The sequence below is a fragment of the Uloborus diversus genome, chromosome 6 (genome assembly GCF_026930045.1).
Source record: "Uloborus diversus isolate 005 chromosome 6, Udiv.v.3.1, whole genome shotgun sequence".
Taxonomy (NCBI): domain Eukaryota; kingdom Metazoa; phylum Arthropoda; class Arachnida; order Araneae; family Uloboridae; genus Uloborus; species Uloborus diversus.
In genome coordinates, this window is record NC_072736.1 from 4,049,166 (window position 1) to 4,121,254 (window position 72,089).

General features: G+C 35.6%; 1 protein-coding gene across 1 annotated transcript; it reads left to right on the top strand.

Moving 5' to 3' along the window:
- Nucleotides 1–8,761: 8,761 nt before the first annotated feature.
- Nucleotides 8,762–60,134, top strand: LOC129223978 (uncharacterized). The gene is made up of 17 exons (XM_054858369.1): nt 8,762–8,887; nt 9,676–9,966; nt 10,697–10,826; nt 12,430–12,593; nt 16,330–16,490; nt 18,969–19,128; nt 20,406–20,491; nt 23,907–24,144; nt 25,335–25,622; nt 35,065–35,235; nt 38,873–39,028; nt 46,815–47,117; nt 48,238–48,549; nt 50,348–50,438; nt 53,898–53,970; nt 55,141–55,314; nt 57,590–60,134. The coding sequence occupies exons 1-17, from the start codon at nt 8,794–8,796 to the stop codon at nt 59,531–59,533; spliced, it is 4,836 nt and encodes a 1,611-aa protein (XP_054714344.1). The 5' UTR covers nt 8,762–8,793; the 3' UTR covers nt 59,534–60,134.
- The last annotated feature ends 11,955 nt before the right edge of the window (nt 60,135–72,089 follow it).

Sequence of the window (72,089 nt, forward strand, 5' to 3'; positions counted from 1 at the left end):
ACTCCTCAACCCCCTCCCCCTAAAAAATTTCAATGGTGCGGTCTGCGCCATGACCCCCCCCCCCCCCAATTGGACACCCCTGGTTTTGTGATTCCTCTCATCAGAAAATAAAGGCATTCAAAAGAATGAAAAATAGTTGTAGAGCAGATGTATGGGATCTCATCTCTTGTCAGGCTCTCTTCCTCAACTAAATCTAAAAAATAAAAAAGGCATTTTTGTGTTACTGCACCAGTAACAGATCAAAGGGGAGCAAGTGTTACAGCTTGCAGAGCGGCAATTTCTAGAAGGCAGTAAATTCACCAAATTTCTGTGTCTTGATTTGCTGAGCTTTGATACAGAGTCGCTAAAAGCCAAGGCGTGTACCTTGTTAGTTTTGTCTCCGGGCCCTCTTCCCCTCATAGTGATTATCAAATTTATACTGCTCTGATTCTAAGTTAGACCCTAAGTTTCCGAATTGGCTAACATGACCTCTTGTCAACTGTTTCAATGTAAACACTTGAAGAAAAGTGGATATATAACTACAGTCAACCCTCGTTTATCGTGGTTAATTTGTTTCAGACTTGACCGCTATATCTGATTTTGCGTGAAGTAACTTACTTACGGCGATTTAAATAGGTTTTTATCATAGTTAGAGACCCCTAGACATGAAACAGCACCCTTAGCCACCATTACATTTCTATTACTTAATATATTGCACAAAATATGAGAAAATGTTAGAATGTTATGAATGTTAGAAGTAATAGATATCACATTGTTAATTATTGAGAAATAAACTACACACACACGCATTTCTTATACACTACTACTAATCTATGAAAAAACCTCAACTTGTTCGATGAAGAATCAATTGCCCGTTGGTGACCGTAGGTGCCCCCGTCTTCCTCTACATTTACGTGTACAACTTAAAAAGCAAGTACATTGTTGAACACCATTTACAGATGTATTTATCCCCTAGTAATAATACAGTGATTTATACTTTCCAGTTAGTGCTTAACGGTTAAAATGGGATTCCCTACACTTTCTTCGGCGATTTTATACCTCCACTCCCTCAACTAGTACAACTAGCCCCTCAGACCTTACTTAAAAGCTTATCTTACTTAAAAGACATATATTTTGTTACTCTTCTGTAGAAAAAAGTTTACATGAGCGCATAAAAAAGGCCATTTACTATATTTGGAAAAAGAAAAACTAGAAAAAACCGTGATGTAGTGAAGCCGCGAAAGTTGAAGCGCAAAGTAGTGAGGGACGACTGTACAGCAATTCCAAGATTTTGCCTCGGTTCGAAGAAATAAAAGATCCGGCATTGTATTTCAGTCATGCATTAGAAGTGATGAGGTTTTATTTGTTGTCATTATATGGATGCCTCAGTTGCCAAATCGATTAACTCCACTTTTTGAAAAAATTCTCATTTCTGCTTTAATAGTGCTGTATCAATGCCTAGGTTGTGAATTTATGTTAACGTTTTGGTTCAGTACATTTCTGATCCTGCAATGGCAGAAAATGTTACGCAAGGGCCCATTCACTCCTATGGATAACACTATCTTCTTCATCACTTTTCTCGACTTTTTGTTTAATCGGTTTGGCTAGTGATCATCCATATATCAAAACAGGAATTGTAGGGTGGGTTATGGACCCCAGCCCCCTACACCCAGGTTTCTAAACTAGGGTGTAAAAGTAAGGTGTCATTGGTTTCAGCTTTTTTGTTTTAGTTGTCAAAAAGTTCAGTTCAGAATTAATTTAAAAATAATTCTAGTAGATTAAGCAGTTTTTTACACTATGTATAAATCTATTTTGCATAATCATATCAGGGGTGCCCCCCCCCCCCCACACCTCCAAGAACTAGGGCGCACGCTTTCTTAATATTGCAAAAATCTACCTACCCAAAACGAGAAAAATACCTCCCCCCCCAGGGGCCACTTGAACAAGAGAAACCTAATAAAAAGAAAAAAGGTCAACTGGACATAAAATTATAATCGGCGAATTAATTATTTTATAAATAGATTGCTATCAAAAAGAACGACTAAAAGTTAAATTGTGACTGTCAGCTAGAATTTTTGTTGCAAAATATGACTAATAACCATTTATTTTGATGCATGGTTTCGTTAAAATGACCAAAAATTAGATTTTAGTGGTTCAGGGTTTCAGTTTCGATTATTACTGTAGGCAAAAGCTCGGAACCCCACATTTATGACCAAGGGTCGAATCGAAGGCTAATTGCCTCCATCTTGTGACTTTCACAAAATTCTATATTATAAAAGCAGACACTTCACAAAATTTCATCACAACATGCAGATATGAAAAACAATACAGTGTGTAGACAATTCATAATCAGGCATACCTTTTGCTCTCAATCATTTATCTGTGATGTGAACTTTTTTCATAAATTTATCCTCATTTTGAAGATAATCAATGCTTAAAACATCATGGGCATGCACAAAAATTTTGGGGTCCATCACAAATGACTTTTACGAGCCCCCTCCATATTGTTTGCCCCTTTGTCTCTACATATATTTCACCACTCATTTAAAAAATCACCACCAACAGGTGTCCCCGCTCACCCCCCACTCCACTGTGCACGCCCCTGCTTAAAATTGCTATTAACTAACAATTATGAGGCCTCAGTCAGTGTTTCTTTCAGACCTTTTGCTCCGGGGGGGAGGGGGGGGGCACTTTAAGAGTTCGGATAAGTCAGGGGGATATTTAAAGAGTGGGACATGCACCCCTGGCTCCCCCCCCCCCCCCAGAAATAAATTCAAAATTACCTACTCTGAATAATTTTACAACTTTGAATTGTAAAGTTATCTTAATGTTTGGCTTGGCCACCCCTCCTCAAATAAATCCCTGTATGCGTCCGCGGGTGTTGCGATATAAGTTAAAAAAAACACCCCTGGTTCATTATATCCTTCCCATAAAAATGTAACAGATCAGAAAACTGGCAGTACTGCAATATTATGAAGAAAAAAAAACTTTTTATTGAGAAAAAAAAAAGAAATGAACACATTTCTTGTTCATTAAAATATACGCGAAATCACTCTAAGCAAGAAAAATATTACCAAGTTTTATATTGACTGTCCTCCATCACCCTGCAAATGCATAAGCCCCAAAGAAGAATACAGTAAAAGACCGTTATAAGGCTGACCTGTATAACGCAATTCTCCATAAACCGCACAACTTTTCAGAAGTAAACAATATGTTTTGAAGCTTAAAAAATCCCTCTGTTTTGCTTTGCAAACATAAAAATTGTTAGGCAAAGTAAATTTTAAAAGTTTTTCATCTTTCCATCTTCACTCAAAGCTTTTAGATGAAAATTAGTACTCACAGTAAACAAAAAATACCAGATGCTCTTGAAAATGCAGCTGTTATGCTAACAATGAAGCTGCAGAAGTGCAGGATAATGCACTTTCTTTTGATTGTGAAACATTTATTTGTGAATAACTAATTATAATATTGGTACTTTAATATTCATTGCAGATAATACTCATTCTGAAGTGCTAATATCTAGATATATTTTGAATGTTAGTTTCAAAATTTGTAAAATGATCTATATAAACGCAAAATCCTGTATAACGCAAAAGCTGTGCTCCCAAGGTGTGCGTTATAACAGTCTTCTACTGTATTACTAAATTTGTGACATACGTCACAGTTATTGTAATTATGACTTTGTTATCTCGAAAACTTTATCTCGATTTTTTTTTAACCATCCCTTCGGTTTCGTGATATGCAGAGTATACTGTATTTAAATTTTAACACATTTAGTTGTGAATTCTGGCATTTAGATTGAAAATATAGTCTGTAATAGTGTATTGCTTTTTAGCAATTGATTACATTGTGGATTAGCTTTAAAAATATGAAAAGGAAAAATATTTTGGACCAATGTTTTTCTTTTATTTACTTTTTGAGAAAAACGTAAAACGTGGGAAATACCACAAATAACCAACTTGCAATCCGGGTTAAATGGGGGGGGGGGCAGTTTCATAAAAGTGAGTTTTTTCATTTTTGTTTCATCTTGTAGTTAAACATTTCAAAAATATGTTCCCAAAATTTAAAGTCGTTTCAAGCAAAATTCTCAAAGTAATTAAGTATTCGGTCTCCGCTCCTTCAAACTGTAGCTCCGACAGCTGCAGACGCTCAGAATGTCGGTGCTGCTTGCTTGGGGTTAGTATAATCCACTATAATATTAAAATCTGTTTGCGTCCGTCTGTCTGTCTGTCTGAATATCGATCTTCTCGAGAACCGCTGCGAATCGGGAGTCAAACGACATACCGATCAATTCGACAATTTCCAAAGAAAACAATAGGACCAATCTCGTAATTGAGCGACTTTAATTAGCGGAGATATTAATTAAAACATTAATTAACATAACGTTATTCAGGAATTTTTATTTCCTTCCTGTTGCCATTTTGCATATGGGTGAGCAAGTAAAATTCTAATAATTGTTTTAAAAGAGATCTTTTTGGCTGCTGTCCAAATCTTAAAACGACGTTTCCATCTAGAATTTCATTTTAAATTAGTTGAAAATTGGTTGCTCTATTCGGACATAGCCTTTATTTTATCGTCTGTCCTTTTTTTTTTACATTCAATGTTATTAATTCTTTTCAGCATATGAAAGTTGTTTCTTTAGTTATATTTATTAATTGTAGTGTAAGTTTATCATTTACCGGCCTCATATTTTGGTACATTTAGGATGTGCGACTAATTATGGTTATTTTGTTGGACTTTTTCCCGTCACATGGGTGAGTTTTCGAATTGTAATAACTCTTTTTTTCCTTCCTGTTACTGTTTTTGAAATACAGTTTGTATCGTTAAAAGAACATGTTAAATTAAGATTGTTTGTATTTCCTTAAGTGAAACAGAGTTGAACAAAAAAGATTGTTTTTAAGGATTTTAACTAAAGCTTAGTTTGAATCTGATGACTTGGTATTAAATTTATGCTTAGTGCTATTTATTAGGTCTTGGTGCTTTAGTTTCACGTAATCAACCAAAAAGTAAGTGTCATTTTATATAAAAAGCTGATTGTAATTGTACATAAATATTTCAGATATAGTCTATCAGAGATTTAATTCAGTTTAAAGTGAGCACAGATTATAGTTGATAATGCATATAATTTCATCTTTTGTGCAAATTGAAAATACTCATAACTTGTATCATTGATAACTATGATTAACGTTAAAGAGATTTTTGACAAAAATATGCTCTACTGGTGTTTTGCAAACCATGCATTACGCTTATATTTACTCCTTAGCGCTTTAGAAACTGATGTCAGAGTAATACAAAAACATCAATTGGACATCTCTTTCATTTTTTAAGTAGCCCGTGCAACCCCGGGCACGCAGCTAGTATAATATAAATAATGAAAAAAGAAGAGGCTGAGGAAATCAAAGCTGCTACAGGGACTGTCCTCTATGGAGCTGGAATTGATGCTTTTTAGCTTCTAAAACTTAAAATGTGTTTTTCTCAAAACCACTTTTTTAAAGTGGGTGTTCACTCCTATTTTAAAACCAAGTGACTGATTCATTTCAAATTTTGTACACACATTTATAAAAAACCTCCCCCCTGTGTTGAGTTTAAGTTTTTTTTTTTTTTTTTGTTCTTTTTGATGCGTTTTTTACTAACAAAATAGCGGAATTTTTCGTGATAAACAGTTCAAATGGCCACCAAAAGTTTTAAAATCAAACGGAAAAAGGATCTGAGAATGTAGGGGAGAGGATTAATTAATACTTTGACTAAATTCGAATAGAATTTGATTTTAGATAAACGTCAGCTGAGATGCAGTGAACTTAGCAAATCATCTTTCTCCAAAGGTACTCTGGGAAGAGCTCTATCACCAGTTTGTCTTGGATATTTTTGATAAAAAAATAATAGAATATTCTTAAAACCATACACAATAATGCACAAAAGGTTTTAATAAATTTAATCAAACCATTTTCTTAAAAAACATTTGTAAAAAAAGTGAATTTTTTTGACGCTGAACCCCTTCCGCCTAACATTATAAGTACTGAACAGAAAAACTGGGATCTGATGAAAAAAACGTAAGATAAGGTAAAATTGGTTTGAGGAGACACAAAATAGGGGTTTTCTCTGTGTTAATTCTAGACCTGAGGACCAGCTTTAACCCTTTAAACGCCGCTCTATGTTCCAAGCGTAAAATATTGAATTGTTTCATAAAAATAGGACTCTTAGGCATCCCTCTACGCAATGCAAGAAGAAATTTTTGGAATTTTTTTTAAATATAATATTTTGCGCATGTTTCCGTTTGGGAACATTGGCGTGTTACGTTAAGTTTTTTGCTAAGGCTTTTAATTGATTATGCTTTACGCTTGCTATAGTTTCAGTTTTGTATTTATGCACAAATGCTTGATATACATGATACTATTGTCACATTCATTTCAATTTCAAATGTTAAATATTTCAAAATGTATGAAAATAGAAAAAAAAAAATCAATACTTATTTATAAGTAAATTTATTCAAAATCTGACATCAATTACATGAAATCCAAGAGTCGGAGTCAGTCATTTTTTTCTGTGTCTAAATTTCCCCAAAGCTACAGAGTCTAGAACCGGAGTAGGGAGTCGGAGTCCCACTAATTTTCGGGCACAGGAATCGGAGTCGACTGCTCAAAATTCTAGGAGTTGGAGTCTGTAGTTGGTCAACAGCAGCTTTTTCCAGCAAAATTTGTTTGAAGTAAATTTGCCTTTTAGTTCGAGATATGGATTGACTTTTAGTTTCCGTGTAGGTGCTAATGTTAAGGGAATTTAAATTGTTAAAAATTGAACAGAAGATTGTTCAAATCAAAAAGATGTTTTCTATGCATGGGGTTCTTCTTCAAAAGCTTTTTTCTACAGAATTTGTCTGAAGCAAATTCACCTGTAAGTTTGAGATTTATATTTGCCTTGAATTTCCCCTTAGGCGCTAATGTTAAGTTTTTTTTTTTGAACTGTTCAAAATCGAACGAAAAATTGTTCAGATCAAAAAATGAAATATGCGAATCATGTGTCCTTGCCGAGATTTTTGGAACAAAAAAAATGTTTGAATTGGACTATTCACTCGAGGTATTTGAGGGGACAGATGGACCGACAGACACATTTTCCCCATCTCAATGCCCTACTTTCCAATTTCAATTTTCAAAATTTATTTAGTTATTGAATTTATTTTTGACTTTTTTAAGCCATATTTTTAAGATGCATTAGCCTTCTTTCCTGCTTTTTTTCTTCTTTATCTGACTTTTACTGGGAAAGTAGGCCAAAAAGTAAAATAATTGATTGGGGACCGAATCTCGGGAAAGTCTCATGTGACCAGGAGGGGAATTTATTGCTATAACAGTTTGAAGCCTGAGCAGGGTACTAGAGAAGAGCTGTTAACATCTTCATTTCTACATACAAAATGATTTTTCGATATCACTCCCACCCTAAAACTGGAGACGGAGGGGAGGGGGCGAAAAGGGGAACAGTGAAAGGTCGAAATGTCACCCACTTGCTTTTAGATTCATCAATAGAAGTTGTTTTCAATTCTGAGGATTTCACTAATCACAGTTTTGTACTGTTTGATATTTTAAACCTCGACTTTCCTCGAATTTGTGCATGCATCAGGTCGCTTCTGATTTTATCAAAATAGGGGAGATATTGATAAGAGAGATAATGAATGTGAGGGGATTTATTTATTAATTTTTTGTTTTGTTTCGTTTTCTTTTCAGTTTTATTCATTTATTAGAGGTATTGGTTTGAGTTGAGGCTTTTTTTTTAAAAAGTTAATGCTGCCATGATGCGTTTTCTTAATCAAGCTTTCAACCCCTTTTTAAAATAGAACAGTTCAGCGGTGCTAATCAGTCGGTGCTAATCAGTCGCAGCTTTCGAGGTCGGACAGTATAGCGGATTACATCAATGTTCCTGTTCGGGAGTTTGTTCTCTTATAGAATCTACATTTTTGTTAAAAATAATTATTGGTCATGTTTGATTGTCAAAAAGATCCTATTTATTGTTACTCTAGAATATCAAAACAGTTAAGCATTAAAAGAAAAAGTAAATAAATAAAAAAGAAATAATCTGCCTCCATAAAAATCCAGTAAAAAAGCACCTTTTTGCAAATTTTTGTAGAAAATAGTAATTGCAAATTAAAACTAGTTTTTCTTTCAAAAATTCCGGTCTATTTTTGGCAATAAATAGATTTTTTACAATTTTTTAAAGTTGATGTTCCCATTTGGGAACATTGATGCTTAAAAGGTTGTAACAATTTTCAGAGTTTTGAAGCAATATTAAATCCAACATTGTACCTGTAAGAATTATATGCTCCACGCGGTTACATTGTGTAACACTTGACAGGGATCCCAAGATTAATAACTTGGGATCTCCATAATTGCATATTGGGGCTTTCCGCGATTGCCTACTGCGCAGCTGCATGAGAGCGCCTGGGTCATATGGCCATAGACAGTCGTGAAGGTATGACTGGAAAAAAACCTCCTGACCGAATAGCGGGATAACTTTATGGCATATCTCTTGAGCACTATTCGGGAAAAAGGGCAACTTGGCTGCCCATCATGTATATTGTGAGTAGAAAAATAAATTAGTTTGTGTGTGTTGTGAACATGGTCTCTTCAATTCTCTCCCTCTCCAAAATTTGATTTATGGAAAATGTGACAAAGAAGAAGGGGCGAAAATCCTCTTCAGTACCCTCTCTTTGTTGCTCATTATTTAAACAACCCTTTTTTTCTTTGCAGTCTCTAAAGGTCTCTTTGGGGGCTGCCACAAGAGGAGGACTTTAGAAGAAATGGCGCAGAAAGATTGCCTACAGTGAAGAGGATGGATGGGCGCAGGGCAATATGGGTGAGCCTGCCACTCCTGCTGTGGCATTTTGGAGTGGTGATGGGATGTGGCAAACTCATGCCCTTTGGAAGTGAGTACCTATATAACTCGACTGTTTTCTGATAAAACGTCACAATAGGGAAGTTTTCGATTTTTCAATTTTATTTTTATATGATAGAGTAACATGTATGAACATCATGGGTGAAAAAATTTTAGCGATACGATAAGTAGTTTTTTTTAAATTAATTTTTAAAGTTCAAGCTCTTGTGACGTCAAATGGCATTGGAAGTGACGTCATGCGCTCTTCCGATAGGGGAGAAGCCGAAGGTCACGCATTCGACTTCGAAGACGAAACGTAAAAGGCTTATCTCCTCGCATTTAACTCCTCGCGTTTCTGGAACATTAAACCTCTCATCCTCTCAGAAATATTCGAATATCATCATTGATCTTACATGAGGAAGATTGTTTAGATTGTGCTTTAACGAATCCGGTCTCCATAGTGTGTTCAAAAGGATTATTGAATTTCTAAAAAATAAAAATATCAGTGCGCTCAAAATGTCCCTAGCGAAAACAAGGGGACTTCGGCGTTAGGCTGCCCATTCGCGCCCTGTGACGTAGGCTCGTGACGTTTCAGAAGAGCTCACTTTTGCGCGTGGATTTTTAAAAATTCATTAAAAATCAACCACGGTGTTTTAAATTCGGCGATGGTGAATTTTTTAGTTTTGAGGGTCAATTAACAATATCCAATAGCCAAAATATGAACATTTAATAGGTTGCAACTTCCCTATTCTTGAAGCAAGATCTTTCTTATAGTATTTTATATTCAATTTTTGTTTCCTTGGAACAAATCACTCACAAACCTGAAATCTTTTCTCCTAGATATGACCCATGACCATGATCTGGAAGTGGGCTCCAATCTGACCGTGCAGTGCCATCTATTTAAGGACGAAATCGAGCTCAACCACACGAAATATGCGGTCGGTGCGGAAAACCTGCTCCTGAAGTTTGAGAACTCCTATCTGGATGCTGTTAGGATCGTGGACAATCTCACGGTGGAGTATTTTGTGCCGAATGCCACCTTGAACGACAGCGGCCTCTACAAATGCTACCTGGATATTCCGGAAATGAGCGCCAACCTCCTGGTCTGCCTGTCCAATATCGCTGTAGGATGTAAGTTGTGGTTCATGTGTGCGGTAGTTGAATAAATATTGTTTCAGATGTGTGCAGAGCAGTGTTTCTCAAACTTTTTTCACCTTGGACCTGCAAGAGCTTTTTAAGAAATTTTGCAGACCAGGGTTGTTTTTTTTTTCTCTTTTCTTTCTACATTCCTCCCTTTTTTTTTTTTCACAAAAAGAACCCCTTGCATTTGCAAACCGTTGAAAACATGTGAATTTTGTTTGCAAACAACTGAGGTTTTCTTTTTCTATTTTTACTAAACATAGTAATACAGTGGACGCCAGTTAATTGAATCAGCCGCTTTATTTAATCAAATTGTCGCTTTATTGAATCAGCCTCTTTATGGAATTAAAACTGTTTAGAACAAACATTTAAGCGGTGGCCACTGTAATAATAATAAATGAATTAATAATTATATAAATAAAACTTGGTGTTGAGCACATAAAAGATGCAGTATAAAGTTATTTTTTTCGTATGGTGTTTTTTTATTCTTTTCTTTTTTTGAGCAAGGAACATTTTTTTTCTGCAGACCAGTGCGGGACCAACGAACCACAGGTTGAGAATTGCTGATCTATAGGAATGTAAATTTGATAGGAAACATTCATTGTCTGCATCAGTTGCAAACTTTTTTTTCTAATTTGAAATACTTACCTAGTTTAGAAATATTTTAACGAAAATGAAATATTTGAAGTAAAAATGTGCTTCATAATTCTTTTTATTCCAGATCCACCTTTGGACGTGACATCTTTTTCCTGCATAAGCGACGACTTCCGCAACCTGACTTGTTCCTGGGAAAAGCCATTCAATCCCGTGAACACGGACTATACTCTCAACGACCTTCTACGTGGTCTAATGTAAGTAATATCATTGTCATTTTATTCGTAAGGTCGCTTACCCCTGCTGTAGAGAAACAACATAGTGATTTAGAAAAGTAGTTAAGAAATTTATAGTTGTGTATATGAGACAGTGAGAAGTAAAGCAAGGAACTGATGTGATATACCCCACCCTTGGCGACTTTTTCCTGTTGGCGCCAAGAAATCCTCGCCAAGACAAGTGTCGCCGACACGATTATACGCTTCAAAAATGTAAGACAACATATGTCATACATCGTTCTTAGCGATGCTTTTTTAGCGCCAACAGGGAAAAATCAGATAAAAAATATGATCAAAGCACTTCAGAACACAATATATATAAAAACAACATAAAACCACAACAAAAAAACATCATAAATATACCCTTCAAAAATACCAGAAACTAGAAAGTTTTTGTACACAAAGAACAATTACTAGAAAGTAGTTAAAATGCTTAAATTGACAAATTACTATAACAGCTCTCCAATGAAATATGTACCAATAGAAATAAAAGCTACTTTCCAACATGCATTTCATCGAACAAAAACTTTTCTCATAAATAAGAACTTGCCTTTTTATGGTATAAATCCTCACACTCAGTCTAAAACAATACATCATATGACAATGGCACGTTACAGATACACACCACGTTGGAGTTAACTTTTAATTAACGTTCAAGTTGGGCATTTTCTAATGTTTTTACTTCAAAACACAACTACTGAATTTAAACTAACACAAAATAAGCTTTCTTGTAAGGTATATTGCACGAAACAACAAGTATCTCTCCTGCGTGAAACCGAGTAAAACTTTCCAAGTAAACAAGTTTGAACAGATCTAAGATTGCCTTTGGGTTACCAAACACAGGTTAGGGCCAACGCAAGTTGCCAAACACAGGTTGCCAGGGATGCCATGCTTAAAAAATTATCGCCTCATTGTCGAGAAAAATATTTCAATTTTGTGCAAAAATCGGATGTTGCCAAATGGGGGGTGGGAGGGTATATCACACCTGTACCTAAAGCAATGTAAGTGCCGAAATTAAAAATTTTGAGATAACCAGTACAAATGGAAGTTGAACCTCTCCTCTATTTTGTGGTAGGAGATAGTACTAGTAGCTCTGGTATGTACTGGCGTACTGCATGATTCAGAAACACTTTTTAATGAAAGCCTACCTAAGACTGAACTTTGAATGTGTTTTACTCATAACTTGCAAACGTCCACTTAAATCCATTTGCTTCTCACTGCGTCATATGCAGGGTTGCAAAGTCAGAGTCAGACTGTTTTGGGGGTATAAAAGTTTCGAGTCAGAGGTTTAAAATTCCGAGAGTCGGAGTCTGGCAATTTCCCTCAAAGTCCGCAACTCTGCTAATGCTTGCAGTGCCGGAGTCTGACTGGTTTTGGGTTAAAGGAGTCAGAGTAGAAGGATCTAAAATTCCCGGAGTCAAAGTTGGTCAGTGTCTCTCCGACTCCACAGCCCTGCTCATATGTATGTGTCAAATAAATTGACATCAACTACTGGTCTTCCCCTGTGTCTTATATGTTAGTCTTGTTTTATTTTCTCACTGATTCTCATTCAGTTCCCAAATCTCACAAGTTGCTTATTTTCTAGCCTTCGCAAATGTCCCGAGGTGTTGAATAAGACCAGCTGCCAGTATCGCAAGGACACTGCACCTCCGTACCTGCTGAGTCCCACAAAACTGCACTTTCGTCTGGACGGAAATAATTCCTTGGGTAAGAACTACCAGACAATCCAAGTTGATCACTACAAAATTGGTGAGTAATCGGGGATGTTTTTCTCTTCCCCATTCTTTGTTTTTCATTTGTTTTATGTAGCTAAACAACTTTTTCTTTGAACAAATTTGATAGAGATGAATAGCTTAGTGTCCTACGTATATGTAAATAATATTTCATACCATGCAGATGCATTAAATGATGTACTTCATAGCAGCATATCCCATCCTGGTTTCTAGAAGAAATCTAGTTTTCATTGCACAATTTTTTTCTAATGTAAAAAATAAAGCTATTGATTATTTTTAATTAGGGCTAACATAGTCCTTTACTTTTAACAGCATGTGATTTACATATTAGGTCTGCCAAAAAGTTCTGTGAAATTTTTGATTCAAGGTATCTGTTAACCATGAAAGACTGAAATTGAGGAATTTATAATGTTACCTTGAAAGACTGAAATTGAAGAATGTATATGTTACCATGAAAGACTGAAATTTGAAATTGAGGAAGGTATATGTTATTGTGAAAGATTGAAATCGAAGAATGTGTATTTTTACTGTGAAAGACTGAAATTGAGGAATGTGTATGTTACTGCGAAAGATTGAAATTGAGGAATGTGTATATTATAGTGTAAAAGACTGAAATTGAGGAATGTGTATATTACTGTAAAAGACTGAAATTGTGGAATGTGTAATGTGTTACCAGGGGTCTGTCCAGGATTTTTCCCAGGGTCCGTTTTTTGTGAAAAATCAAATAATTTTGTGAAGAATCAATTAATTTTGTGAAAAATCAAATAATTTTGCAAAAAAAAAAATTTTTTTTTGAACGAAAGTTTAGAATCTTGAGATGGTGGAAACTGCATCATTGACACTTAAAGTTGAGTGTTTTCCCTCCTTTCTGTTGACAATATCATTTGAGTGTTTTTCCAGTATTTGGGGAGGGGGGGAGGCATCGTTCACTGGGAGATGGGCACCCCTCAAGTATCAATATTTATCTACCATTCTACATCATGTTAAATTATGCTAGAAATGTTATTTGTATAGTATTTAAAATAACTGTAGGAAAAAAAAATCAGTCAGGGGTTCAGCATTTAACTTTTTAACCTAAGACACTGTTTAAGAGCACAGAGTTTCGTTTGAAACTTATGAATTCCGTGATTTTTACAAAAATAAAAAAATATTTTATTTGTTTATCTCTTAACTAAGCGTAATAAACATCGAAAATTTGAAAAATCAGATTCTCATAGCGGATGCAAAAAGATTGCAATCCTCAAAGTGTTCCCATCAAAAGTATAAAAACGGCTTGTAAAATAAATATTTTTGATAAAATTATTCTAGAATTACATTTTAGAGTCCTATGATAAACATATCATTAATATCTGGACACAGTTGAAGAAAAAAAAATAATAATAATAATAAATAAATAAATAAATAATAAACCATCGATTCAGCATTTTAAGTATTGACTCATGAAAGAAAATAAAATTCCGCTTTAAAAACTTGAAATAAGCTTTGTTACAGAAATAAAGAGCCTTTTCATTTATTTGCATCCTAATAAAGCGAAGGTAGCTTGAAAAAAGAATAAAATATTATTCATATATCGGATGTAAAAAGATTGCGTTTTTCAAAATGTAGGCATCTATAGAAAAAAAAACGGTAAATAAAAGAGTTTATTTAAAGTTAATTATCCTTTTTAGCACCGAAAAACCAAACCCATATAACTTTCAACATTGCACCGTGGCGATTAGTTTGAATTTGGTAACCCTATCTGAAGCGATCACATCCTCCCCCCCCCACTATCCTTTGCAGTTCTAAGTTCATTTCGCTGTATATTATTGATTATTAAATCATGAGTGGGGAGAAAAGTGCTTACTACGCCTATTCAGAGAATGTTGACCCCTTTTCAAAGAAGTTTACAACAACACCGCTGCATAAAACAAACAAGCAAAATTATAAACCAGACTGACTTTCAGCTGTTAATTTCTTTCAAAGAAACCAACAACAGGCATTATATTTATTTGGCCGAAGTAATTATTTATGGCTTGCAGGAGCATTACAAGAGTGCCGATTTTTTTTTTCTTTTGCAAAATTAGCTGATTTTGTATAAGTTGATTCCTCTAATTTAACTTCAAAACAGGTTCCAAACATTATCGTTTTTATACAGGAAATATGCTGTATTATTTTAATTTGAAATTTGCCCTTTCAATAAACAATTTGTGAAAGATCCGTTTTTGTTTATCAGAATTGTGAAGGGTCCGTTTTGGTTGATCAGGATTTTGTGAAAGGTCCGTTTTGGTTGATTGAATTTTTGTGAAAGGTCCGTTTTGGTTGATCGAATTTTTGTGAAGGGTCCGTTAACGGACTCAAATTTGCTCTGGCCAGAGCCCTGGTTACTGCGAAAGATTGAAGTTGAGGAATGTGTATATTACTGTGAAAGACTGAAATTGAGGAATGTGAATTCCTCAATTCTTTCTTTACTGTGGAAGACTGAAATTGAAGTTCGGATTTTCTACCTCTTTGTACACCGACGGAACTTTCCGGTAGACCTAAAGTATCAACCATTTGTCATTACAGCTGTTGCTTATGCTCATTTATGCAGGTTTTTTGTTAAAGGATTCAAATTTTCAGGAAAGATTAAAATGGAAAGTTTCTTGTTTTGTTATTTTAACCCTGCTATAAAAAGAGATTTTTTTTTTTTTTTTTTTTTTGCGTTCATGATCTTTTAGTGTAAGCATTGATTCAAAGAAAAATTATTTTTAGAAATATTAGTGCATAGTCATTAGGGGGTTCTCCGGAACTTGTTACATTTTCAAAAGGGTAATAGCAATAAAGTTGGGAAAGATTGCTTTAAACTTTATCGATCAATACTATGTAAGGTATTCCTGTACGTGTAATTCATAATTTCTTAACACTAGAACGACTGACATTTTCTATATACCTAGAAAGACTGAAGAGGACTACAATACTATGACAATACTATGTACTGACAATACTATGTAAGGTATTCCTGTACGTGTAATTCATAATTTCTTAACACTAGAACGACTGACATTTTCTATATACCTAGAAAGACTGAAGAGACCAGTGTGGCCCCTACCCATTTTTGGAGTGAATTCTTTTAAAAATTCTTCCTGAGGGAGTCCACCTGCCTGATACACCTTCTTTCATGACCTAAATAAAACTTAGTACTGAATTATTTTTAGTTTTTCTCTCTATACTGGGCAAAAGGTTGAATTAGTTTTCCTTTCTAAGAGCAATGGCCACCGTTACGATGGTAAGCAGTCGGTACTGTTTATAGCATTTGGATATCCAATCGGCTGCATAAAGAGGAAGTTACAGGTTAAACTAGAGTGAATGGCATTTTTTTATGCTACAAAAATTAGGAGAAAGGAAAGAAATAAATTTTTTAATTGTCAAAATGCTTAGGGGCCACTGTGGCCCCTCCCGTCTTTCTAGGTATAAGGATCAATATTAACAGTACTATGAGGCGAATGATTAAATGATTAAACAAGCATTCAAATAGTGTCATACAATGAAAAGTCAGAAAATTCCATTAAGTTCCGTTAGATATTATTCGAGTTATTAAACAACAAACTATGCGAGGGGCCACACAGGCCTCTCCGTCTTTCTAGTGTTAAAGTGGTAATGTTAAGTTCATTAAAATTTATTTCACAAACCCAACATCACTCCTGCTGGAGTGTATGGGGAATTGTTTCCAAAACAGCACTGACTTTTCATCCACCAAGATGTCCTTTATCTGAATATTGACTTTCATTTTGCAGTGAAACCCGGCATGCCTCGGATCCTACCGATTTTCAACGCAACAGCAAGGAGCATCCTCCTTAAATGGAGGCCCTCAAAGAACTTGGACTATGAGTCCTTTCCCCCGGGACTAATGTACAGTGTACAGTATTATCCTGCTCTATATCCAGGCAACATTCAGGTGAGTCCTTATAGCGTACTGTTGGAGCTTGCTGTTCATTAAATGAAATATTGGTACAATTTGTTTCGTGAATTATTTTATGAATATTATTTGTGTTATGTGGTGAAAGAGATTCAGTACATGTGTCCATTGTGACACTTTTAGCTTAATCCTAACCCGTTTATCTTCAGACCTTTTCCTAACGTCCCCAAAGTTTGCCCAAAATTTAGTTTTGGAAAAAATTGGGAGCAAACCCAACCAGACCCTTTTCCTTAACTAAAAATTGCCTAAAATTGCAATTTTTTACGTAAATTCAGTAGCAATTTTCTACAAGTGTGGGCCTTGCCTTCACCCCTCTTCTTTTTTTCTTTTGTAAGTATAGAAATTAATTATGTCTTTTATGTCTTTTTTCTTTAATTAAATTTTTAGTTTTAATTTTAAACACCCTTGACGATGTATTAACTGTTGCAAAACGAAAGGGCCGTAAATTGAGGAACCACCCCAGGCGGCGAACACTGTAGCTACGCCATTGGGTTCTTCTTGCTCCCGACCAAGGGCGCCCATATAGGCGGGCAAGGAGGGACTCGAGCCCCCCCCCCCCTTAGAAAATATAACTTCTTTGCTTTTAGCACTTTTTTCTTTGCGAAAATGTAAAAACATTTGTTCTCCAGCCATTAATGAATAAGTATTAGAAAATGTCAAATTTTAATGATTCTAATCTGTACTGAAATCTGTTTCCATGGGAAAAATATCCTGCTAAACCATGGTTAAAATATCTGAGCCCCCCATACATTTTTGCATATGGGCGCCCATGCTCCCGACGGCAGTTTGTTCGAATTTTACTCAAAATACTGTTTGTGAACCTGTTTATGTCACTGGGGGAAACCTTTTTCTGAAGCACCATGCTTGGGTTTTGATACTATGAGATATGCATTAAAGTATTCCTTGTGACATTGTTTTAAAAATACAAATGTGACAACGAGCAACAGGCTTTGGACCTAGCTAGGCTGGGCCTAATCAATTTATTAGTTTCCATTGAAGATCAATAGTCCTCTTCAAGCTATCTTCCCCTTTGCTCTTTACAGCCTCTTCCAGTAAGCTGTTCCAAGTGCCCACAACCCTTCTGAAGTAATATTTTTTCCTCATTTCCAGATTAGCCTGAGATTTGATTAGCTTAAAACAATGACCCCTCATCCTGCTTTCTGTGTAAAAATTTAACTCATCAAAATCTTTTATTTTAATAAATTTAAGCTACTGAAGCATGTCCTCTCTGACTCTCCTTGGACTCTCCAGGCTATGCATAATAAACTTTTTAAGTCTGGTATCATGCCTTAATCAGCAAGTCCCCTTACTAGCTGGGTTGCCCTCCTTTGAAACCTTTCTGCTAAAGAAATATCTTTCTTGAGATAAGGAGACCAAATTCATTCAGATATCACTCAAAACACTAAATGTTCAATAAATCTGGGAACATATCCCTTTATTTAAAGAATTTTGGATAAAAAAAGAAGCAACCATGTAAAATTTTTGCAAAAATTGTCCCTCATTATATCTACAACTTTCTTACATGAGTTTTAATTTCATTTGAAGTATTGATTTAACTTTAATCCTTGTGTTTCATGTTTCAATTAATTGCGTAATTAATTTAATAAACTTGCTTATAGTTGTACTTTGAGAGGAATTATAGCCTTTACTCCTACCTACTCAGAGATTTTCAAATAGACAGGTTGAAATATATTTCTGATTGTAATTTCTTTTTCTTTTATTTTATAGTGAAATGAATATTTGTAAAAAATATTACCGTGATTGAAATAAAATGAATTGAATTGAATAGTAAAAAAAAAATCCATCTTTTCTCCAATATAGCAATGAAAAATTATATTATATTGCAGCACAATCATCTGCTGAATTTTTTTCTTTGAATGTTGGGTATAATGTGGAAATGGTATTTGAGTATTATTTCACAATGGGGTCGTTTCCAAAATTTTAAAAGTATTTTTTTTGAAAGAGCATGTTTAAAAACTAGAATCTGACCATTTTTTAAATAATTTCTTTAAGTTTAATATTTAAAAAAAAAATGCTTTAATCGGTGCTTTTTCATCGTTTAACGCTTCTGCCGATAACATCACAAATGATGAAATGCCATTCAGTGTTGCCATTCACGGTCCAAAATATTTTCGCATCTTTACTCACGTGTATTGGCAACGATATGGTTGATAGCAAGCGTAGAGCGCAATATTTAATTCTCTTCTTGATTATCGTAACGTGGAATCGCGGTAGAAAGATGCGGCAAAGTGCATCATTTGTGACGTCATAAAGACTACGCCTTGTTTAAAAAATCGGACATTTAAAAAAAATAATTAAAAAATAACTGTTGGGAAAATGAAAGTATTTTCTGAGTCCATGTTATTTTTTTTTACTTATTCTATAAATTTTAGTGACAAAAAGTACTATTTTTGACTGAAGGAAACAACCCCATTGTATTGTCTTCTTTGTTTGCAGGAAGTTATTTTGCGCTTCAAGGAAAACGGAAGTCTGCTTTTGGAGGACCTGATTCCGCACACGGATTACGTGTTCAAAGTCCGTTGCCGTTCTCCGTATTCGGAGGGAGAGCACATGTGGAGTCCGACTGCAATTGCACCAGCAGGGACCTTGGCTGATGGTAAGTCCAGTTTTAACACCTCTTCCTAAAGTTAATCTTGCGTTAATGTAGCTACTTGCTTGTACAACCTTGTACATAAGTTGTCTAGAAGTTTGTGTCGCAAATTTTATCAGCAAAAAAAAAAAGAATCATCACATAAAACTCAAAAGGATCAAAGTTATCACATACCAAGGGCGCCCATATAGGGGGGTAAGAGGGGGGGGCTCGAGCCTTCCTTAAAAATTAGAACTTCCTTGCTTTTAGTACTTTTTTCTGTGCAAAAATGTAAAAACATTTCTTCTCCAGCCATTAATGAATAAGTTATTAAAAATGTCAAATTTTAATGACTCTAATCTGTCCTGAAATCTGCTTCCATGGGGGAAATATCCTGCTAAACCATGGTTAAAATATCTGAGACACCCCCCCCCCCCTTACAATTTTGTATATGGGTGCCCATTTCACATACAAAGATTTTTTTTTTTGCAATTTTAAGGATCTGTTTATGTGTTAGTAAGTGGTAATAATAATGCTTTTAATTTGTTTTTCTTTATTACAATATTATTTTGCATCTGCACTATAGAGATGAAAACATGCCTGTCAACTCTTTTTTTCTGAGAGTTTCTCTGAATTTTATAAATCTCAGAAAAAATACCGCTATGTAAGGATTTTTAAATATATACAATTCTTTTAAAATTATATTCTCATAGGTGTGTTGAGTTTTTACTTGTGTATGCAGAGGTTACTCAGTGGAAATGGATGAATATATTTTATTATTTTAGACACAAGCACTTACAAACAAAAGACCGAAATATGTTACTTGAACTAATTTAGTATGTTCTGATGATGTGATGTTTTAAGTGTGTTGCCAAATAAAGACATTGTAACATAAAAAAAAAAAATTCTTAACAAGGTAGTCTCGTCAGTCGTTATTTTTCTTCAAATAGGGTTTGATTTTTAAAAAGTGTTAATTTAACTCTTAAACTTTGGTTTCATGTTTCAATGTGTATAGAACCTAAGAAATTGGCATGCGATTTGAACTTTAAGAGGAAATCACTATTTTCCATAAACAACAGTGAAAAATGATATTGCAGTATTTATGCATCCATTTTCTGGATTGTTTTGTTGAAATGTTGGCAAGTGTGTAAGCTGTTGTTTTGTAGAGATGTTGACAGGTATCCAAAGATAAGCTTTGCATTGAATTTAAAATTGCTCTACTAGACTGTCAGTTACAAACCAATTTTTGATGTATGTGTAGAATTAGCAATAATTAATTTGATCTATGTATTGTATTTTCCTAGTTCCCTACCTCGCTCCTGAGATTGCAAGTTCTTCGTTTGATGTCGAGACCATTCTAGGTAACAGGACTATCACTTTATATTGGAGAGTAAGTGTTCGTTTACCGTATCAATTTCTTTACTTTCAAGAAATAGAGCTTTTAGCAAAATATTTTTCTTTTGAAATCATGAAAATTTTAAAGTAATGTTTTCATGAACTGAGAAACGTTCCCGTATTTTCATTAAAAAACAAACAGTTGCTTTTTACCCGACTGTGCGTGCGTGACGCAGAGGAGGGTAATGTGTTTATCAGTCTATGTATGTATGTCTGTTTCTATGTGGCGTTCTACAGGCTAAACGCCTAGGCCAATTTTGGTAATTCTTACGTCAATCGATTTGTCTTAACCTTGGGAGTGTCACTAAACACATGACAGTAATCAAAAGTACCATTTAAAAAACCAGTTGCCATTTTGTCAGTTTGGGATCGGCGCACGTTTGGTGTTGCACACTGTGTCGCACGCTACCTGCGTGCAACAAATGCATGTAGTTTTCGCTGCCTGAATTTTTCGTTTACTGGGGTCTCAGTGACCGAGTGGTCTAAGAGATTGCTTCTCCCACTTGAGGCGGTGGGTCAAGACACCTTTGCTCCGGATGTACTTTCCCCTCTTTCTGTTGTAAATTCTTTCATGTGTTCTTTATATGCAATCTGTACTGTAATAAAAAATATATTATGCGTAACGAAGGCAAAACACTCGGATTGTAGTCCTCATCAAAATAAACCCGCACCAAAAGAAAGAAAGTCTACTAATTCAATTTTCATCTCTAACATGTTGCATTTGTTTTTGCCTTGATTCAAGGGACTGAGTTTCGCGACGTGTACTTTCTTGAGAGGCTTTTTTAGTTTTGGGAGAAAGATTTGACTGACGACGTTTCCGATTTCGCGTCATCATGAGCTATACAGACTGTTTATATAGCTGTGCTGTGGTTGACTTAAGTTCGCGCATTTTTGCCAAAGGTCAAGCACATGTAGCTTTAAGCGGAGTTAGGAAGGTCCCTAGAGGGACTAATTATCAGTAGTTTAGACCACCGCAAGTTACTTAATATACCTCACTATACAAACAAACTCTCTCAATGAAATGACAAGGTTGCAAAATGTACTGTCTTATAATCATAATAACTAAGTCAATGAAAATTAACCAAAAAGTGTAAAATAAAAAAATATTAAATAAAAACAAAAAACCCGTCTGCGTAAAAACCAAAAAAACTAAAAAGAAAAATGTATGAGCCCAGTAGTTTAGAATGTTATTAAGTATTACTATTGAATAACCACACCGTTGGAATAGTTTTATAACCGTACACATATAAGACAAATCATAAATTCAAAAGCAGAATAGAAGGATCAACAGTCGGGGTCCATTCCTTTCTGATTCAAGGAATCCCGTAAAATTTGAATGGGCCTCGACTGTTGATCCTTCTATTCTGCTTTTGAATTTATGATTTGTCTTATATGTGTACGGTTATAAAACTATTCCAACGGTGTGGTTATTCAATAGTAGCACTTAATAACATTCTAAACTACTGGGCTTATACATTTTTCTTTTTAGTTTTTTTTTTTTTTTTTTGGTTTTTACACAGACGGGTTTTTTGTTTTTATTTAATAATTTTTTATTTTTTAAACAGGTGAGTTATGCAGAGCCACAACTTTGGCAGTTCCGCAATTTTTTCCAATTATAAGCATTGCAAGCTTTGTGACCGAATTATCTTCGTAACTCGTAAAGAGTTTTCGTAAAATTTCTTTCTAGTGAGTGCCAATGCATTGTGCCATCTTTGGGATTGTATATGCTAACTTTCATGCTAAGAGGACACAAGACCCCCAAAACTTTCGACTTTTCATGCTTTGAGGCTTTTTACTAACATGGCCTTTAAATCAATTTTGTAACTAGAAGCTGCAGGGTGCTTTCAGATAAAAGGGAACTTTATTTAGTCCAGTTAAAAGGGCACTTTTGACTAGAAATTTTGTGGTAGAACGTGTGCTTTTTTTTTCTCTCTTTTTGTTATACTATATGCACACAAATTCAAGAATTTTTCAATAGTAATTATTTTTTTAAATAATCACTATTGCTATTGTAATTATTTTCTAATAACTTTTATTATTTATCTTAAAAGACAATGGGGTAGTTTCCTTCAGTCAAAAGTACTACTTTTAGTAACTGAAATTGATAGAATGAGTAAAAAAACAACATGGACCCAGAAAATACTTTCATTTTCCCAACAGTTATTTTTTAATTAATTCTTTAAAAATCTCCGATTTTGAAAACATGGCGGGGTCTTTATGACGTCACAAATGATGCAATATGGCGCATTTTTCACTGCATTTCCACGTTATGATAATCAAGAAGCGAATTAAAATTGCTCTCTACACTTGCTATCAACCATATCATTGCTAGTACACATGAGTAAAGATGCAAATTAAATATTTTGAGCTGTGAATGGCAACACCAAATGGCATTTCATCATTTGTGACGTCACACGACAGAAGCATTAAACGATAAAGGAGCACCGATTTAAGTAATTGTTTCAAAATATTAAACTTAAAGAAATTATTTAGAAAATGGTCAGATCCTATGTTTTTAAGCATGCTCTTTCAGAAAAAATACTTTTAAAATTTTGGAAACAACCCCATTCTAAAAGCTTGAAAAAATCAGATTTACACTCAAAATTATGTGGGAAATGAGATAATTACCTCTCAAGGTCAATCTCTTGGATGAATCTTGACCTTTCAAAAAAAAAAGTTTGCTTTTATGAAGAAGTTTTACTAAAACTTCAAAGGGTCAAGGAGAGGGCTTTGAGAAGTGGGAAAAAAGGGAAAGGTGCAATAATCAAGAGATGAACAAGATTGAATCTGAACACTGTTTTGTCTTCCTAATACTCCTAGAAAAATTGCTGTCGCTCACTTTAGATAGTTGGTAGGACATGATTGTTTGAGGTCCCATCTCTGCCGAATTGGTATCACGGACGATTGTGATTCTGGTCAACTGATGATGGCCAAACCATTTTGTTCTGTGCTTAATGATTTTAACTGTTGTTGCAAAATATTAGAGAGCCTTTACACAAATGGCACAGGTGATGAAATAAAATATTAACCTTAACTTTTGCTATTTTCACATTAAGAAGAAGTGGGAAGCTATTGCTATATTTATAAGAAGATAATTTTTTAAGTATTGCATTTGGTCTAGGAAGAAAAAATTGGCAAACGTCACAAATAACATCGGGAATGTTCTGAGTAATTTTACTGCATTTCTCTAAAAGTAGTTAATGATACATTCTTGAATATGTTTTTCTTTCTTTTTTTTCATGTACAGAATTTAATTTTAACGTTTTTTTTTTCTTCCTTGAAAAATTTGAGTTTTGTACATAATTTCACACTTTTAAATGTATTGTGCTGTCATACTTGCAAAATAAAGTTGTATTTTTATTATAAAAGCATACTTCTGAAAAATAAAATTGAGGTCTTTTTCATTTCAGGGTGTGCCTCCCCAGTTCGAGAATGGGAGAGATTTCCACTACACCATAGAGTACCACTTGTATCACGTTCCATCGAGAGTGGTGCGGGAGATGTCTGCCATCAATGTGGGCAAGAACACGTTCCACAGTTTCAGTCACTTGGATGCTCAGTCGGCCTACTTTTTCAGGATATCGGCAGTCAACGAGATGGGACCTTCTTACAATACTTCGGAGATCATCGTTGACAAAGCCGAGAAATGTGAGTGTTTTTTTATTATAGTGTAGTAGCATTTGCCCCAGACCAAAAAGGAGGCAAGGTGCTTTCAGATAAAAGGGCAATGTTTAGTTGAAATTTTGTTGTAGAAAAGGTGCTTTACACTTTTGCTAACATGCACAAAACCCAACTATTTTTCAATAGCAATTGTTTTTTGAATAATAAGTCCTTTAATGTTCAATTAAAAAGAAAATATGCTCAAAACTGACAGAATTCAGATTTATATTCGAATTGAATTCTAGTGGAAAAGGGAAATGAGAGTTTTCAAGGACGTGAGTCTTTAGTTTGCTTTTGTGATCAAGTTACTAGATGGTGCTTATGTTTGTTTCACTATCCTTTGAATCTGGAGTATGAAATAACAAATCTAGTTCAAACCTGTTTTTGTGAGCTCAAGAAATCAAGACCAATGAAAGAGTTAACTGTAACCAAGGGTTTTTGAATATGTCATTCGTCAAAACGTTTGATCCTTATTCAAACATTTTTTTTTTTTAATCTTTCAGCATTTAACAGGTTACTGAATTATATATGTGTGCAATTTTGTTTTTTAGTGCTTTTCCATAAAAGGGCACTTGCCATTCTGCACCAAATTTTACCACTGTATTAGAAAAAAATCACATAAAAGTCTATGGTATTGGAATCATGCCAAATAGCAATAGGATAAATAGATATCTAATGTATCATCTCGAAGTAATGCACCTTTAACAAAAAAGTACCGTGCTTCAATGTTGCAATCACTTTGCTTGCACAGAAGAAAAAAAAAGTAATACAGCGACATCCCATTTTTTAAAAAATTGAAGACCCCCCCCCCCCAAAAAAAAATAAATAAAATAAAATAAAAATAAAAATCATTTTGCTGGTAGTAAAAATTTTTTATATCGAAATTACAATCTCCTTTGGGAATCTCGGGTAGTTTTTATTATACAGTGAAACCTGTATAAGTTGACCACCTGCGGTGCACTACTTTAGTGGTCAACTTACAAAGGTTGATTTATATGATAAGGGCTAATTCCGTGCTTGAAAAAAGCGGTCAACTTAAACAGGTGGTCAACTTACAAGGGTGGTCAATTTCACAGGTTTTACTGTAATAGGATTGGCCTGTAGTCTTGAGGTTTTTTTCTTTTTTTTCCTACTGTATGTGTGCATCATTCCCACCTTAATTGCTCTTTATTCCCCAGTACTGGAGGGACCCAGAGACATTGTGGTACTCTCTCACGGAAACGGAACTTACGAGGTTTCCTGGAAGATGTCCAACCGCCGTCCAATGAACTACACGGTGTTCTGGTGCCAGAGTCTGAAGCCCAGGCCCGTCAAGTGCAACGGAGCTCTGTCCTGGCTGCACACCCTCAAGCAACAGGTGGAACTCCAGCTTCCGGACAAGAGCAACTACCAGTTCGCCGTGTCTGCCAACGATGAGCGAAAGTCTTCTGGAATGTACTGGGCCTCTTGCATCGTCGCTCTCAATGGTAAGTTCTTGTGCTTTATGTAGGTGTCGTGCTATTGCTACTGCATTCCTAAGCAGGTAAAGTTATTGTAATGTGGTCATGCAAAGGTTTAATAAAGCTTTGAACTAGAGCCGTTCCAAAAGTTCATCTATGGATCTTTTGGGTCACATTGAAACAACTATAATTTATTTTTGTTGGAGTTCTTCACACAGTAGTTACTTTCGAAAATCATACGCTGCAAAAGTAGGTAAAGAACTTAGACGGAGATGTGTAATTTGCTCAAAGCAGAATAAAAGACGTAACACTACGTATGAGTGTAATATGCTCAATGCGCATTTATCTGTGCTTTGAAATTTTTCATGCGGCTTTAAAATATTAATTGTTACAATATTCTTCAAGTATTTCATAACATTAAGTGCAAATATTTTCCCTGTTTTGTGGAAAATATATTGTTTAATTTTGGTACTTTTAGTTATTGTAAAAAACAATATATTTTGCATTTTTATTATTAAATATCAATTATTTTCATCCAATTTTTTGTTACGATTGAAATTTTGGTATATTTTATCATGTATTAAAAAATGGCTTCATTTCTGCTTAAAGTATACATTTTATCCATTATTATGTATGCGTACTTTCCGAAATTGCATATTAGGCTTAGCGGGAGAAATTGCCCCGGCCTGTGCGCACAGTCCGCCTGTAACAGCTGCTGTCCCGAACGGGTTAAGTTGATATCATGGACAGTTTGAGGCATCCTTTGTCTCTCCCTATGGCACCACAGGGTGCTGCAGCACCTACTTTGGGGATCCCTGACTTAAACCATAAAAATCATTAAAAATTCTATCAATGTTTTTTTTTACCCGGCCAAGAAATAAAACAAGCTAATACAAATCACTAAAAGCTCGATTAAAATGTAAAATATTTCACCAACTTTATTAAACACTAGTGGTACCCTCTTGGCTTTGCCCGTAATAGAAAAATTAAAAGGTTTTTTGGTTCGCCTGTATATTTACAAATAATGTATGGTGAATTTTCTCGCCAATTGGCTTTTACCCATGTTACAGTTCCAGGTTATGACAATTTCGTATCTCGCCAATTGGCTTGTGCCCATGTAACTGTTCCACGTTATGATAATTTTGTAATTTACTCATTGATCTTATGATAATTTTGTTCTTAAAATTGTAATAGAAAAAGAACCACATCGAATTTTTGAAAAATCGCTTCGAGGTGCACTCCCCCATGCTACATACTAACTTTGTGCCAAATTTCATGAAAATCGGCCAAACGGTCAAGGCGCTATGCGCGTCACAGACATCCTCCGGACAGAGAGACTTTCAGCTTTATTATTAGTAAAGAAGAAAAGAAAAGAAGAAAGATAAAGAAGTAAAGAAAAGAAAGATAATTTTCAGAACAAATTCTTTCCCATTTTATAAAATTTCTGTGAAAAATTAGCTTAAAATTGGAATAGAAAAAGAACAAAATCGAATTTTCGAAACATCGCTTTGAGGTGCACACCCCCATTATTCCAGGCCCCACAATGTATGCCCGTAAAAATTTTTAGGTCCAGAGATATTCTCTTTAGAATCTTGATCTGTAGGTGTTCTAATGTGAGAATATCTTGGGTAGACATGTTGAATCCTGCGCGAAATAATTTTACAGGCCATCAAAGATAGCGGCCATTTTGGTTCACTTGCTCATTAGGTTTTTCGCAACGTGCGTACCTATAAATTTTATTTTTAGTTTTGAACTGAAATTTTTGGGCTTTAGAAAGTCAATTAATGTAATAGTTATGTCATAAAAACCGCTCTGTCTTTTTCCACAATTTTTACGTGAGGTATCTCTGACGTTTTTTGTTTAACATTCTAGTTACTTAAAAGTGTACAAAAATTAATAACTCTTAATGAAACCAAACGATTTCAAAGTGTAAAACCTTTTGTGTAAATCAATATTTTTCAAGGTCACCACACTGTAAAAAAAATCCGGAAACGTTTCTGAGTATATCGTGCAGCTGTGGTTCATGAAAGTTTCAAAAACGTTTCTGAGTATTTCGGAATCCTCTTTCTGTAATGTCCAGAAACGTGTCTGAGTATTTCGGAATCCTCTTTCTGTAATGTCCAGAAACGTGTCTGAGTATTTCGGAATCCTCTTTCTGTAATTTTCAGAAACGTTTCTGAGTATTTCGGAATCCTCTTTCCGTAATTTCCAGAAATGTTTCTGAGTATTCTGTGCAGCTGTGGTTCATGAAAGTTTCGAAAACGTTTCCGAGTATTTCGGAATTCTCCAAACAATTTTCAAAAACGTTTCCGAGAATTTCGGAATCCTTTTTCCGTGATTTTTTCTAAAACATAATTCTTTATTATAGTATTGCATACCATATCAGTTTCAATTCTTTCATATCTAAGAGCAATAATACAAGCAATTTTAGAATTATTCGTGGATTTTTTTTTTTTGGAATTTCTAATGACAAATAGCATGGTTAACAGCATAACATATGCACAGTTATAAATTTTTGAAAAATTATGAAATAATCTAGTAGTTTCATTCCTAATCACAAAATCGTCGGGGAATTGGAGTGGGGGTACCTTCTGAAAAGTGGGGATTGTTTGTTAAACAATCTTAAACTTCAGTTTTTCTCTCAATATTTTCAAGACAAAACTATCAACATATTGTATTTTTAATGCAGAACTTAAAAACATATCTTGTATCAAACTTGATAGCTTTTATCTTCGGATAAAATTTGACAGGACTTACCTACCCTTCGCGTTCCGGAATTCGTTCACCTCAAGTCAATTTCTCTGACGAACAAAGTGTACCGAAAAGTACCAACAGAGAAATTGATGAATTTAAATATGACACCAAGTCCCCCTGCTGGAACCATTCGGGTTGATTCTTCTGTTCTTGCCCTTTTCCAGCTCATCACAAATATAAATACTTATTCAAAATAGGTTACTGATTTTATTTTTACAGTGTGCGCAAAATGCATTATATATTTTATTTATTAAAACATTGAACTCTATTACATGATTATTCCATTTCATATATACGAGAATAACCCCTCCCCCACCATAAAAGTGATGGTGCACCCATAAAATGCTATGAAGCGCCCAACCCCCCTTGAAAAAGCAACATCATATACATTATAAATCAAAGTATCACATACATTATAAATCAAAGTATCATATAAATTATAAGTCAAATACTTTAATATGGTGTAAAAATACAAAATTATTCTATTAAGTCTTTTTTTTTTTTTTTTTTTTGCTTTTGGTAAAATTGAGGCTCGTAAAACGAAAAAAATGAAGACACTTTTAAATACATATATGTATCTATTTGTTAAATAAATTAATACACATTTAACTAATTTAAAGCGTTTCGCTAATGCAAATATTTAAAGAGATATCGTCATTTAGATAATACTGAAGCACTATGTTCCTAATTACAAGAGATAGTTTTTTTTTTTTTTTACTTCATACAATCTAGCTACACTGTTTACAAGAGAATGAAAACATGCAACCTTAAAGACGAACTATCAAACCTGACAATTTGCATATTATAACATTTAATTCATAATGCTTGATACATAGCCAAATATTAACTGAGATTGACACATAAAAACAAAGTACACAATAACACATATCTAAATTTTTTTATAATCTTCAATTCATAAATTTTACAGAATAAAACTAGACACACTTGCACTTTAAATATGTGTTCTATGTAATGTAAAATATTTTCAAATTGCAATAGTTCACAACGAAAAAATAATACTGAAGAAAATAGTTTTTTTTTAACGAGATTTATATGAACTAAATCTCTTTAAAGTAATAGAGTTGCAAAGCGACTTACCTATTCGTCGGTGGTGGTCTTTTGCAGGCTTTGGTCACCAAAAAGGTGATTTTTATGACAGAATAAAATTCTGCCAACAAAAATTACCCATTTGGTAGAAAGAAGAAAAGTATCCAAGAAAAAAGTAAATTACCTACACAAGTTATGCGACGCAATGAATTTACATGGCGTCCTCTCGGTAGTTATTTGGTTTTCAATTTCAGTTTGTATTCCTTCCGCGAGCATGCGTCGAGAATTTGCACTTCGTACTTAAAAATAAGTGACATAGCTTCAAATTCAATCTTATGACGATACATATGCAAGAAAATGTAAGACTTTAGAATTATCTTCAGTGAATTCATGCGAGGAACAAAACTTCTACTAATCCCCTTGATGAGTGTTACTTCGCATACATGAGTCAGCACTTGTTTTCATTGCGTGCTTTCGAAAGTTTCAGTTTAGATTTGCTGCTGGACTATAAAATTGTGAGCTGCGCATGCGTCGACTCTTACTTTCTTGCTATACGGGAAACGTTTTTGATTATAGCAGAAAACTGCGGAGGGCGTACGAATCTGTGTATTACGGAAAACTTTTTTATATACTCAGAGAGTTTTCCGAGATTTTTTACAGTGCAGCGCAGCCAGCAATATCTTCTGTAGGGGGTTTTTTTCGATCAAAAATACCTTCTGAATGGGTTTTTTTGATCAAAAATAGCTTCTGAAGGGGATTCTTTGATTGAAAACACCTTCTGAAGGAGATTTTTTGATCAAAAATACCTTACGAAGAGGATTTTTTGATCAAAAATACATTATGAAGGAGATTTTTTGATCAAAATAGCCCTTTCATATGCATAAGCTACTGTATTAAAATTTGCATTCATGTTAAAACCAGTAGCTATAGGGATCCCCCCCCCCCCCCCCCCCGGCGCTCCACGCTGTTCAAGGTTATTTATCGTCTGCTATCAAATTAATCGTTTTCGAGTAAAAATATTCCACAGTTCCAAAAACTTTTTGTTTCATGTTTTTCTGTGACAATAACTATTTCAGCAATGGCTGATATTTCTAAACCGAGTTCAGAAAGTTTTGGTAGGCAATTGAAGACATCTTGAAGACAGTTTTAACAAACGAATATGTAGTTTGTAAAAAGGAATGAAGAGAAAAATTATGTTCTTTGACAAAAACAAGTTCGGGAAGCTGCTGAAATACGCAATGACGCAATATTGGAAAACGCGACAAGAAAATATAGTGTGTCATTGCAGCAACTAGTGCTATAAGAAATACACAAGAGGAAAAACGCTAAAAAAATGGTAGAAAAAAATGCACAGACAAGTTATTTTGAAAGTGAAAACAATGTTTTAGAAAAATCAGAAAGTGCTGAAGGAGGTCCAAATGAAGACGAAGTTTTTGACAGAGTAACAGATCTTAACAGCGATATGAATGTTTCTGCTGCGAATTCATATGCAAATCCAAGCTGTATAAGTTCTTATATTCGAAAGTATGAGTGAGAAACCAATACACAGTCTGCGCAACATCTATCCTCAAAATTTGAACTGTTTAAAAAGGTAAATGAAATATTAAAAACTCTATTAAATGCTGGGCATGGATTTATTCTTTCAGAAATAAAAGAGTTGATGCTCAATGCTCAATGTAGATGAAAATGCATTGGTTTTTATTAATGAAACAAAACTATTTCTCGTAACAACGTATAATGAAAGGATTCTTTTTTATGCTTCCTAAAGAAAGAATGCACTTTTGTTGGGTTTTTTAGTCATTTATCTCCAAAAGTACTTGCTGCTGCTTTTAGCTCACAAGAAGCTGTGAAGACTGCAAAAAACCATTGAGAATCTTGAGAAAATCATTATAAGATGTTGATTTTAGACTACAAGAAGTTCTGCTAAGCGAGTAAAGACGGTTCAGGATGCTCTTGGCTCAAAAGATGAGGAAAAAAGTCAAATAATGATTCAATCGCTACGCACAAATATTGAAAGCTTGAAAACAGAGATTGAGTTTTTGTTAAAGGATGTAGTGACAAATCAGAACTGTGCAAGTGTTGGGAAGTGTTTCGTTCACTGGTATCACTTGTAAAACACTTGATTATTGCTGATCGCGAAGAAAATTACAAATCATACGTTCAAACTGTTGAATTACTGTTTCCAGTCTTTCGTGTATTTGATTGCATCATTTATTTACTATATGAAACATGGTACGTAGAGAGGATTAGGGCGCTAGAAAATGAGTGTCCCTACCTGTAAGAAAAATTCATTCAAGGTAAATTTGTTGTTAAAATTCAATGCTGTGAAGCCAGAGATGAAATTGGAACAAACGATTCAACGGTCACAGAAAAGTGCCGGAGAAATTGCAGGGCAGACGAGAAAAAGTTGCCAGAGTGGCATTTAGAGTATTATGAAATTTTAATGATATGCAATGTGTTTCGTGGTCTTACTAGTTCTCATTTAATGGATCACTGTGAGAGTGTCCCGCATCCTTATTTTTATAGGCAATCGTAGCCAGTATTTTGATGAAAATGTCAAAAGACTTGTTGATTTTATCTATCAACATGTATATCCCTATGATATTTCTGAAACAGAGCAACTTTACAACTTTCTCACTAAACAACTTGTGAATGGTAGTGTCAGGATTCGCCTTCCCAGTATCATGAATATCATGAATCATTGATCAGAACCGTACCGCCAGTTCAGACTGGATACATTTTGTTTCAAAAATTGTCTGATTTACTTTCCAAAGTCAACCTACCATGCTTTGAGGCACACAGTTCTTCGTAAAATATCACTTCTAAGCTAATGGGAAAGAATCAACTTTAACAAGGGTACAGAGACATGGAAATAGCGAAAGAAAGGGAGAATGCATTGAAAATATTTTAGCTCATGACTTGTTTCCAACGAACACATTATGTGATGGTCAGGGGCGTGCACAGAAAATTTGGGACCCTTCACAAATGCCCACAAATGTTTCGGCCGCCCTTCCATGTTGTTTAAGCACATATTTCATCCCTAGTTTTAAAAATAATAGGCCCCCTTCAGGCTCAGGCCCGGGCCAACAGTTTTCTCTCCCCCCCCCCTCCCCTGTGCACGCCCCTGGTGGTGGTGATTCACCTACCAAGCTAGATTGCAGAAATATCCGTTCCCAGAACATTTTTTATTTAGCAAAGTATCCCCAATAAAAACTGCCTTCGTTATATATCTCATGCCCCAAGTCCGCTAAATAAAGAAAATTTTTGGCGAAGTTATCAGCAATGTTCTGCATGGATTCATTCCTGTATGTTCTTTTCATGAACTTCATCCTGTGTTCGATAGTTATTTGCAGCATGTTGTGAAATAATCCGAAAAGATGAGAAGAGAATCAACTAAGGGCAGAACAAACATTGCTGTAATTGACAGAAAAACACTAGTACCGATGCAGGTAGAAAAATTCTGGTCTTCACTATCAAATAAGGAAAACTTACAGTAACTAGCACGCAAGGAAATAGAAGAAATGTCCAAAAATGCTACATTTTCAGCTATTGCTAGTGGTTTAACAGTTAATGAAGAAGCAATCTGCAATACTTTTCATAGGACATTTGAGACACATCATTGAAGAGCTTAATTAGAATAACTCAAGAGAAGATGCGGCATCAAATGATACAGACGTCCGTCGTAGTGCAATAACATGCAATGCAAAAACAGATCGTAACCTTTTTTAAAATTAACTAATCTTGTATTTTTCGTTTATTGTGTTGTTGAAGAAACATGTATGTGATAAACAGGAGTTTAAAATGAGCATTTTAAAATATTTATTAATTTTTGTACCCTTTTTAGTAACTAGAATATTCAACAACAAATGTCGGAGATATCTCAACGTAAAATTGTGGAAACAGCTAGAGCGGCTTTTATGTCATAATTAATACATTAATTGACTTCCTTAACTCCAAAAATTTCAGTTCAAAACTAAAAATAAAATTGTTGGTACGCCCGTTGCGAAAAACGTAATGAGCAAGTGAACCAAAATGGCCGCTATCTTTGATGGCCTGTAAAATTATTTCGCGCAGGATTCAACATGTCTACCCAAGATATTCTCACATTAGAATACCTAAAGATGAAGATTCTAAAGAGAAAATCTCTGGACCTAAAAATTTTTACGGGACTACATTGTGGGGCCAGGACTACATGCTGCAAACTAACTTTGTGCCAAATTTCATGAAAATCGGCCGAACGGTCTAGGCGCTATGCGCGTCACAGACATCCAGACATCCTCCGGACAGAGAGACTTTCAGCTTTATTATTAGTAAAGATAAAGATTATCTATCACCAAGCATCCACGCTGGCGTAACGCAGCGCCTATGCTGGAAAGAAGTGTTGTAATTGTTTCTAGAAGCAATTCTATTTCATAAAGAATTATTTGCTGATCTTGCAATATAGCTAATTACTACAGTACAACTTCGATACCTCAAATCTCTCGGGACGGGAAAAAAATTCGAGAGATCAAGTTTTTGAGTTATCAAGGTTTAAAAAAAAATACACTAGTAACTCTCACAATTGCACACACGTACGCTATATGCATTTATATATGTATTATCAGACCACTTTGAATTACGATCAATAAAGTAGTCTTCAATGTTTTACTAGATGTGAAATTTTATAACTGTCGAAAGTGCACAGGAAGAGAGTTTGAAATGAACAACAATTTCAACTTGGTTTATCACCAAAAAATTTAAAAATTCTTATCTTCAACTAGTAGCTCCCCACATTCAAAAAGTTTTCAGCAGCCATTTTGTAGGATTTAAAAAAGCAGAATGATGAAAATGAGGAATGCATTTTCCGTTTTCACTTAAAATTTGAGTGGCGAAAAATCGACCCCCTGTCCTCAAAGTGGACAGCATGTTTGAGAGAAATGCGCAAAGATTCTAAACTCTGGGGAAAACATCACCCCTTTCATACCAACACTCCCCTATTATCTTGCTTCAATCCCCTAATCACAAAGTTTCCAAGAAGAGAGATGAAAAACGTTAAGCAATTGTCCCTGACACTGGTTTTACTACAAAAGTTGCCAAAGAAAAACGACTATTGAAACTTGTTTCTGTGCAAAAATTTCGACCTATCAAGGGTTTCGAGAAATAAATTTCGAGATAACTATAAAAAATACATAGGGGTTTTCATAGAAAATGCAGGGGAAAATGTTTTTTCGAGATATCAAGGTTCAACTGTAGTGCATTTCTGTTTGCTCATCTATAAAGCATTGAATTTAGTATCAAAATATTTAACACAACACTCACATGGTTGCATCTGGCAACCATTTGGAAGTTTGTTCGAAAGCAATTCAATTTGTATTTTTTTAAAAAAAGTTTATTTATATTTTTTTTGTTCAGTTAATACGTTAAAAACAGATCAGTTCTAAAAGATATATGCTTTGTCAATAAAAGTGTTAGAATAATTTCAATGAGTTAAAAATTAATCCGTAAGAAATGTAGTTGAAATTAAATGTCAGAAGATAAGATGGAAATATAAACTCTTCAACTGCCTTTTGTGTTCCATCTTTCCTACTTGCAGAAGTTTAACTCTTTTCCACTCTGTATTCATTTCCATGTTTTATTTAAACGTTACTACTACAATTAAATTACAACTAATCTTTTTATTCTCTTTTAGTTCGCTACAAATTGAAGAGGGTGGAGTTGACTCCCAAGAATTCTACGAGTCTGCGCATCCAGTGGTCTCTCGACTGTGACGCTCAGAGAGTGATCATTGAGGAATATGCCATCCATTATTGTGAGGCCCAGGGTACTTGCTGTGGGAACCCCAATGTGGAGGCCTGCCCTGGTTAGTAATTATTTTAAATATGATGCACTATGCTTGAATGTTAATGCATAGGTGCATTGTGTTATTGTTTCTTTGTTTTCTTTTTTTTTTAAATTTCTTTCAATTTGTATGGGTTATTATTTTATTATTTAACTTTAAAAGTTTCTCTACATAGTATAAAATGAAGTCCCCAAAAAGCGTCTGTGTGTTTGAACTCGCAAAACTCAAGAACTACCTGGCCGATTTCTGTGAAATTTTCACTGTTTGTTCCTTTAAGTCCTGAAAAAGTTTGCAGATCAATTCGAAAAAAATTCGATGAATAGTTCTTTTTTTATTCCAATTTAGGCCCAATTTCCTCATAAATTCCCGATGATAGGGGTGAAAAATTACCTGCACATATTAATATTATGTATCGTTGGAAAGAGTAGAACTTTTCGCGTTCTACGGAATTTGTTCCAATGGTCTAACTGAATTATGACAGGAGTTATTTGCGTTTTTAGCTCGAATTTGTTTAGGCTTAGCTGAAGTTTAGGCACTACTTTCTTCATTAAAGCTATCAATAAAAAGTGAATTGATTGTCCCACAGTTTTCTTTTTGACATCTTCTTTCTTTTGGAAAGAGCTGCTTTTTTTACCCTAGATGTAACTCGACCCATGGTCGAAAGTTTAACCCTCTATCTCCATTTTGAAAAAAAGTTACAAGCCAATTAAATGAATTTCAAAAATCTGTTCTCTATACAAGTTTTTAAACATTTTATTTTCCGTTTCCACAATAACGCTTTTTGAAACCATTGTTTATTTCCGTCTTTCTCATTTTCAATTCTTAAACTTATTTTACTTTGTGTTTCCATGGTTACGCTTTTTAAATTCATCTTTCTCATTTAAATTTCTTAGAAGTATTTTAATATCTGCCAGCACTGTTTGGAGGGGAAATTTTGCATGATGGTTTTTTTTTTCTTTTATTTAAGCCTGATTGTTGAATGTACGTCATTTGACACAATTGTTATTTTCAAAGTAGACCGGACAAAGCCGGGCAATGCAACTAGTATAAATAGTAATTATGAATGATTGTTCTTGAAATCATATCAATCTTAAAATTTCTCAAATCAAAGATATTTTGATGAATTCATTTAGCATATGTTTTTCATTTTTATTTTGTCTCCTTTCAAATAAATAGTTCTTTTTTCAATATTTCCATTTTTTAGGATGTTAATATTGTTTGATTTGTTTGGAAGATTCATAAATTTCGATGCTTTCTTTTGAAATCCCTAATCAAGCAAAAATATCCCAAGTTTTCTTCTAAAGTCAAGAAATTCGATAGAAATGGGAGCGTTATATAATTAGAGAAAAATTTCAGGGGAAGGAATGAATAAATATGATTATAACATCATTAAAATTGTAATAAAAACGATTATAACGTCATTAAAATTGCACAAATAGCAGAAAGAGTTATAAATTTGGGATTCAGGGATGTAAAGAACCCCTTTAAGCATTTTTTTTTAATCCTTTTTTAAAATGAAGCAGAACTTGAAAAAGTTATTCCAATTTTTTTAACTATGACCAAATACCGTGCAATATCTTGCGTATTTACATTATAGAGCCCCATTTTGTTTGAACGACAGGGTTATTATTGTGAACGTGGGCTGTAAATCTTTTTTTTTGAACAATCACGATTGCTTATTGTTCTCACTTGACTGTTTTGATGTCTTTTGATTTTATTTTCCCACCGCCACCCTCTTAAGCAGACATGCATACACACACAACTACACACACGCACATACACACATACATATAGACACCTACACATTAGGGCTCGACCGATGGCATTTTTTGGCTGATTGCTCAAAGATGGCCGATGGCCGATAGTTTTCCTCCAAATGGCCGATGCCGTTGGCCGATGGCAAAAAAAAAAAAATAAATAAAAAGATTAATTTGAATTCTGATATGTTTAATTCAAATTATGTTTTTCGCAATCACGAGTTGCGACAGGACCCTACTAATTGAAGTTATTGTTTCCAGAAACTGCTCCTGACCCCCCAAACCTGCCCTTCTCCTGAGCGGTTACGCGTGTATAGTTGTGTGTTTGTGTGTGTGTGTGTAGGCGTGCATGCATATGTAGGCTTGTGTGTGCGTAGACCTGTGCACACACGTAGGCGTGTATGTCTCTCTGTGTGTAGGTGCTTGTGCATGTGTAGGCTCGTGTGTGCATACTTTTGTGTATGTACATGAGCGTGTGTGTGACCAGGGGCCACTGACCAGGAGAAGCGAATTTCGGGGGACATTGCTCAGGACCGGAGGAGCCGCGCCTGCAGAGGACGGTGGGCGGGATAAAAGAAATAATGGCGGGATAAATTGAAATAAGTAATTAATAGCCACAAAAAATGAGTAAATAGGCTTTTTTGAACACCTGATCAAAAACAAAAAGGGAAGTGCACAACTGGAACGTACGCACATCCCATATGCGAAAATTTAGCCTTCTGCAGCTTACCATTTTTGAGTTATGACTTATGAGAGATCCATACGTACATCCAGCCACAAGAAACAACGCAATAATTAACTTGTTTGGTACCTGAATGCAGTATTAAAAACTCTTTCAGGGGTGATTAAAATAGAAATTCATACTGAAATTTAAGTAAACAATTTTATATGAAAACAATAACTTCCTTTACTTTGTATTAAAAAGTAAAACAACAAAGGTCCTTTTTTTTTCAAAAACATCGGCCAATTCCATCGGCTTTTCGATGTTTTTTAATGCCGATGGGCCGATGTTTCCTGCAAGTTAGCATCGGCCGCCGATGCCGATGGCTAAATTGTTGAACCATCGGCGCCGACACACACACAAAAACATACACACAACTACTCACACATTCATGCATACATACAGACACATACACACTCACACACACAAAAACATACACACACAACTACCCACACATTCATGCCTGCACACAGACACAAACACATACGCCCACACATACACATACCCCCCCCCCCACACATTCATACACATAACTACCCACACATTCATGCCTGCACACAGACACAAACACATGTGCCTACACATACATACACATACCCCCCCACACACATTCATACACACAACTACCCATACATTCATGCCTGCACACAGACACAAACACATACGCCTACACACACACATACACATACCCCCACACACATTCATACACATAACTACCCACACATTCATGCCTGCACACAGACACAAACACATGTGCCTACACATACATACACATACCCCCCCACACACATTCATACACACAACTACCCATACATTCATGCCTGCACACAGACACAAACACATACGCCTACACACACATACACATACCCCCCACACACACATTCATACACACAACTACCCATACATTCATGCCTGCACACAGACACAAACACACATGCCTACACACACATACACATACCCCTACACGCAACACACATACCCCCCACACACAACACACATACCACCCACACACAAACACACACGCCTACATACACACACACTCGTGATTGCGAAAAACATAATTTGAATTCAAGATGTCAAAATTCAATTTTTTTTTTTTTTTTTTTTTGTGTGTGTGTAGATTTTATTTGCTTTTAGTGTCAAGAGATCAGTTAAAATGATATTTTCTTTTCCATCTCAGACTGGAAGACGGTGCATGTTAACGATACATCCGTAGAGGAGTACATCCTGGGAGGACTGAAGCCCTTCACTTTCTACACGGCTTTTGTTCGTGCCTACACCAGGACCGGTTGGAGCGAAAACAGCAACGTGGCAAAAGAAGCCACCATGTCTGCAGGTGAGTGCTGAAGTCAACGCTTTGTTTCAGTTTTTGGGCAAAATTTGTTACATTTTTTGCATACTGGCGAAATGAGTTTGAAGGGTATTAACACTAGAATTATGGCAGTCTTCGTATGCCTAGAATTACAGCAGGGGTCATTTTGACCCTCTGAGAAAAGATCTGCTTAGTTCCCTACATAATGTTATATATTTGCAAAAAATAGTTTAAAATGAACATATTTTTCACAAATACAGTTTGTTCAAAGGATGCAGAGATTTTAGGGACATACAGTGATCTCTCACTTATACACGACCCAAGGGGACAATGAAATTTTCGCGCACAAGTGAAATTCGCGCATAAGCGAAAAACCCAAAAATTGTTGACATAAAAAAATTCCTTTCCTGAATTTTCCCTACGTTCTAAGCCCATGTAGCAGTTGTTTTTGAAAGGAAAACTAATGTTTAAAAACTCGTCGTTTATTTGAACACCTAATCATAACTATTTACAGGAAAATAAAATAAAAACAGAATCGCTTAAAAACAAAAACGATCTCCATCTATCAACTTGATAGTCACCCTCACTCACTCATTCCAAACACCACCTCATTCCATCTCAATGCACGTGCCTTATGCACGTCGACTCGGCACGTGCCGATCGCCGATTGGTGATGACGTCAATCGCGTCAGCCCGCACCCAACCGACGTGCAAGAACGAATTTGCATGGGAATCAATAATGTTTTCAATAGCCAACATCGGCCCCCTTCCCGTGCAAATCACTCTTCAAACATACTATCACTTTCACAACATCAAAAATATCAATTGCAAATGTAACATTTCAAAAACACAATACATAAATATCACAAGTACTCAATCAAAAAAAAATTGAAATTTGAAGAAAATCTAATAAGTAAAAAGTTTAGCATAACTAAAGCTCAATAAGTTCACTTTGAAATAAAGTCAAAAAGTTCAAAGTCAATGAATCTCAAAAAAATCACACAGCATCTCGCTGGTCAAAACGTAAAGTCCGGAAATTTCATTCTTTCCAAAAGAAAGCACATTCAAACAAATACTTGATCACAAAATTTCTTCAACTCCAATCTAGTAGGTGGCTTCGTAAACAAATCTGCAACATTTTCTTTCCCAGAAACAAATTTCAAATTGAAAATTTCATCATTTACTAAATTGCGAATGAAATGGTATCTAACGTCTATATGTTTCGTTCGCGCATTTTCTACACTTGATTTCGTGAAATCAATTGCCGATTTGTTGTCGCAAAATAAAGTACAATCTCCAAGACTGAAGTTCAAATTTTTATCCGCTAGTACATTTTTCAGCCACACAGACTCTTTCGCCGCGTCAGCTAGTGCGATATATTCAGATTCCATCGAGGACAGACTCACACATTTTTGCTTCGTTGTTTTCCACACAATAGGAACTTCGTCGATAAAAATTATCATTCCTCCCAATGAAACTCTGTCGTCCCTACTTGCAGCGTAGTCGGCATCTGAAAAACTTTTCATTTCAATGTTTCGCACTTTGGACAAGTTCAGCTTATATTCTTTGGTAGACCTAACGTAACCTAGAAGCTTAAGTAGTATTTCCCAGTGTTTGATTCCGGGATTTTCCTGCACTTGCGATAAAACATTTACCGCGTAGGTTATGTCGGGGCGAGTGCGGTTTGCTAAAAATGCTAAACTACCGAGCAAACTTCGATAGGGAATTCTTTCCATTTCTTCTATTTCACACTTCGAACTTGGGCAATCTAATTTTGAAATAACAGTTCCTTTTACTATGGGTAAAGAAGTTATCGGGATTTTATATTCTTTAAATTTTTCACAAATTTCTTCTATGTAACTTTGTTGATGCAAATACAAATTTTTATGATCTTGACAAAATTCGATCCCTAACAATTTTCTCGTTTCTCCGAGGACTTTCAGATCGAAAATTTTTCGCAGACTTTTTATGACTTCATCTATATACTGGTTTTCCTTTCCGAATATTACGATATCATCTACGTAGAGTAATAGGATGGTATTTCGTCCTTTAAAAACGCAATTACACCATTCTACTTTAACGAAATTAATATTTTTTAATGCTTTCTCGATTTCTATATACCAGTTTCTTCCGCTTTGATGTAGTCCGTAGATTGACTTTTTCAGAAGACAAACTTTATTTTTATCTTTACAAAAACCTACGGGTTGGTGCATATATATACTTTCCTTTAATTCGGCATATAAATAAGCGTTTTTTATGTCTACTTGACAATTTTTCCAACTATAAAAACAAACCAAAATACAAAAAAATAGTCTAATAATTGACAAATTGACTACTGGGCAAAAAATAGCGTCAAAATCTTCTCTCCTTTGTTGACAACCTAAAATTACCAACCTCGATTTGAATCTTGAAATTCGATTATTTACATCCCTTTTTACGCTGTATACCCATCTATTTCCTAGTATAGTTTTGTTCGGCGGTCTCTCAACTAACTCAAAAACTTTTCTTTCTTTCATCGTATTTAACTCGTCGTTCATGGATTCGATCCAATCTTGAGCATTTTCTGATTCTATAGCGTCCTTGAAACTTGTCGGAATTTTTACCTCAACAATGTTCGCTTCATTTTTTTCAGTTTCGCGTTCCGTATCATTTGCAAATTTAATCTTTCCCGAAAAAACATTCTTTCCGCTGAAATCAAACAGCTGTTTTTCGAATTTTAAATTTTTACTTTTGCAATATTTTTCTATATCATTACATGATCTAAATCTTTGTTTCGTTCCCTCTAAGAAATAATAAATGTCATTTCGCGTCCCGTCTGGTCTCGGCACTGCATTTCTAACCCAATTCAATTCTGACGCGCTTTTCGCAAATTCAGATCCGTTTTCTTCGGAAACTTTCTCAGTTGAATCTTCACTAGATGTTCCACCTTCATCGCGATTTTGCGCGCTTTCTTCCTCATCTAACTCATAATGGAATTCCGAGTATTGAGTTCGTTTTTTAGGTTTTTCTATTGGGTCCAGGACTTCTTCCACTGCATTCTTATTTTCATTAAACTTAACATTACAAGTTTCAATTACTTTTTGCTCGTTATTTAACCAAATTCTATATCCTCTGGTATTTATCGCATATCCTATCATTATTCCCTCAATTGCACGCATTTCGAATTTATTTCTCCGTTGTTTTGGAACATTAACGAAAGCTTTACTTCCGAAAGCTTTTAGGAATACTACCGAGGGTTTTCTGCCGAAAAACATTTCAAAAGGAGTTTTGGTTGTTTTATGACAAATTCGATTCCAAGTGAAAGTGAAACAATATAATGCTTCCGCCCACCATTCATTGTTCATTTTCGCGTCTTTTAGCATTGCTTTTACCCCGTCTAAAGCTGTCTTGTTGAAACGTTCGCAAATCCCGTTTTCCTCTGGTGTATAAGCATTTGTTCTTTGGGCTTGAATACCGTAAGAACTTAAATACCGTTCAAACTCTTCATTGCAAAATTCGCCCCCGTTGTCTGTTCGAATGCTAACAAGTTTCTTTCCCGTTATTCTTTCCATTTTCTTATGATAGTGGATGAATTTACTTAAAACTTCATCTTTTCGTTTTAAAGTGTAAACAGTCACGAAACGACTAAAATCATCAATTATCGAAAGAAAATATCTACTCCCACTTTTTGATGGCGTTGGTAGAGGACCACAAACGTCCATAAAAACTAACTGTAGTGCAGAATTTGAGGTCTTAGGATTTGATTTAAAAGAAATTCTAGTTGACTTAGCTAGAATACAAACTTCACATTTTTCGTCTGGTTTTTCTATTTTTGGAAGACCATTCACGCTTTGATTTTTACTAGTATCTCGGATGTAATCATAATTTATATGACAAAATCTCCTATGCCAAAGGTTAGAGAGTTGATTTTGTTTAACAGTTCCAGCATTTACGTTAAATCCGACTTCCGTTTGTTTATTTTCTACAATTTGCGTTTGTTTAACAGTACCAGCATTTACGTTGAATCCGCTTTCTACTTGTTTATTTTCTGCAGTATCGTACGCAAACGGTTCTACATAGTATAAACCCTCTTCTCTCCGTGCATAAAATAGCTTTCGCCAATTATTGAAGAACACGCAAATTTTTCCTTTACTACCAACAAAATGTGCACCGGCTGCTTCTAAACGTGCACCGGAGATTAAATTTCTTCTCATGTTTGGGTTGTATAAAACGTTTGTTAACTCTATCCAATTAACTTTCCCGTTCATTTTTACAGCAAATCTCACAGTTCCTCTTCCCAAAACTTTACTATTAGCATTTCCCACTGCCAAAGCCATATTTACATCGGAAATTTCTTCAAAATTTTTCATTAAGTTCTTGTTATTACAAAAATGCGTTGTTGCCGCACAATCAAAAATCCAGTGAAACTGATTCCTATTACAATCTTTACCTGCTCCTGATTCAGAGGTCGAAATGTAACTCTCAACTAACATCGAATATTTATCATTGAAGTTCGAAAAGTTATTACGATTTACGTTACTTTTACATTGCGCGATCAAATGTCCGTATTGATGACATCTATGACACGGTCCTATTAACTTTCTATCCTTCGTATTTTTAACAAATTTAGCATTTCCTTTGTTTTCTACTACTTTTCCTGTCTTCTTGCTTCTATTAGTAATATTGAAAGCACTCACCTCAGGTTTTTCATTGTCGGCTTTTACCTGTTTCAGTCTACTTTCTTCTTTCACCAGCTCCTCAGCAATCTTGTTGATGTCAAAATCTTCATCACTCCAACGGTAAATTAATTGGATTATACCGGTATATTCCGGCGGTAAATGCCTAATAACTTGGAAACCTTGAAAAAGCGAATCTAAACTATGGCCCGCGTCATACAATTTCTTCACAGCTAATTTAACTCTAGCTATAAAAAGACCCATTTCTTCGTTATCTTTATAACGGATGTTAAAGAATTCATCCAAAAGTTGTATAACTCTCGCTCGCGTTTTTGGTTCAAACTGAGCTTGTAGAATCTCCCATGCTTTCTTGCCATCTGCAGTGTCTTGAATAAGTGGTCTGAACTCAGGCTTTATAGCATAATAAAGTGTGGTGTAAGCGCGATCCTGCAACAGGAGAAATTCGCTACGCTCACGACTAGTTGCCTTTTCATCTAAAGCGACTACTTTCCCTTCAATAAATTTCCAACATCCTTTATCGAGAAGTAATACTTTAACATCTATTTTCCATCTATCCCAGTTCTTTTTGCAGAGCAGTTCAAAACCTTCGGGGAGCAAAGCCATGGCTGTAAAGCAATGTTCAAAATTTCTAACTTAAACTTGAAAATCTTCAGACTTTAAAAAGCTCATAAGATTTTTCAGTCCTTACGGCCCCCGAAGCCGATATATCTCTCAAAATGAAATATTGCAACATGGGCACGGCCCATAACCTGTTGACATAAAAAAATTCCTTTCCTGAATTTTCCCTACGTTCTAAGCCCATGTAGCAGTTGTTTTTGAAAGGAAAACTAATGTTTAAAAACTCGTCGTTTATTTGAACACCTAATCATAACTATTTACAGGAAAATAAAATAAAAACAGAATCGCTTAAAAAAAAAAACGATCTCCATCTATCAACTTGATAGTCACCCTCACTCACTCATTCCAAACACCACCTCATTCCATCTCAATGCACGTGCCTTATGCACGTCGACTCGGCACGTGCCGATCGCCGATTGGTGATGACGTCAATCGCGTCAGCCCGCACCCAACCGACGTGCAAGAACGAATTTGCATGGGAATCAATAATGTTTTCAATAGCCAACAAAAATAAGCTTAAATGCAATAAGTTTACATCAGTTATAGTAATACTAATAGTACACTACTAATATTAATGAATCAATATGCACATAATTTCGGTTTATGCATTGTAATTTTTAAAAAAAATGAAGTTGTACGTTCTGTTATTTTTATACGCTGTACAGTACGTAAGCGAATTCCCCAAAACCTAAAAAATCGCGTGATCAAAGCTATAGACTACGAGGATGAAAAGATCCTCGAAAGGCAACGTCAATGCTTACCGCCTGACCACGACTTTTAATGATGACAACCTTTTCGTTTGTAACCTGTACTCCCCTCTCGATGTCAATTACAAGACTAAATCCACCCCCAATTGCTCACTTGTGCAAAAAAGAACGCGTGTTTGGAAGAATTCGAACAATGGAATACAGGCGTGCAATACATTCCAAGAGACAGAACAAGAAGGGTACAAATCTTCTGATAAGCAAAGCGCAAATATGCGATTTAACTTAAAATTGAAAAAAAATTATCGCGCATAAGTGAAAGGTGCATTTTAGGTTTCGCGTATAAATGAACAAGAGTTAACATTGTTTCCCTATATCGCTGACCGGGCCCGTAAGAAAAACGCGTATAGCAGAGGTCGCGTATAAGCAAGAGATCACTGTATAATGAAGTAGGAAAATAATTTTTTGAATACCCTTACAATAACCAGCACTGTTTTAAGTTAGTAACCTTAGCATATTTTTGCATTTCCTTGCCTGATGCTCCAAACAAAATTTAATTTTACCATGAAAGACTTTAAAGTGGAGCAACTTCAATTGGTAAATGCGAAATTATACCTAAATATTTAGTCTTTCTGCAATGTATTTACTCTGCCACCAGAGTCGGCTCTAGTAGTTTTACCGCTCCAGAAGATGTTGACAAGTACTGCCTCCTTCGTCTTAATAATATATATATGTTACCGTTAAAGTATGAAATCCGTTATTTTATAGAATACCTAGTTATTTCATGGAATGACTGATTGTGTCCGTTAAAGTGTAAAACTCTCTTGTATTTCATGGTTCAACTAGTCATTTCATAGAATAACGATCTGCAGCTCGTTCAAGTGTAAAATAATCTATATCATATACCTTGCACGACAAATACATTTACCTTACACCCCTAAAAAATGTTCGTGTAAAACCAAGTGTGTCAGCAAAAATGTTTTTGTTTTGGGAATAATGTTCTTTGTAATTCCAAGCGTCATTTTAGTAATCCTTGTTGTAACAAATGATTTTATGGTATGTTTCCATAAACGCCATTTGTAGGCTGCATAAATTAGATAAATTGCTTCTTTTTCATTTTAATTGTCTATAATTAGTTTATTTATAGAATGCCTAATTATTTTATTTTAGATAAATTGTTTATTTTACACTTTAACTATGTCTCATTAGTTAATTTATAGAATACCTAGTTATTTCATAGAAATACTAGTTAAAATGTCAAATTAATAACATATTACACACTTTACGGACACGATCAGTTATTTCATGGAATAACTAAGTATTCTATAAAATAACTGCATTTTACACTTTAACGGTGACGTACATACATATTTTTAAAACATCAAGCGTACTGTCACGTATTGCTGTAAAAGGAAAAAAAAACTGCAACTAAGAAAGAAATTTTAAGTTTTTCAATTTTTTTTTTACTTGTATTGCCCTTTTGCATTTTTGCCATCGTGAAATTTGCCGCTCCTAAAACCTGCCGCCCTAGTTGGTTGCACAGGTCGCTTACCCCAGCTGTCTGCAACTGTTGACATTCGCTTTGTAAACCTAACGTCACTGAAGAGAGTCCTTGAAAAATATGAGATCTGAAAGTAAAACTACTTAAGGGATTAAATTGATATGAAAACTGCAACGTAATTGATGCTTTAGACATTTTATTTTTGTCTTACTTTTAAGCGTATCTTACTTTAAATACAATTGTGCTTTAGTGTTTGTACTGTTCACATTACTTCAGTGTTCAATACGTTAACATCTCTCCTTCGTTTCCAGCCCCGAGCGATTCCCCCAGAGAGGTGGAAGTCCTGGACATCAACCACAAGAAGATCACCATCTCCTTTCGCCCCCCATCCACCCCCAACGGCCACATCACCAAGTACGTGGTACACTACGACCGCTCCCCCTCCGAAGAGTACCGCCTGGAGGTACCGGTGCAGGAGGGGAGGGAGGTGTACCGGGTGTCCATCTCCAAGTCCGTCTTCTACTTCTCCAATTATTCCATCCAGGTGAAGGCCTGTGTGGGCCTGGCCTGCTCTCGGCTCTCGCAGCCCGTCTATGCGTTCACGGGAATATCGTGTAAGCTGCTCTTCTGTTACATCACTTTTAAACTTGGATTTATATGATGTTTTGGATTTGAGGTTACAAAAAAAACCTTTTGAATTTTCAAAATTAATTTGAATTCTGAAATTTTGAATTTAAATTACATTTTTTGCAATCACGAGTTGCGACAGGACCCAACTCACTGGTTACTACCCCCCACTCGCTTGTTTCTAGAAACGGTTCCTGTCCCTCCTCTTGGGTGGCTATGTTTGTGTAGTTGTATATGTGTAGGCTTGTGTGTGCCTAGACCTGTGTCTAGGCACATTGGCATGTGTGTAAAGGCTACTGTGTGTATGTGTGAGTGTGTATGAGCGTGCTTGTTTTCTAGGACATGGATGCCACGAACAGTGCTCATGACCAGAGGAGTCACATCTGCGGAAGGTGGTTGGGTTGAAGGAGGAACCAGACATCAAGGATGGTCAAATGAAAACAATTAGCAATCGTGATTGCTCAATAAATAAATATAAAAAAAGTACTTATAGCTCTGAAGTTTTAAATTTCTTAATTATATCTGAAAAAAAAAAGAACTAAACCAGGGAAACTAGACAAACACTCACTGCCAAAGAAAAATGTGCAGTTTTTTTCAACATAACAGCAGTTGAAAAAAAGTCCAAAATCTGTAGCATTATGCATTTTGGGTGTCTGAATTCGAGATTTTCTAATGCATACATGTTATATCTTCATTACGTAATCTTTACTAATAATAAAGCTGAAAGTCTCTCTGTCAGTCAGGATCTCTGTGACGCACATAACGCCCAGACCGTTCGGCCGATTTTCATAAAATTTGGCACAAAGTTAGTTTGTAGCACGAGGGTGTGCACCTCGAAGGGATTTTTCGAAAATTCGATGTGGTTCTCTTTCTATTCCAATTTTAAGAACAAAATTACCATAAGATGGACGAGTAACTTACGAAATTATCATAACGTGGAACCGAAAATGGGCACAAGCCAATTGGCGAGGAAATTCACCATCCATTATTCGTAAATATACAGACGAACCGAAAGACCTTTTAACTTTCTATTACGGTTAAAGCCGTGCGGGTGCCACTAGTACAGAATATATTTTATGCATATCTAATCCCCCTTTTCTTCCCCAGATCCGGGTTCAGTGAGTGCCCCTCGCGTGGAAGTGATGCAGTCGTACCTCAACATCTCCTGGGACCCTCCCCGGTCCCCCAACGGGCCGATCGACTTCTACCAGGTGTGGAAGGAGAGCAACGATTCCGACCGATCGGAGGTCTTCAACGTGACCGACAAGAACGCCCACCTGAGGCTGGACCAGGAGTGTGGGGAGAAGGACGACCAGAGGGTCTACTTCTTCAGGATTAGGGCGGCCAATGTGGACGGCAGGGGGTCGGTCCTCTACGGGGAATACAGCGCCCCCACCAAGACAACACTCTGTCCATCAGGTGAGTCGCCATGCCTGTGTTCTCGGTTCTGTAGGATCCTATTCCTATTCAGAGTCACAACTGACTACAACTGTATTTATGTCGAGGACTGCATACTAAGTGCCTTGCCTCCAATATTTTATATGCCGATAGATGGCAGCACCATCACCGGATCGAACAGTTAATGGGAATTTAGAACTAGTCCAGGAGCTAATAACTACCTGGTGCTAGCACCCCCAGAGGTATCGTTTCACTTGGAGGACATTGAGACTACGAGCATATTTAACGTCGCCCAGTCCCCTTTAATGACGACGGTGGGTCTTCGACCATCGAGGTTCGAACCCAGGACCCTCCGGCCCCGAATCCGACACTGTACCGATCGGGCTACTACGGCCCCATTTTGTAGGATGATGGTGTTTTTTTTTTTTTTTCACTTTATTTCCAGCTGAGACATAACTAACTTAAATAAAAATGGCTACTTTTGTGTCATTTGTATGCAGACCCTGGTACAGGCTGACGACCAATGAGATGGAAAGGTTAACATCCGGTTTACACAAGGACGGATCCGGAAAGTATTCAAGGAGGGGGCAATCGATTGATTTAATATTTTTCTTTCATAAATTCCTAAACCTCCACTCCCTAACATCATGGAAGTTTGTCTCAAATGAATCAAATTAAGTTTTTTTTGTAATTTCCTTTTCTAAAAAAATCCTGAGAAGTGAACTAACTCCCATCCTTTTCTTTAACGTCATCAAAGGTTTCCTTTAATTGCCTTTTTGGACTTCAATTCAAAAAACTTTCCGGGGGAGAGAGCTATCCATATCATCAAAGATCGTCTAAAATTGAATTTTTTGAACTTCGAAAAACTTCCTATACAAAGTTCCGATTTCAATCCCTACCACTAAAGTGTTAAGAGATAAGTAACAATTGCGTTTTCAAGACTACAATTTTAAACGAAATCCGAGGGAGAGTCCACAATTTCGTAACATTATTGAAGATGGTCTCAAAGTAACGTTTTTGAAACTTCAGTATCGAAAATATTCCGAAGGGGAGTTCCTGCATCTCGGCTCAAGGAGGGGGCGATCGCCCCCATGGCCGCTTCCTTGAATCCCTCCTTGGGTTTACAAGCAGAAATGGATACATCTATTAGTTTTCATGGATGCTAGCTTTTACAGATGTGTGTAAACCTCTGGATTACGTAGACTCGCATTCAAATGAGCGGAACACGCTCATGAAATTTCCTTTTTTTCCTAATTCTCGTCTTAACTGGACGTTTGCCAATTCCACAGCAATTGGGACAGACAGTACAGTAGTATGAGCAAAACACATAAACTACATTTGTTTGCTGGAATTTCAAAAATTGCAAAAAAAAAATTTATTTTTTTATTTTTTTAAGTTTTTTTTTTTTTTAACCAAAGTTTTATTTCTGTAACATGTCTTTTAGCAGCATAAAAGTTAAAGTACTGCTATTTTTATCAAATGATCTTTTGAAAGTGAAACTAAAGTTCAATTGCTTGTGAAAAAAATAACGAAGTCTTTTCAACTTTTTTTGTCTTTAAAAAAAAAAACTTGTACCATGTTGTTCCTAAAAGGCCTGCCACTTGTTTATTATAGTTTTGAGCAATATAGGTCACTATCTTACAATGTTAACTTTTGTTACTATTAATGTTTTAACTTGACTTTCTTGAACAATTAACAATCAATGAATTTTGTTCTGTGACCCTTAAGTAAAGTTTTAGTAACTGAAGCCACTGGTTGAACATTTTCTATTACAGTAGCTTTGAAATGACAAATGCACTGAAGTTTTTCTCCCTTGCAGATCGGGCTATTGGTCTCGTCATTGGGATTGCAGCAGGATGTGCCCTAGGCCTGGTGGTGATGATCTTTGTCATCTACTATTTGTATAACTGGTAAGCACTGAGCACTTTCTTCTCTATTAGTTGTAATTTGAAGCTTATTTCAGTTTAAGAATCTTTTCAAATTACTGGTATGCATTTTGCAGTTTGCAAACATTTCTCTCTGGTTAATAATACTGAAAACATGCTATCTCATAGTTTTTTCTTTTCAATTTTTTTTTCCTGGATTGAAGAATTATTCATTAGACTGACCATGTAGTTTTTTAAAGAAAATCAGATAGCCAATTGAAAATAAATAATTAAAATATTACATGCAATACGCCGCCAGCTCAGTCATTTCCAGCCGAGGACTGCCGTTTCGTGCTTATTAGCACTCATCAGCAGGGCCGATCCTAGGGTGTCGGCCGCCCGTGTGCAAAGAGCTAATGTGCCGCCCCTCAAGAGTAATTTGCATATTTTGACTAATCTTTGACGTCCATATAAATATTTCTTCAAATTTCTATATCAAGTTCTAATTTAAAAAAGAAAAAAAAAACAAGAATTACGAACTCATAAAAAGGAAGAGAAGTTTTATAGTAAGAAACTCCTTAGGTACAATTTATATCTTTGAAGAAAGTAATAGATACCAAAATCTACTAGTCGTAAAAACGCATTTTATAGTCTGTCTTCGGTGACATCAGAGAAAGGACAGAGGAGGAATCAGGGGAGGGGGGCTTGCTCCCAGAAAATTATCGAAATTGGCGTACGAAAAACAGTTTTAGTAACCTTTGGTTGTGTTTGGTTGCAAGGAGAGAAAAAAGTCGGGTATATTTAAGGTGCATGGAGAAATTTTCGAAATTGACGTCAAATATCGCAATTTTAGGAACTTTTTTGAGAATTAAGGGGAAAAGTAATGTTGGAGTTCTCTCCTAAAACTCTTTCAAAATTGAAATAAATTCGAAACCATTTTTGTGACCGCAGCTTAGGAAAGATCGGCGCCCTTCCTGAAAATTTTCCGAAACTGAAGTTTTAAACAAGCAGTTTTGGGTTGGAGAGAGATACAATCATCTCCTATCGAAAGTTTTCGAAATTGAAGTTTAAAACGCATATTTAGGCTGTCTTTGGTGACGGTAGGGAATCCGGCAGCTTTCCTCCGGTAATTTCTCAGCACTATTGTTTAAAAAATCCATTTTTGGCTATATTTGAAAACGATAACAAAAATGTGAAAATATTAAAAACCGAAATATTTTTCGGAACTAAAATCCATTAAGGCTATTTAAGGGAAGGAAGGATTTTGAGGCTTCCAAGTGGATATCTCTAAAAGCGCAATTTTATGCTATCTTTGCTGACGTTAACATAACTGTTAAGCTTCGGCGGATCTTTCGGATATTTTTCGATATTAATATCTGAAAAACACAACTATAGACCTTTTGTCCATCTCACTTCGACGATTGATGGGTATACGCTCCAGCGCCGTAAAAAGTTGCATAAGCCAGGCAGTTCTCCTCCAGAGCTTTTAGAAAATTTTATTTTACGCATTGTTTGGTAACGATGAGATAAAGAGCGGGCGAGGGTTCAGTGTGCTCTCACTAATTGTTTTTTGAAACTGAAGTCGATTTCAAACTGAGGGGGTGGTATTAGCGGGCTCACTAAAGACGCTAATTGAGACTATCTTTGGTAGTAATGTTTGGAAATGGATTTCAAGGCCCTCCATCGCATAAATTTCGAAAAAGAAATACGAAAAATGTCAAGCAAATTTTGATGACATTAAGAAGGGCTGTCCTCTGAAAACACATTTTGGATTTTAATGCCAACATTTTCAGGCTATGTTTGATTAAGTTAAGGTGGAAGGGGTGAATCCGAGATTTAACTGGGTCCTTAAAAGATCGGTGGCAACAGCAAAATTTTCCGAAATTAAAGCCCTAAAAACGCAATTTTAAGCCTTCTTTAGTCTCGTCAAGGAGGTGATGGCATCCTTTTCGATCTTCGTTTTGGAGCTACGTTTAAATTTTCTACTCGAAGCTAGAACCCTGATCTGAAACCGGGCAGTTCATTCGTGATTTTAATTCAAAAAAAAAATGCTGTAAAGGTTGAAAATTACAAAATTTTAGTTCGTCATTCATATATGTTTGACTCTCAGGGGAGTCGCAATTTTTCACTGTCTCTCCACGCATCCGCGATTGTTGAAAACAGAATTTGTTGTTTGAAATGCTTGTGAGAGTATCTAATCAGTATAGTTTTTTATAAATATAATATATAAAATATGTCTTCATTGTTTAGGTCTATAAAAGCTTGGGGGGTAAACATTAGTGGTCGCCCTGGGCCCTGAGTGCTCCTTTTAGAACGCACCCTTTCATGCTTCAGGAGGGGGACATTTCCCTCATCTCCCCTCCCCTGTATCCATGCCTGATTACCGGTTCTGTCACAAATTTTACAAACAAATGAAGCATTTGTGTAAAGAGTAGATATTAATGGACAATGAACCAACACAATGTTCCCTAACAATCTATTTTTTTTAAACTATGCTATGCTGTCGGGAAATCGGCACTTACTTTAATAATTAAACATTTAAAATTCAGCATATTTATTTTACTTATTCTAAGTTATCTTGTGAGAAATTCTTGAGGAATTTTGCTTGATTAAAAGAACTATATGATGCGGCCGCCCCTTGCTTTGGCCGCCCTTGTGCGGTGCACACGCTGCACACCTGCTAGGATCGGCCCTGCTCATCAGCCCGGCATAGGAAAGTGACTGAGCTGGAGATGGAAAACCTCTTAAGGAAGCCAAGAGTGCCAAACAAACTAGTAGCTAATATAGAATTAGCGCAGACCAGTGAGTGAGTCCTGAGTTGAACGAACCATTGCTTCGATCACTAGTCTGGTCTGCGCTAATTCTATATTAGCCACCAGTTTGTTTGGCACTCTTGGCTTCCTTAAGAGGTTTTCCATCTCCAGCTCAGTCACTTTCCTTTGCCAGGCTGATGAGTGCTAATAAGCACAAAACTGCAGTCCTCGGCTGGAAATGACTGAGCTGGCGGCGTATTGCATGTATTTCTGCTTTAGCCCTGGCTATTGGGTGGTAATTTACTGAATATAATTAAAATATTAATTGCTAGGATGTAAAAGTAAAATGGGTTTAAATATATCGTTGGATAGATGCTTATTGTAATCTAAAAAATGGCATGACCTTTTTGCTAATGAAGAATAATGGGTAAATATCATTAACCTACCTCCATATTGTATTAAATCTTCATTCAACTGTCTGCCGTTTTTAAAAACTATCCTGTCTTTCTCCGCACAAGCCTGTAAGGGGGAGCAGGGCTTGACTACCCCAAGCTTGGTGGATTGAGCTTCCTCTGAGAAATTTTAGGAGGCCTAAAAACGACTGCAAAACTGCTTAAATTTTTCAGTTTCTACTTTTAAATGCAGTGTTAGTACTGTTAAAATCGATTTATTTTCCGCAAAAAGGACTTATTTAATTTCCTGATTACACGCTTACTTATGCATTCCTATTAATCCTTTTTTTTTCTTTTAGTGTTAAAAAAGAAGTTGCCATGATCAAAGGAATTAACGTACAGCTTCCTAAAGGACTAGAATCTCCCATTGAGGTTATTATTTTCTATTTTTTTATTGTTTCATATTTTGTTTTTCTTGATGAATATCTTTCCTAGTTATGTCCTAAATATGATGTAGATAGATGCCCAAAAACTACAAAACAGCATAAATGGTTTGTTTTCACAAGGCGTGTAATAATTATGAATTTAATCTACATTTTTCTGGATAGAAAAGAAAACTGTCATTTTTCTGACTGTACAACAAGAAAGTATTGAACTGAAAAATTCACTATTAGCCTCGTGCATTTAATTTCTTTCTCCCTGTTAATGCATTTCTATTCTTTAATGTAGAAACAGCACAGTTCAAAATGTATGAAATGAAAGCCTGAAATATATTTTTAAAATTATGTTTCAAACTTATAATCAGTCTTTGAAATAAGAGGTCGTTAGTCATATTTTCCAATTAAAAATTTTGTGCAACCACCCACAATTTCACACTCGGTTGTCATTTTTGGCGACCAAGGTTGGAAATTATGTTGGAATTATGGTTGGAAATTATGTTTCAAACTTATAATCAGTCTTTGAAATAAGAGGTCATTAGTCATATTTTCTAATCAAAAATTTTGTGCACCCACCCACGATTTCACACTTGGTCGTCATTTTTGACGCTTAACTCTTCATAAAAAATTTAATTTGACAATAATTTAATGCCCAGTCATTAGTACTTCATTCATCTTTTAAACCTGTGATAGTTTGAGATTACAAATGTGAAAAACTTTTTTCTTTGTCAAAATGAATCTTTTCCTCAACAGCACCCAGCTTTCATTGAGAAAACAAATTCATTGTATTATATTTTTTTAAAATGAAAGATGGTTTGAAAACAATTTGCACAGAATGTGCGCTATTTTCATAACGGTAAGCATGGTTAGCAAGATATTTCTGAGAACCCCCCTCCCCTATTACTGTGCACCAGACTCATGTAGTGGCATGTTTCGGCTCATGCACTCGACCCGAAGCAGTGACTGGTCCATCAGCTTAATTCAACTGCCTTCTTTCCCTTGATTAGCTGCAAAATGCACAGTGCTGATTATGTGTTGGAATGCATGATAAAAGAATTCAATTTTGTTTTTATCATACCGATCCTTTTCTCCTGCATTTTATTTTGCCTTTTCAAACCACAACTTGAAAGTTTTTCCCTGAGACATTGTGTTTTTCCCTCCTCAGAATCCGCTGAGTTCCTACGACAAGTTCAAGAATGGTCTCCAGAAGAATCATGACTCGGGCACTCCCTATGACAGGGCCTACGAGAGGCTGTGTTCCTTCGCTTCCGAGGGCAAGGGCACAGAGTCCCTGATTCCAGACATGAAAGACGCCAAGAACCCATTCGTGGGAGGAGAGGTACGTTGCTGGGTTTTTCCCGCTGAAATGTCAGTCATTCAGAGTTCGTATGGGTCATGGAAATCCTGGAAAGTCATGGGAAAAAAAAAAGCAAATTTCAGACCTGGAAAAGTCATGGAAAATTGAAATTTTCATTCTAAGTCATGGAAATGTATTCCAAGTCATGGAAAAATGTCCTGTGCGAAGAGAAAGTAACAGTAGCTAAAAGAGCATTAGAAATCTTGAGTGATTTAACAGTATTGCACCATAAAAGTTACAAAACTGGAAAATTAAACGATGTGAAAAACAAATCTGAATTTTGAAATCTCATTGCATCCATTTCTGTAGCAGCCGTTTGTCTTTTTTTGCAATGTGATTTCATTGCTTGGACATTACTCCCCATTTTGAATTTACCATTATTTTCAACGCTTCTTATATTTTATATTTTATAGTAGCGAAATTGCATGTTCTTTATTTTGCCACACCCCCTTTAAAAAACGCAATTCAGTTGCATTCGATTTCGTTTCCATCACTCGTAAAAACTTTTAATATTGAATCTTGATCTTTTGAAGCAATTTATTGAAACTTAGTAATGACTCATTCAACCTTTGTCAAATTCATTTAATATTTTGCCTGTTTGTAAAAAATAACTATTAGACATTCAAGCATCATTATATTCCATTTACTGTATTTTTTCTTTACTTAAATTTATATGATGAAGACAAATAAGAATAGTTTAGTTTTTTAGGAGTACACTGATATATTTTCAACTCCAAGTAAGTGCTTCGATGAGGTAGTCGCATTCACATAGAAGTTTTGCTAATGCTCCTTTCCAAAAATTGGCAAGTTAGACGTTAACTACTATGAAAGTACTGTTCTCTTCATGTTAGAAGGTCATGAAAATTTTTATGAAGTCATGAAAAAGTCTTGGAAAAGTCATGGAATTTTTTCATCCGAATAGAGTATGAACCCTGGTCATTGCACAATATGTTGCGCTTGGTTGTTCTTGTGGTGATTCATGTGGCATCAAAAATGATCTAACGAAATTTGCAAAAGTCATCTGAAGCGGGGATTTTCAACTTGTCGCAAAAGTTTGATGGGCCCTCAGTTTGAGAAAATCTTTCATAATTAGCTATGGTTTTCTCAAGTTTATTTATTTGTGTATATTAATTACAATGTTTTCTTTGAGATGCATTTTAATATAATTCATTCCTAAAAAAAAGTCTTAAGATTTGGCTTATGTTGCTTCTTTAAAAATTAACAAAGTTTTATGTTTTTGTTAAAAAAAAAAATTTTTGTAAAAAATTTCATTTCCTGCGAAAAAGAAATCAAATTCAAAATTTGACGCATCTATTGAATTTATAAATAGAGTTTAAATATGTATTTTTGAAAAATCCATATAAATATGTTTCAAAAAATGTTTCATATGTCATCAATCATATGTTTTTCTTAAGTGCAAAAGTTGTAAATGTTATTACATTTTACCTTAAGATTGGATAACGAGAATTTTATTTCCATTTCAGTTGCTTATACTTTTTTAATTACATTTCTGCTCTTGTTAAGTAAAATACGTTGCAGCTAATTAGTTGCAGCTAACAATTTTGAAGATACATGGATATTGTTTTAAATTTCAGGAGCATTCAAAGTTGAAATTCAAAGAAAAAAAAATAATAATAATAAATACTTTGTCTATTTGTTATTAAAAAACTTTTTAAAAAAAATGTACACATAATAAGTAATTTTTTGAAAATAGAGTAGTCTTTCCATAATGTTTTTTTTTTTTTTTTGCTAATGAAACTGTCGGTAATGTTAACATTATAAAAATGACTGTTCTGATTTTATTGAGAAAAAGTTAATCATCAAAATGCTTCATTGATATTTTTTCCTGAAACTATTCCGAGAAAAACTATTTATGCATGAATTGAACATTAAAACTAACAATAATTTGTCTATGATATGAAAATGTAACAGCTGGTTTGTATGTGGATGAAGTAGCAAGGCTTAGCGTGATGCCTCGAACATTTTGGACCTGGACAGAAAGAAATATATCATCAATGAACCTTTTCACTTTAGCAATATTTTCTCGCATTCAATAGTTCCTTATTGTCTGGATTCAGATTTTGGGTCCAGTTAAGTCAAAACTAGTAGATTAATGCCTGGAAAGGAATGACCTGGGAAAATTTTCAAAAAAAAAAAAAGGGGCTGTCATGATGTTGATGATTTTGTTACAATCTATCCACATTTCCGCTTTTTAGTTATTTTACATTTGCCTTGCTAATATTCTCACCTTTTTTAGGACTCTCAAAGGCTGAAAGGTCGTTGCAGCAGCAGAAACAACAGTGGTGATAGTAATAATTCTGGAAAAGGACACGACAGCATTTCCTCTTCAAACACCACCAAAACCCATGTGTCCATCGATTCCGGCACAGAAGTGGACTCTCCTCCTTCGCCTGATGGTTTCTTCTCCGAAAGCAGCTCCTCCAATACCACCCCACGCTCCTACAAACCAGACTTGGCAGTAGTGATGGAAGGTAAGGGCTCTATGAGCAGGGATTCTGGTCTGGAGAAAGAAGGCGCTGTTCCAAAATTTGCCTGGTATGTGAAGAAGAAATGCGATGGACGCATGCCGTCGTACAGCAAGTTTGCCATCGTGAACCCCACCATGCCGTCTTTTATGCCATATGGGGACCAAAGTGGAGGAATTAAGGATAGCTATTCATTATCAAACAGTGAACCATCGATGGCCGACTTTGACATGGGCAACGGTACCGAGCCTCCCGTTCTTCAGGGAATACAACCGTATAGCAAATTTGGCCTGGCCAGAAGTGCCGGAAACGGGCTCAATGCCTTCAATCAGCCCATAGCCATCAACTCAAATGTCGGCTATTCAAAATTTGGAATCGTTTACAGGGCACTAAAGTGTCCAGAAATCGACATGGACGACAACCCTGCCAGAATATTCTGTCCCGGTGGATCAAAGTTTATGGTTGAGAGTCCAAAGGCCATGGCCGCACTGACCTGTCAGAGTAATCCGTTTCCTTTCGGTTTGACGAATTTCAAGCCTGCTGCCTTTGAGAATAACCCCATTTGGGGTGCATCATCATTAGAAAAGAAACAAATTCCTCTTAAAGCAAACCATGTACTTCCTGTAGAAATGCCTGGTGATGCATATTCTAAGTTTGGAATTGGTGCCCCATTCACAAATGTAGATCAGCCCTCCAGTGGATACATAAGTTTCAATGATACCTTAAAAAACACAGCTGTCACGTGTGAAAGCAATCGGCATTTTGACAATTACTCTAAAATTGGGGTAGCTGAAGAACCAAACAAGGGTGAAATGGTGCATGACGATCAAATTGATACTTCAAACAGACCGATGGAAAATGGAGCGACGACGAATGCTATAACAATGCCACAAGTCTCTCGTCCAAGTCAAAAATCATATGTTCCATTTCAAAGTGCCATGGCCATGAATCATCAAAACGATCAATTATGGAATGGACTTGATGGAAAAGCTTGTAATGGTGCTCTAGGAAGCAAGGAGGAAACTGATGCTGAAGATTCTCCTTCTATTCTGCAAAAAATAGCATCTGATCCTCGCTTCCTTTTTAATCAGACTACCTCTGAACATGAACTCAAAACAGTACCTGAAGCAGCTCAAGCGAACGTCGGCATCATTGCCGATACAATTGGCAATCATTCAATAGATCCGGCCTCTCTTTTGGATCCAGATTCGGCGGATCTTCTAGAAGTTGTCAACACGACGGGAGATTCGTCGAAGTCCGATGAAACGTGTTCTAGTGGTGATAGTGACGAGACATTGCCTAAAATTTTGGACACACTTATCCAACCAGTTGCAATATCCGAGTGTGTGAATGACCTTGTTCAACAAGACTTTGCTCAATCTGTGCAGAACGATGAGTCTGGAGAGGACTCCCTCGAGAGTCTCGAATGTGACTCCCAAAAACTTCCTGATCATCCATCTTTTAACGATAATCATATCACTCACAGCAGATCATCAGTACCTCAAAAAAACTCTGAAAGCCATCTATCTGCCATCAATATTCCCGATGTCTCGGAGGGCGGCAGGAAGAACTCTGAAAGCCATCCATCTGCCATCAATCTCAAAGAATCAGAGGACGGCAGGACTTCCGTCCGAAACGGCAAATCGAAGACAAATGGATACGTCCCATTGAGCGAGTTGACGACATTCACGTCGTTGCAAGTAGAAACAGTCTGATAGAACAATACTTTTTATATAGAAGTAGCTGGAGTACATGGAAGCATGGTTATGTTTCTATGCATCAAATCTTTACGACTTATTTTTGTGTACATGAGTTGAGTTTATTATATGTATACAGGCTTATATATAAATACAGAGAAAAATCATGTAAGATGTTCTGCTATGCCGAAGATGGCTCGGCCAAATTTTGTACAGTATGAAAATTGTTTCATAATATAAAAGAATCTCCTTTTGTTGAATGATATAAAATTTTAATGAAGTTCATGAGAGAAGGAAAAAAAAATCTGGAGCTATGTTTCATAAGTTCAAATGTTGCTGTAGCTTTTTTACCAAAAATTGAATGGTTCTACTTTTAGATCAAAATTTTCAATAAGATTTAATCTTTCACAAGTAAGTAACTTATTTCTGTTGATAATGTGAAAAGTATTGCTTCAGAATGGCATCAGTATATTCTTTAAAGTAATTTTTGTCGTCTATAATTTAGAAGTCAGGTTTAAATTTCACTTTAAATTAGACTCGCTTTATAAGTAGGGACTAATTTAGTTGACTAATATTATTTAGTCCTTTCTTTAAAAAATAGTCAAAAAAGAAAAGAAAAAATCACTCAATGAATAAATTTAGCAAAAGCATTGAAATTCCTTCATGATGCTTCATCATTGAAAAATTTTCAGAAGAATTGAATTTTTGTTTGCAATTTTTCCTACCTACAAAATTCTTGGAAATCCTTTCATTATAATAATATTTGTTAACAATCCATCTCTTCAAGTTCTTAAATGATATTCGACTCTGAAACATTGCTCCAAGTATTTTTATCCCTTTTAATTGTCCACAATATATATATATATATATATATATATATATATATATATTAATGATTGTTTTATAATTTTGTGTTTCAGATATTTAATTTCAATATTTTTGTTGCTCAATATCAAAGAAAGAGTACATTTCATTTAGATTTTATCAAAGGTCCCCCATAGTTTGTGTTGTCCTAAATTCATTTTTTTAATTCAAATCATTATTTCATTTTTTTAAATTAAAATTTAGCCTATTATGTTTATGATATGCTTCGCCATCATAATATCCATATTTTTGATCACCAATTTCGTTAACTGTTTGATGTTCCAACAGGAAGACTCATTTACAAACTTGAAGAAATTACTTTCGATTACTTTTTTGCAATCCTATATTAGGCCTAAAATTTGTGGGTGCATTTAAGATGCATGTACTTGGCATGATAGTTTGAGATTATTATATTTTCAAAGTATGGGTACAATTTAATCAAGATGAGCTTTTAGCTACCTGAGCCTGAGGTGGGATAGCATTTGTACCGTCGGAAAGCAAATGACCGGCCTGATTTTGTTTCATAAGTATGGCTAGGATACATTGATGGTATAATGGATTTATCGCTATTATCAACTAACAATTTGCTACCTGGCAAAGCTCTACAAATATGTTGCCACCATAATGTTTGCCTCCACGTTTGATTAAAGTTACACAGAAACTATTACTGGTCTAAAGATGTCATACTTTATTTTGTCTTTTTAAGTAATTTTGAAATAAAATAAACAGTTGAGCAAGATTAAGAGCTCCGTTAAATGAAAATCACCATTAAATGAAAATCAATCTACCAATTAAAAGAAATAAACCATTTAAATATAAAATGCTAAATTCAACAACGTTGAAAGGATGCCTCAAATGCCAAATCGATTAACTCCACTTTAAAAAAAAATCCTCATCTCTGCTTTAATCGTGCTTTATTAATGTTTAGCATGTAAATTTATATTTAAGTTTTGATTCAGTACATTTTTCACCATATGATAGCAGAAAATGTAATAATATCATTTTCTGAATCTTCATCATAACTATTTTCGACTTTTTGTTTTATGGAGTTAGTCGATTTGGCAAGTGAGGCATCCAAAAGCTACATCAAATGTTAAATAGTCTGACAAATAAAAACGTATGTTTCATTGAAATGTAAAATATTAAATTCAACAATTTTAAAGCTACATTAAGTGTAAAATTAGAGCACCATGGGTAAATAAATGACATTTGTCTGTTTTGACCAAGGTAACAAAGTTTTGACCAAATAAATACATATGTTTCATTGAAATGTAAAATATTAAATTCAATAATTTTAAAGCTACATTAAGTGTAAAATTAGAGCACCATGGGTAAGTAAATGACATTTCTATTTTGACCAAGGTAACCAAATTTTGACCAAATAAATAAATCATCAAACTCTAATTTACCGCCATGTTGTGCTCTTGCTTAAAAGTATTTTCAGCTCTGTTTGAAACTTAATTATTGGTCCTCTCCGCCTGAGATTTCTCAGAAGGACATAGTGAATTCTCAAACATACTACAGTTTCAAAGTGGACAAGGGATCCATCTTTTTGGTTTCTATACTGATAAGTTATAAAAGGTTACTGATAAGATACCACCTCAGGCTCAAATAGTTCCTTCTGTATGTTGCTTTGAAATGAGAAAAAAAAGTGTATAATGTTTAAAAAAGAAATATTTAGTATGAAAGAGTTTATCAGTGTGTTGGAAAAAGAATTAATATTTGTTGGTAATACAAGTTAAAAGTTGTGATAATGCATATCACATTTTTTACCCATTTACATTTTTCCCATGTTTTCGGTCATTTTAATCGTTTTCTTCCCCCATTTTGTTGTTTTTTTATTTTCTTGTGCATTCCACGTTTTCCCCGCGTTCCCCCGTTAAATTTCGCACACTTTACGATATCAAAATACGACTTATTCACTTTTCCCATCGTTTAACTTTTTGTCAATTTTTCAAGCGTCGATCCAATTTTTTGCATCTTCTTGTCGGCCATTAAAATGGCGTAGCGTCCCCTTCCCTTCGTTGTTTGGGCGCCAAACGCACTCATTGGTTCCCGCGCATCACCGCGTACCCGGATCTGATCGCTCATTTGCCGATTCATTTTCCACCCCACTTCACTCTACTTGCTGCTCTCTGTCCGCTCGGTCGCATTTTCTGCGGCTCCGGTTTTTGTTCTACGATGGCGATAATGAAGCATCGGTGCACGGCGTCTGGGGACGGCCGTTGCTCGCCGCAAAATCGTTAATAACCTCAACATGAGGTGAACGTTTCATTTTTTCATATATGTTTAAAATATATTAATCAAGACCGTACTTCGTCGCAGCTGAAGATGAGTGCATTGATGATCCATCACCTGTTTGAATGATGGCGTCCGATGGCGGCACGCAGAGTGCACCTGAATCGTCCCCTTAATGTAACTACTTCTTCGATGATCTACATACCATGAGGTGACGGCATGGATCCGCAATTACCTTGAAAGTATCCTGATTCCTTTTTAAGCGTGTGACGAGCTCAACGTTGTCACCATGGTGATTACAGCCTGCACCATTTTCGTCTCAACGTACATCGGCCTGCAACGGACATGTTTTTTATCAAAAGCCATCCCTCGATAACATCCCACCATATTCATAGCGAACTGTACGTCCTTCTTCCATTTCAATTTAAATATTCCACCACCCTCCGCGTGAACTCTACCTTTTTTTGATCGTTAACGAACTTTGCAACAAAACCCAGCTCCATTCATGAACTCTTAAGTCTGTATTCCTCACATTTGTTTTTTTTATACTAAGTGAAATGTTCTGGTGATCACCACGCCTAGTGCCTATCTTCATGTCTGCTTGGAAGTAACGATGAATAAAGAATGTGTGGTAACTAATTTTGTGTTTTCTATCGTCAACAAACACCACCCCCGGGTAAGTCTCTTTTAAATTTTTGTTCTTGGGCATTCAAGGCAGTCGTTGGTCTGAGGTTATGCGCGGCAGCGATGCTTCCACTTCCACGGCCTAAAATTGCTTTCTCTTTGGTTTTCGTATGATTTCACAAAATTAATCGCGCGCAACATGACAAAATGGCGCCGTTTTTGACCAGGTCTTGAATGCCTTTTTTTTCTGAAGTTGAATGCATATGCACTTTTGTTGTTTTTTTCATATGGCTTTTTGTATTTCTGTGATGTTAATGGGGGGATATATTAATTTTATATTTTTAATTTAGTTCAAAAATTTGATGTCAATTTTTATTTTATTAGTTGCATTTATTCTCATGTGTGCATGTGCTTTCAACAATATTTGCATTTAAAAATTTTTGTTTCTCATGATTGCACCGTGTGAATTTAGTGAAAATTATATTAGATGCTCATTGATTTTTGTGCTAAAGTAAAAGACGGCACATTTGTTGCCATGTCAACTGATAGTACTCAAACCGACCCACCCCAAGGTGTGAATATGGCCAATGAGTCACCTCAAGGTGCTGTGGCGAGTAGGAATTTTAACTTCCCCATTCCCTCATATTCAGGCGAGCCAGAAACTGTTGAATTTTTTATATCACAAATTAAGGACTTGCAGAATTTAAACGGTTGGGATGATCCCACGACTCTTATGTTTTTAAAGTCAAAACTTTCTGGCTCTGCCTTGTATTTTTTTGCGACCAATCCCAGTTGCTTGGAGTCTATGACTTTTAACCAGGCTTGTGACAAATTGCGTGCATTTTTCAAAATGCATACCCCTTCTTCTGTGTCCCTTTCAGAATTTCAAAATATCAAATTTGAAACTCATGAGAGTATTCAGAGTTTAGCACATCGTGTTGAACGTGCTGCTCACTCAGCATATCCTTTTATTACGGATAGTGCTGCCCTCACCCAAATAAAATCTTACCAATTTTTGGCGGCTTTACCATTGAATATCAAGGACAAACTACTTGATGTCGACACGTCAAAGTTTACCGATTTAGTCGACAAGGCTAATAAGTTACACTGTTTACATGTAACAGGCCAACCAAAATTGACAAATGCTATGACTAGTGCTCAAGTGCAAATAGATGCCTTGGCCGAAAATTTACGATCTTTAACAACATGTGTCACTAAATTAATGTCAAATTGTCGTCTTTGTGGGGAAAGTCCACACCCACTTGTTGAATGTCCTTTGTACATTCGCGTCTCTTCCGTTAATGAGAAAACTGTTTTGCCCAAACCCCAGCAAAAAGCCTCTCCAAATTCTAATAACACTTTTTGTGTATTTTGTGGTAGAACAAACCACTTAATGATTAATTGCCGGATTTACAATGGGGGTCAACCCCTTAACAATTTCTCAAATCAAGGTCAAAATAGGCCTCAAACTCAAAATTTTTTTGCCCCTCGTATTCCATTTAGGCCACGAGGTAACTTTAATTTCCCCAACCAGTTTGTTCCACCCCAACATTTTCTGTCGCAAAACAGATTTTCATCGCCGGAAGTAAGACTTAATACTCCAACACAAAATGGAGACAATTTAAACTGGCGAGGGGGTCATCCATGAGGGACGGCTTGGCCTCGGTAACTGATTTCTCATCTCTGGTCCCTCAAAATATTAGTGTACAGGAGACTGAATCTGTTCAATGTAAGAAACATAATACATATCCAGATTTACATACCTTTTTAAATAGCTCCATTGGTAAAGATACTATTGGGGAATTTTTGTCGAAATTTTCAAAGCCTGATGAGTCTCAATGCAAACAATCCGAATCCATTTTTAATGTTCATTCTGATAACAAGGTTAGCGACTTACCTATACTTAATATTTCAATTGGTCATGAGATATTCCCAATGCTTTTGGATTCTGGATCTTCGGTCAGCTTATTTTCAAAAGCTGTTTTCGAACAGATAAAATCTTTGACAAAATGCAGATTTCTCTCACGCACTGTCACAATCAGGACTGTAAATTCTAACTTATCATTTTCTGCGTGCGCTGAGGTTTCATTTAAAATTGGTAAAAATTTCTTTAAGCACCCATTTTTTGTTGCTGATTTTGCACCTTCCTCTTTTTATGGGATATTAGGTTATGATTTTTTAACCCGTTTCAATGTGTTAATTGACACTAAGACCGGCAGTGCCACTTTTGATAATTTTAAAGCTCCTTTAATGCCTCAAACTGACATCTCACAACATTTGGCCAAAATTAATTCTCTGCATAGTGACAAGGCTTTTTCTGTTGCTCTTAAAAACAAATTAATTATCCAACCGGGGGAAACTGCCATTGCTAATTTTTCGTTATCTGACATACCGGTCAAATCATCTGAAATTTATTTTATTCCTACCGTTAATGACATAACTTGTGAAATTCATCCCGCTGTGCACTTAGTCGAGAAACATAATTTCTCCTCTATTATCAGAAATATAGGTAACAATCCTCTTCATTTAAATAAAGGTATGGTAATGGGTCATGTCACTGAACAGTTTGAAATTTTAAATGATTCTTTGAATGAAACTACATGCTCAAGCAATCAATCCCAATTTTGTCACCAAATTATTGCATCAGACGAAGTATTAAAAATCAGGAAAGAGGAACTGAGTACTTCAGATTTTAAATTAGATCACTTAAATACTTCACAACAAGATATTTTATTAAACATTTTGATGAAAAAATTTTCTGTGTTTAGTAAATCTGTCAAAGCTTTAGGGTGTTCTGACATTGTCACTCCTTCAGTCATTTTGCGTAACAATAATCCAATTAAGGCCTTACCTTTTGAAATTCCTCAGGCGTTAAAAGGACAGGTTCAGGAAGAATTGGATGAATTAATTGAGGCTGGAATTATTTCTAGAAATGTGAGCCACTATGCGAGTCCGATGATAATGGTACGTAAGAAATCTGGGCCTAATGAACCACCTAAGTACCGTATGGCATTAGATTTAAGATTATTAAATTCCGTCATCGAAAGTTCCACATACCCACTTCCCAAAATTTCTACGTTAATCAATGCCGTCTCATCCTATAAGTACTATACCGTTTTAGATCTGCATTCGGCCTATTGGCAAATTCTCCTTCCCAATCATCTCCAAGATATTGTGACTTTCTCGACCGAATTTGGCTCTTTTGCTCATAACCGTTTGCCCTTTGGCCTTAAGGTAAGTAGCAACATTTTCCAATCTGCCGTGGATCAGTTAATTGATGAGTTAAAATTGCTAGGAATGCACGGAATTCATGCATTTCAAGACGACTTTTTGGTTTGTGCCGAAAACTTTGACCAGATGGTATCTAAGCTCGAGGCTGTCTTTTCTGTTCTCTCCAAACATAATCTAACTTTATCGCCATCTAAATGTGTTTTTTTCCAGACCGAAATTGATTATTTGGGATTTCATATATCACACAACTGTATTCAACCTATTACTTCTAATATTGCCAAAATTACCAAATTTGCCCCACCTCGCACTGTGCGACAGGTCAAGAAATTCTTGGGCTTATGTGGATTTTATAGGCATTTAATTCACAAGTATGCTGAACGCACCCATGTTTTGACACAATTAACCGCAAAAAATAAACCTTTTGAATGGAATGATGTTCACCAAAAAGCTTTTGATGATCTCCAGTCTACCTTTTTTAAGCAGCCTTTTGTGATTCTTCCAAATTGGAATGATGATTTCTATTTAAATACAGATGCTTCACTTCAGGGAATTGCTGCTGTATTGATGCAAAAGAGGGATGGTATTCTAAAACCCGTGTCTTATTTTAGTAAAGCTTTGTCAAAGTCTGAACGTAATTATCCTCCAATTAAACTCGAGTTGTATGCTATATATAAAGGAATGACAGCATTCAAGACATACCTCTTTAATAGAAGATTTATTCTCATGTCTGACAGTAAGCCCTTAGAGCGTTACAGCAATGTAACCTCGCCAGCCGATGTTGTTACTCGTTGGTTGTTAGAAATTGGTCAATATTCCTATACTTTTTCATATATCCCTGGCCCTCAGAATATTTTAGCAGATTTCTGTTCTCGGAGCCCTGACCCCAATTTACATGAATCAGCTCTTCAACCCAATGCGGATAAGGAGTTGATCCTTCCCTTCACTGATATTTCCACCCCTGACAATATGCAGTGTGATATACCCTCTAATACTCCTTGTGTTGAATCCACTAATGTGGTTAATTATTTGAGACCGCACCCTACTTCCCTATGTGAACCTCAGTCTGGTCATAATTTAAGCTCTCATTCATTTGTGTGTGCCCAAACTGATGCACATAATGAAATATCTATTAAAACCTTTTTACGTGAGCAACTTAATGATCCGTACATTAAAGAAGCTGTTTCCTTTTTGCAAAAGCCTAATCTGCATCATGCTCATAAGCTTAAGGATTTTTTCATTTGTCCAACTACAAACCTATTAATGCTAGTTCGCAACAAAACTTGTTTACCTACTATTGTTGTTCCCGACACATTGAAAGCTAAAGTTTTGCAAATTTGTCACATTTCTCACACCGGAATAAAGAAAACGTATGAGGTAGTTGTCAGTAAATATTTTTGGTTAGGAATGTATCGGGATGTGTCGAATTTTGTTTTATCATGTGATTTTTGTATTCGACTGAAGCCCTATTCCATTAAACCCGCCCCATTGCAAAATATTTGGATTCCGAGGAGACCTGGTGAGTTCTGTTCAATCGACCTGGTAGGTCCAATTCGCCAATATGGATATATTTTGACGGTTACTGATCATTTTTCTCGTCACGTTGTCCTTTATCCTTGTAAAAATATTACTGCCAACACAATAGTTAAGCACATGTTGAATTACATTTCTCTATATGGTAGAATGTCGTATCTTCTGTCAGATTTAGGCCGTCAGTTTGACAGTGATGTATTTCACTCTTTGAACAAGGCCTTAGGTGTTACAATTCAGCATTCTTCTCGTGCTCATCCCCAGTCCAATTCGATTTCTGAGAGAATTAATAGTCAAATCAAGTCTAGTTTACTGTCTTTACTCGAACAGAATGTGTCTTTAGAAGTTGCTGTTATGGTTCACATGTCTATATATAATGGGACAACTCATTCATCTACTGGTTTCACTCCTAACATGTTGCACTTGGGAAGGGAACTATCCTTGTTTTTTGACACTTTTGATAATGACGTGCAACCTCGATTTCTTAACACCTCACATTATATACAAAATGTTCTGCAGGATCTTCGCCTAATCTATGAGGAGGCGTACTCTTCTTTACAACTCAAACAGATCAATCAAAACAATAGGCAATTGCCTGCTTCTCACAGTCGAAATTTTAAACAAAATGATATTGTATACATGAAGTCGGCTGACACTTTTAAACCTAGATTTGATGGTCCTTATACTGTAGTAAGCAAAGTAGGGGAGGTAAATTGTAAAATTAAACTCTTAGGTGATGACTCCGCGCAACCTTTTGTAATTCATGTCAATCGTTTACGTTTAGCCCCACCTCGCAAAAGCAATTTAATGTCTGTTAACACAGATAACAATGTGTCCCACCAACCTCAGCATCCCAGTCAACAAACCCGTTACTTTCTCCGTAGTTGTAAGTAATTTAATCATAGGGTGTGCCACTTGCTGTTATGTACGGACAGTCGTGCTGGTCGTGATTGTAATTCCGGAATCCGTATCATTTTGCTTGTGATTCTCTCTATGTCTTTTATGAACGTAATTTTTTTTCTCCCCTATGTTTGTTTTCATTTAGGGGCACAGTGATGAGAATTTATTGTTAATACAAGGCAAGTCGATCTCATTTTTTCTATTTTTGGAAATGTATTCTTATGTGTTTTTTTTAATTTTTCGTATGACAGGACGCTGTCATATTTTTTGCTGTTGGTACCAACATATGTATGTCAACATGTGCGTAACAATTTTTCCTCCACATAATAATGTCAATCTCTCGATTATGTCCTAATATCTACAACCGGTTTTCCTTATTATGTCTTACTCTTCATGCTTATGAATTTGTCCGTCTCAATCTTAGTGTGTCTTCAACATTCAATTTTTTTTCAAATACAAATTTTGTACTCAGTGTGCTCCTGGTAATTTGGTGCACTACGCTGTTGAACTCTTTAACAATATGAACTGTTTAAAAAAAAAAAAAAAATTTCTACTTGAAATTTTTTACTCATGTTACCCTAATGTGTAACACTTGACATAGATAGTCAAGATAATGATTCTAATGTTTTTTGTGCATTAATATGTTTCTGTATAATTTAATGCATATCGAGAATGGTCATATTTGAGGGTTATTGCATTTTTTTGTATTCATACCTTCTACATGTGTTGGGTAGTTGTGAACTTTTTTTGAATGTTTATATTTTTAACTCTTGGTATGCTATGTGTTGTTCACGTAATTACAACTGTGTGTACTTTTTTTTGTCCTTTTGGTTGGTCGTGTGTGGCAAATTGTTGTGTGAGCAGGGTGCAATCATGACATGCAAAAAGAAAATGCAAACAGTTCATTTTCTTTGACTTACCCATTTTCTACCTTGACGATAGTATAAAACTGTATCCCATGTTTTTTTTTTTGGATGTTACAACTCTTTATGCATTTGAATATATATGATGTATGAATTTGTTGTGTAAAGTTTCGGTAAATTGGAGCTGGACTTAAAACTTTCTTTTTTTTTTTCTCTTTTTTTTCTTTTGCTTTGCCAGTGTATGTGATAATGCATATCACATTTTTTACCCATTTACATTTTTCCCATGTTTTCGGTCATTTTAATCGTTTTCTTCCCCCATTTTGTTGTTTTTTTATTTTCTTGTGCATTCCACGTTTTCCCCGCGTTCCCCCGTTAAATTTCGCACACTTTACGATATCAAAATACGACTTATTCACTTTTCCCATCGTTTAACTTTTTGTCAATTTTTCAAGCGTCGATCCAATTTTTTGCATCTTCTTGTCGGCCATTAAAATGGCGTAGCGTCCCCTTCCCTTCGTTGTTTGGGCGCCAAACGCACTCATTGGTTCCCGCGCATCACCGCGTACCCGGATCTGATCGCTCATTTGCCGATTCATTTTCCACCCCACTTCACTCTACTTGCTGCTCTCTGTCCGCTCGGTCGCATTTTCTGCGGCTCCGGTTTTTGTTCTACGATGGCGATAATGAAGCATCGGTGCACGGCGTCTGGGGACGGCCGTTGCTCGCCGCAAAATCGTTAATAACCTCAACATGAGGTGAACGTTTCATTTTTTCATATATGTTTAAAATATATTAATCAAGACCGTACTTCGTCGCAGCTGAAGATGAGTGCATTGATGATCCATCACCTGTTTGAATGATGGCGTCCGATGGCGGCACGCAGAGTGCACCTGAATCGTCCCCTTAATGTAACTACTTCTTCGATGATCTACATACCATGAGGTGACGGCATGGATCCGCAATTACCTTGAAAGTATCCTGATTCCTTTTTAAGCGTGTGACGAGCTCAACGTTGTCACCATGGTGATTACAGCCTGCACCATTTTCGTCTCAACGTACATCGGCCTGCAACGGACATGTTTTTTATCAAAAGCCATCCCTCGATAACATCCCACCATATTCATAGCGAACTGTACGTCCTTCTTCCATTTCAATTTAAATATTCCACCACCCTCCGCGTGAACTCTACCTTTTTTTGATCGTTAACGAACTTTGCAACAAAACCCAGCTCCATTCATGAACTCTTAAGTCTGTATTCCTCACATTTGTTTTTTTTATACTAAGTGAAATGTTCTGGTGATCACCACGCCTAGTGCCTATCTTCATGTCTGCTTGGAAGTAACGATGAATAAAGAATGTGTGGTAACTAATTTTGTGTTTTCTATCGTCAACAAACACCACCCCCGGGTAAGTCTCTTTTAAATTTTTGTTCTTGGGCATTCAAGGCAGTCGTTGGTCTGAGGTTATGCGCGGCAGCGATGCTTCCACTTCCACGGCCTAAAATTGCTTTCTCTTTGGTTTTCGTATGATTTCACAAAATTAATCGCGCGCAACATGACAAAAGTTTTAGCTTGAAAATTGATTGTACAAAGTTGCATCTCCGTTGCTTGTCAATTTTTTTTCTATTTTGATTTATGTACAAAATTTTACTTCAGGAATGATTATTTAAAATGGAAATTATATATCATACAAGGTAATATTTGCATGGAAATTGTTTCAAGAAATTGTAATGTTAAAAAATGCAAGAAAAAAACCAATCGCCTATTCAAGAATATATTTAGTTGGAAAAAATCCAAAATTATGAGAAAACTGAAATGTGTTGTTAAGTCTATGTACTTGGAAATCAACTTTATTATGAACAGTTGAATTGTGAAATTTATTCTTGAATTCATTTAGCATGACTGAGTAGTGAACAACTGTTCATTTCATTTTGTAAAATAGATACCACTGATTTTTTACTCCCCCAATTTTGTAAGATTTTATGTTGTGGCTTTCTCTGCGTTTTGAAGAAAGAATGGTACTGTATATATGTGTATTAAAAAAATGCAGAAAAAAGAAAGTTAATATAATTTTTTAAAGAAATGCTATATATCAAGCTGTCTTTTAATGATGTAAATATCTTAAGTGATTGCTTTTAATTTGAGATTAAAAGTCGGTGTGCCAAATATGATTTAGTAGATTGTAGAGCTCTTTAATGAAAAAAAAATGTTGTTTTGTATAAAAGAAACATGCTTGGGGCAGTTTTACAAATTTTTTACCTTTTGGTGCAAGTGATAGGTTCTTCGATATATTTCAAATTAATTGGTTGCTTTTCTTGTTGATTT

Bases quoted from the DNA above. Each gene is read 5' to 3' on its own strand.
- LOC129223978 (XM_054858369.1), top strand. From the start codon at position 8,794: ATGGATGGGCGCAGGGCAATATGGGTGAGCCTGCCACTCCTGCTGTGG. The intron at 19,129-20,405 runs GTAAGTCCAGTT...GTATTTTCCTAG, and splicing joins AGCAGGGACCTTGGCTGATG to TTCCCTACCTCGCTCCTGAG. The intron at 35,236-38,872 runs GTTAGTAATTAT...TTTCCATCTCAG, and splicing joins CAATGTGGAGGCCTGCCCTG to ACTGGAAGACGGTGCATGTT.